The following is a 72,089-nucleotide window of genomic DNA, read 5'->3' as shown; positions in this document are numbered from 1 at the left end:
CAGCACCAGTTCGAATGGAGCAACATGAAAACCATCGGCCACTCTACCACCCGCCACGCTTGTGAATTCATTGAAGCCTGACACTCCACAAGAAATTCCTTCAACAGACACATTGACCTACAACCAGTCTACGAACCCCTCAGAATCCAAATCAAACACGCAGCCAACCAGAGACAGCACTGATCCTCAACCAACCCCCGCCACCAGCAGTTCACCTCCCAATGACCCTGACCTGATGTCCTTATCACAAGACCCATCATAAGACTCACTGATGACTCACATCTGGCTCATCACAAGACCCTCACTTGACACACCCACACCTGAAGCCCTTATGAACAGAAGAACACTGACACTGACATCCACTAAGTTCTGCTGAAGATGTTACCTAGCCTGGTAACGAAATGTCCAGATGCTAGCAAATACAGGTAGTCCTCAACTTAAAACAGTTTGTTTTAAGTGACCATTCGAAGTTACAGTGGCACTGAAAAAAAGTGACATGACCATTTTTCACATTTATGACTGTGGCAGCATCCCCATGGTCACATCATCAAAATTCAGATGCTTGTCGATTGATTTTTATTTATGATGGTTGCAATTGATTTTTATTTATGATGGTTGCAATGTCCCGGGGTCATGTGATCACCTTTTGCAACCTTCTGATAAAGCGAAGTCAACAGGGAAGCCAAGTTCACTTAACAACTGTGTTACTAACTTGACAACTGCAGTGATTCACTTAACATCTGTGGTGAGAAAGGTTGTAAAATGGAGCAAAATTCACTTAATAAATGCTTAGCAGCAGAAATGTTGGGTTCAATTGTGGTTGTCACTCAAAGACTACTTGGGTAGCAGCTAGACGCATCCACAAAGTGAATGAGGCCAGATGAAGCTCAGCAACTTTGAGGGAAGCCAACCCAGCCAAGAAGAAGTAACTCTAAAATTGAACAGGGACTTTTTTTAAAAAAAACCACATGCTATTATTTTATATTATTGGCAAGAAAAGTGTATGAGTATGGTGGAAAAAAAAGAGACAAATTTGGGTGCTAAATGTTGAGAAGATATTTTTCTCATTACTGGGAAAGAGCACTGAACTTTTATAAATAGATTTGGAAGTAAAGATGTCGTCAGTCCAAAGCCACAAAAAAGTATTATCTCTCATGGGCTGTGGACAACAGAGGGTCTGTTAACACAAACAAGAAATAACAGAATGGTTAAAACAAGCATTTTCTTTGGCTTACCATTTATTATTCCTTTTCTATGCTCAATATACCTTGGGAGAGAAAACACTGTGTTGCGTGCACATGTATCCTATTGTTGGAAGAATTAACCCTTCTGGGTTCAGTTCCAAGTGGGAAAAAAGACACTGGAAACATGGAGGCTGTTTGGAAGGTTTAATGGTGGACAGGACCACATGGCCTGGAGCTCCAGAGTGAAAAGGAAGGATGATCACATGCTTCAAGGTGAACGAAGAGATCAAGAAAAAGGCTGAGATGCTGAGAGCGCCTGGGTTTTATAACCTTTGTTGGGATTTGAATTGGAGCTTGTATTCTAATTGGTTGTCAGACTCCCATGAGGCCATGCAGGGGCAACTCTGTAGCTGTCCTGAGTTCCAGGCTTGGTTGAGCCTTGCTGGATGATGATGATGCACTGAAAAGGGCTTTTGGCAATTGCTATAGCTTTACCTGGAGATCTTTGTTATGTAAAGTATTCTGGCCCAGGCCTTAATGGCCCACCCATTAACAAAGGTGGGGGTGAGCTTCTGCTTCTGAGGTGAGTTTCTGCTTCTGAGGTGAGTTTCTGCTCTTTTCAGAGGAAATATTCTGGCTTTTTAATATTTCCTAGGATATTTCAATTTTCTAGGAGAAGCTAACTTCGTACACTATGATGTGCAGATTACATATTTTTCTTATCTGAGAGTAAAGAAGATATATTTACAAGTAGTCCTCACTTAACACTTGCCCTGTTTAGTAGCCATTCCATGTTCAATGGCATTGAAAGAGTAACCTTATGTCAGTCATCGCACAACAGTTGCAGATGTAAGAAATGCTGATACTGAAGGACAGTGACTATACAATCAAACATCAAACCATCTATTTACAACAACCCCAGGGTTTAAATTTTATGTCTTTTTTTGTCCTACCTTTAAAATCAACTTCTTGCAGCTTCTTTCTTGCCTTGTATGTATGGGGCCTGTTCTGTGTTTTCAAAACCTTCCAATGTAGTCTCTGGTTCTTTATTTCTAGCCTTCTCAGCTTTCAGCCCTTACGGAAATAATTTTATACTAGATAGTTTTTATTCTTTCAATCTGGTTTTAGATGGGGCTCCCCTCTGGGGTTAGTCTGAAGCAGGGGTGGGATTCAATTTTTTTAACAACCCGTTCTGTGGGCGTGGCTTAGTTGGTGGTCATGGCTTGGTGGTCATGGCTTGGTGGTCATGGCTTGGTGGTCATGTGACTGGGTGGACATGTCTTGGTGGTCATGTTATTGGCTGGGCGTGGCCAACTCAATATCACTCACATCGAGGCATGCATCTCCTCGCCTGGCCTCTCATGACTGTGGGGATGCTGCAACAGTCGTAAGTGTGAAAAATAAGTCACTTTTTTCAGTGCCATCGTAACTTTGAATGGTCACTCCACACAAGCAAAGTACCAGCAAAGGAGGGGGGAAAAAACTCCAGAGAAGTTCCTGAGACAGGAAGTCTAGTCCTGCCAAGAATGTAATAAGGGTTAACGGAGAGGCAGTTTCTGTAAGCAACTCCAGAATGTTTCCTTCCTGCCTTCCTTACAGGATTAGGCCAGTCATTTCTTCTAACAACTGGTTCTCCGAACTGCTTAGTGTTGTGAATCAATAAAAGTGAATAACCTAAATGCAAATTAGGGGTTGAAAACCTGCACACCTGATTGGTCCTTATACAACAACTTGGGATTGGGCCAGAACCGGTCCCTGATTGGTCACTTTTGGGACTGTCCTTATTGGTCAGTAGTTGGAACCTGTTGCGCATTTTCATTGGTTAATAAGGCAGCAGCTAACCCTATAAAAGGGTTACTGCTGCCCATAGCATTGCTCTGTTCCATTCTGATTCCTGTTATTATTAAAGAGTTGAAGTCACTGGTCAGATGTCTGGTCTCCTTATTCTCCAAACTTAACACTGGCGACGAGGATGGGATCCAGAGACCGAAGAGCTGACTAAACCTACAGAGCAACCTACAGAGCACGTGGTTGATCACGCACCATCAACGGCAACATGGCCAGCGGTGTCGTACCACCCGCTCCATTCGACCCAGAGACCGAAGACTGGGAGTCATACATGGATAGGTTCCAGATGTTTCTGGAGACCAACAACCTAAACAATGCAACAGCGGGAAAAAAAAGAGCTATTTTTCTAACTCACTGTGGCCCGACCGTGTTTAAGATGGCAAAGTCACTTGCCAGGCCAGCAGAGGTAAAAGAGATGGACTGGGACGTCCTCGAGCCTTTACTACGGGCTCACTACGCACCTACGGTGCCAACCCTCGTCAGAAGACACGAATATTACCGGAGGGACCAACAGAAAGGCGAAAGCCTCGCTGATTATATCGCGGACCTCCGAAACCTTGGAGGCCTCTGCGGATTCGCAGACTTAGAAGAAGCTCTCCGGGACCGTTTGGTTCTGGGCCTAGAAGACGGCACGATCCAGAGTAAAATTATGGCTAAGGGGGACATCAGTCTCACCGATGCCCTTAAAGAAGCCTCGGCAGCAGAGGCGACCAAGAAGTCGGCAGCCCGAATGCGCCGCACCAACGCACCGCTACGTAAACTCGCCACTGATACCTCGCCTCGCTCAGAGAGACACCCGGTATCAACTCACCACGAAGACTTAGAGTCCCCATCCGACAGCGATGAGGAAGAGGTCAACCGACTTCGAACGGAGAGAGAGCAGTCCTCACAACACTCATTTCGACCGTGTGCCAGCTGTGGATCCAATCACCCACGATCCGGCTGCAAATTCCTCGACGCGCTCTGCCGAAATTGCGGGAGGCGAGGTCACATCGCAAAGGTTTGCAGAAGCAAACAAAACTCCAAACCCCGACAGGCCGAATGCCAGTCTTCAGGATTCTTCGGCACACACCGAGAAAAATTAAACCACTCCTACAGAAACAAACCGTCCACCACTTCCACCAGGCGTGAAGAAACCCGGCGGGAAGAGACCCACCAAACAATCACCATAGGCCACGCTACATCCCTTGATGCTGGGAAAATCCGAGTAAAGGTCGCCATCGAAAACAAACCGTGCGTGATGGAGGTAGACTCGGGATCTTCCCTCTCGATGGTGTCGTGGAAAACGCTCCAACAGCTCCTTCCAACGATTCGCCGCCAAGACCTTAACCCTCAAAGGGTTATACTCAAAGACTATCAGGGCAACCGAATCCCCGTCGTCGGGTCCTGCAGATTCCAGGTCTCATTCAAGGACCGCACCGTCGCACTACCACTGACTGTTGTGGATCGTGACAGGCCTAGTCTTCTAGGCCTCCAATGGTTCAGGCCGCTCGGAATCACTGTAGCCGGAGTCCACAAGGCCGAAAGCGTCAATTGGGAAGAGGCACTCGTACAAGAATTCCAAGACGTTTTCGCGAATGGACTAGGCAAGTATAAGGGGACCCCAATCTCATTTAACTTGAACCCTGAAATAGCACCCATCCGCCTTAAGCCACGTCAGGTGCCGTCGCCTTAAAGCCTAAAATCGACGAACAACTCGATAAGCTGATAGCGCAGGGCGTACTGGAACCTACCGACCACGCCGTTGGGAAACCCCGATAGTAACGCCTATCAAGCCTGATGGGTCCCTAAGAATTTGCGGAGACTACCGGGCCACATTAAACCACGCACTGCAGCAAAGTGCTTATCCAGTACCGGTAGTGCAACACTTACTCCATTCTCTGGGCGGCGGGAAAGTTTTCGCCAAAGTAGATTTAGCCCAGGCGTATCAACAATTGCCTGTAGACCCAACCACAGCCGAGGCACAAACGATCGTAAACACATAGGGCGCATTTAAATGCAACCGGCTCCAATTGAGTAAGCGTCGCCCTGGAATCTTCCAGAGCTTAATGGAAAGGTTGTTACAAGGGATAAAAGGCGTTGTCCCATATTTCGACGATGTACTCATCACCGCACCTAACAAAGATATCCTAGAAAAACGACTCAGATTTTACGAAGATTCCAAAATGCAGGCCTCAGAGTAAAAAAAGATAAATGCCACTTATGTACCGAAAAAGTAGAATTTTTGGGATACCTCCTGGACAGCCAAGGAATTCATCCCACCGAAGACAAATTACGAGCAATTAAAAAGGCACCCACTCCTAGGAACAAGGCAGACCTACAGGCGTTCCTTGGACTTATCAATTTCTATAATGTGTTTTTACCCCACAAAGCAACAGTAGCTGAACCATTGCATAGACTATTAGACAAAAAGCAACGTGGGTTTGGGGACAACGGGAACAACATGCTTTCCAACAAGTAAAGAAATTGCTAACTTCTGATTCAGTACTTATGCAGTACAACGAGACTCTGCCGCCACTATCACGTGTGATGCATCACCTTTTGGGGTTGGGGCAATTCTGACCCACGTGTTACCAAACGGAGCAGAAGCCCCCATCGCGTTTTTTTCGCGAACCTTAGCTAAAACTGAACGAAATTATAGTCAGCTGGACAAAGAAGCTTTAGCTATTGTTGCTGCAGTTAAAAGATTTCACGAATATGTTTATGGCCGTGCATTTACAATAATCACTGATCATAAACCGCTACTGGGGATCATTGCGGGTAATAAACCAACCCCGTATATATTGTCCCCCAGAATGACTCGTTGGTCTGAATTCCTGGCGGCCTACAACTACACTTTGCAGCACCGCCCGGGAAATCGATTCTCCACGCCGATGCATTGAGCAGAACACCGCTCCCAGACGCTGTTGTGGATCCAGCCCCAACCCTCTCAACACTACAGATTGAAACTCTACAGGCACCACCCTTGACAGCTAGAGACATTGCTTTTGAAACGAAACGTGACCCAGTTCTGCAACACATACTACGCTGGGTTGAACGAGGGTGGCCGACGGACCAAATTGCACCTGAATGGGCGCCTTCAAAGCCCGCCAAACCGAGCTGTTTTCCCAAAAAGGCTGTATCTTGTGGGGCGATCGAGTCGTAATCCCTGCCAAATTGCAACAGACTGTGCTGGCGGTATTGCATGAGGGACATCCGGCATTGTGCGGATGAAATCACTCGCACGCAGCTACGCTTGGTGGCCGGGAATCGACAAACGAATCGAGGCCTGGGTCGCTACGTGCCAACGTTGCCAGGACGTCAGCAACGCCCCACCGAAAGCAAGCCCAACCGAATGGGAAACACCGAGGGGACCGTGGTCCCGTATTCATATTGACTTTGCGGGGCCTACCAAGGGTCACACTTTCCTGATTACTGTCGACGCCTATTCCAACTGGCTCGAGATTCATCGAATGCACACAACTACAACCGACTCAGTTATTAATAAATTAAACAGACTATTTGCCACACACGGGTTTCCGGACGTGTTGGTCTCGGACAACGGCCCGCAGTTCACTGCATTGCCCTTTGAACAATATCTGGCTGATCGGGGCATCCGCCATGCGCTGACCTCGCCCGCACACCCTGCGGCAAATGGACGTGCAGAACACATGGTACAATTTGTGAAAAAGACCCTGCATAAAATGGAATTTGGCAACATCGACGAGAAAATCAATCGAATCCTCTTACTGCAGCACATCACGCCCCACAGCGTGACCAACAAAACACCCGCTGAACTTCTTATGGGGCGGAAAATACGATCGCACCTTGACCGGCTTTACCCCGCTTTCGCACCAGAAAAACCTGTCGGCTCCAGCAGCAAATGCCGGGAATTTAAGGTAGGCGATTTAATCTTTGCCAAAAACTTTTCCAGCGACCCGTTATGGATACCCGCAACCGTTACCCACCTCACCGGGCCTAGATCTTACCGCCTGCTAACAGACGATGGGAGGGTGTGGAAACGCCACATAGACCAGCTCCGATCAAGATTACCACCCAGCGGCCATGACTTCCCCGGTTCACCAACTCAAGGGGGAGGGAGTATCGAGGGAATTGACTTTGATACAACTAATAGCGGGTCAACGGGAGGCCTACAGCCCAGCGAAGCACCGGAACGTGAAGCGGGGAGGGAGTTGATGTCTTCAGGGAACTTTAATACAGGGGGAACGAACTGCAAAACCCCGAAGAAACACGCAGCAGCAGAGACATCCACAGTGAATGCAGCACGGAATTGGCGTGCAGCGAACTAGAACTTAACAATGGTCATCCAAACGCTCCACCGGAACCGGACGTTGGACAAAACCCGTGGAGCCTCGGAAATCATCCAGGCAGACCAAACGGCCTGCCTATCTTGAGGATTTTATCACAGCTCCCCTCAAACGGAACCCAAGGGGGAGGGGTGTTGTGAATCAATAAAAGTGAATAACCTAAATGCAAATTAGGGGTTGAAAACCTGCACACCTGATTGGTCCTTATACAACAACTTGGGATTGGGCCAGAACCGGTCCCTGATTGGTCACTTTTGGGACTGTCCTTATTGGTCAGTAGTTGGAACCTGTTGCGCATTTTCATTGGTTAATAAGGCAGCAGCTAACCCTATAAAAGGGTTACTGCTGCCCATAGCATTGCTCTGTTCCATTCTGATTCCTGTTATTATTAAAGAGTTGAAGTCACTGGTCAGATGTCTGGTCTCCTTATTCTCCAAACTTAACACTTAGAATATTAACAAACCGAATAGGTGTGAACTGGTAGAATCCCACCCCTGGTCTGAAGCAAGCAAAAGTCAAAGGGTGCACACTGCCTATCTCCTTGCTGACTTAGGGAATAGTTGTTGGGGGGGTGCACAGTGCTCCTGAAGACTTATGGCACACTTCTCCTTCTTCTTTAAGCACAGCCCATGTCATCCCTTGCAGCCAAGAAGAAGCAAGAAAGACAAACTGTTGCTTTCATGGGAGAACTTCTTGGCACCTCATCCCAGGGCAGGAAGCACAGGCCAAGAAGCACAGGAAAGAAGGCCATCATTTTCACTTTCTCCTATGAATAAAACTCTTATCATGGCCCTTACAAACCTCTGTCCCACCACAGAAGAGTCCCTACTGGAAGAACATTGCTTCAGGAATTCCAGAACCTTGGAATAATGGCAGGTCACAGGTGTGGAGAAGGAGCACCGATTGAATTGTGGGAAATGGCCAAATGAGTGTGGAGCCTTCTCGGAACCGCTGAAAGGACTTTTGTTGTAAACTGAAGATAGGTGGTGTCATATCTTGTTGATGATCCAAGCTCTGTAAAGGACCTTGGAATACTCATCTCTAATGATCTAAGTGCTAGAGCCCACTGCAACTACATAGCCAAAAAGGCATTAAGAGTTGTTAACCTAATCCTATGTAGCTTTTTCTCTGGTAATATCACACTACTAACCAGAGCATATAAAACATTTGCTAGACCAATACTCGAATACAGCTCATCAGTCTGGAACCCACATTACGTATCTGATATTAGCACAATTGAGAAAGTCCAGAAATATTTCACAAGAAGAGTTCTCCACTCCTCTACTCGTTGTAGAATACCTTATGCCACCAGACTTGAAATTCTAGAACTAGAAAACCTTGAATTACGCCGTCTTCGGTCTGATTTAAGCATGGTATATAAAATCATACATTGCAATGTCCTACCTGTCAATGAATACTTCAGCTTCAACCATAACAACACAAGAGCACACAATAGATACAAACTCAAGGTTAATCGCACCAAACTTGATTGCAGGAAATACGACTTCAGCAATAGAGTGGTCAATGTCTGGAATACTCTACCCGACTCTGTAATTTCTTCCCCAAACCCCAAAAACTTTAACCTTAGACTGTCTACTATTGACCTCACCCCTTTCCTAAGAGGTCTGTAGGGGGCGTGCATAAGCGCACCAACGTGCCTACCGTCCCTGTCCTATTGTTTCTTTTATTTTTCTTTTATTTTTCTTATATGTACCCATTTCATGTATTCATAACTATGTATACACTTATACTTATTATCTTGTAAACAATTGACAAATCAAATAAATAAATAAAATAAATAAATAAATATCCTGTTAAATTTTTATGTAGTTGGTTTCTTCGACCCCTCTTTCAAACCAGCAGTCTTCTCCATCCAGAATTTGGACTTCAAAAGAGTGGCCTTTGAAACTTCTTGGATGAGAAGCGAAACATCTTCAAGGGAAAACAAAGTAAGTCCAGTTGCCTTTTGATCCTGCATTAAAACATCCAGTCACTGACCTGACTGTTAAGGCTGATTGTGGCTTTGCCATTAGACTTCAAATGATGCATTGGCAATGATTTCTGCCAACTTAAAGGACTGGTAAATAGCACACTAACTTGACCATGAGGAAAAGCCCAAATGTCATACCGACTTTCAGAATCAGCAAAAAAATTACTACGAGAGTAGGGGATCTGCAACGGATTAATTTCACGCGACTTGACAAAGGAAATCAGCCGAGAGAGGCGTGCAAGATGAAGATAGAACATACTTTCTTGTTAACTAATTCTGAACACAATGTGTGAACCACGCGTACAACAGAATGGAAATGGCATTTATAAAAATGTGAGATGAAGCTACAGCATTTTGAGACATGTGGCATGCCTTTCGTGTCACACATTTCCTTCCCCCCATTGAGGCATGTCACAACCCAGAGAACAAATTGCAGCCAAAACCCAAACTATTATTATGTCCTTTGCTAAATTGAGACATATGTCAAAAAGCAAAGCTTCAATTCTAATATTATAAGACTATTCTAAATTTCCCTGGCCAATATACTTAACCAAAATAATCTAGAAACCACGAATGGACCAATATGTGCCTTGAAATATAACTGGCATCTGGAACTCCTAATTAACAGCTTCTAGCCTCCAAAAGGTCAAATGGCAATAACCTTCTGATCTGGTAGCAAGTTGCAACATTTTAGTTTTAAAATAGGATGTCTTTGGGGGATATTTTTGCCTGTGTATTAATAGAATGCCATCTGTGTGGGGTGGCAGTGACTGCAATTCACCCTTTACAACTCTAGCGCCAGATGGAAACTGGGTTAGTGTGGTAGAGCTGCATTTTGTATGGATTAGAGGGTTTTACAAAAAATTAGGCATTGGCAAAAATGACTATAAAATAATTTGATATAGCTGGAAGCCTCGTGACATTAGGCTCCAACCAGGCAAACTGATCCCGATCAGCAATATGGCTGATTTGGTTTTATCATGCTTTTACTTGACCACAACTTCATTTTTACTGTTCAGATGGATTAAGGAAGATTCTTCCTTCCATTTGGGGCAGGAATGGGCAACTATGGCCCCTGTATGACCTGTGGACTTCAACTCCCAGAATCCATGAGCCAGCATACATTCTGGGAGTTGAAGTCCATAGGTCTTAAAGTTGCCCACTCCTGCTTTGGAGAATAGCAAGGAAACAGTAAAGTAGATTTCAAAACACCCACTCAAAATTCTATGAAAATGGCCTTCTGACTGTTTCCCATGAGAATATTCCATCGTGTTCTTTTTTCCTCTTTCTTCCCTTCCATCCCCTGCTTTATTCTTCAGTTTCACTTGCCTCCTGGGTCCCAGCTGAAAATGCTGAGGATTTTGCACTTCTCCTTTTGAAAGTTCAAAATTTCACAATTCCACCACCCCTGAAAAATGTGCTTAGTTAACCTCACAAAAGATAAAGTAGTAATTTCCAAAGTACGTGAGGGAGTCACAATTGTTGTTAGTACAGAAAAGAAAGAACTAGCTGCTGGCACATCGAAACAGAGGCGCAAGTTCGGTGCTCCCTCTTATTTTAATCAATGCAGTTGCATCAAGGCATTGAAATCGCCCTAGTTGGTAAGGGGTTAGGCCAGGGGTCTCCAACTTTAGAAACTTTAAGACTTGTGGACTTCAACTCCCAGAATTACTCAGCCAGCAAAGCTTAGGCCTAGTCTGAAAAAGGTCCCATCCATGAATGCAGTATGAATGGCCTACAAATGCAATTGAAAACCCATTCCTATATCCTCTCTCCTTCCCTCTAAATCTCTATCCTCTCTTCAGTGACAACATACTTACCTTATCGTTCCTGGGCAGTACCTTGACACAGCACAAGTCTTATTCACATAATGGTAGTTCTCAATTTACAACAGTTCATTTAGCGCCCATTCGAAGATATTGTGGCCCTGAAAAAAAGTGAGGTGTGACTCTTTTTCACATTTATGACGTTGCAGCATTCCCAGGGTCACGTGATCAAAATTTGGACACCGGACAGCTGACTCAGCCAGATTCACTCAACATCTGTGTTACTAACTTAACAACAATTCACTTAATAACTGTGGCAAGAAAAGTCATAAAATGGGGCAAAATTTACTTGACAACTGTCGTGCTTAGCCACAGAAATTTTAGGCTTAATTGTGGCCGTAAGTCAAGGACTACTGAAGCACGCTTCAACTTGTCTTCAAGGAGATACAAACAAAAGCCCTCTGCTTTGAGGCTGTTGAGGAAAAGGTATTCCAGTGTGCTTGTTTTTAGCCCTGAGGGAGGAAACGTGATCACTCAAGGAAGCTTGAAAGGATGACCTTTAGCCCAGGTAAAGAACTAAGGATAGCTGCCTTAAGCCAATGAATGAGGCAACCAGAACACCTGGATACTTTTCAGGTTAACGTGGTCATGAGCATAAAAGTGCTGCCTAACTAATATTGAAAGTTAGCCAATCTAGACGTCTGGTGAATGGAATGGAATGGAATGGAATGGAGTAGAGTAGAGTAGAGTAGAGTAGAGTAGAGTAGAGTAGAGTAGAGTAGAGTAGAGTAGAGTAGAGTAGAGTAGAGTAGAATAGCTTTATTGTCACTTTGAATGTACACTAATTGGCATACATTAAAATGAAATTACATTCCATACAGCTCTCAAAAGGTCTCCACTTCTAATATAACCATAAACATGACAAGATAAATAAATAAATAAATAAATAAATAAAAAAGTATGCACGTACCCACATACATTATATGACACAGAGAAACCACACAATCTAGTTACATGTACATTGCGAGAGAAATAAATCTTGTGAGTTTATTAGACGGAGGGCATAGGGAACAAAGCTGTTACAGAATCTGGCAGTCCTGCTAGAAATACTTCGAAACCTCCTCCCAGAGGGGAGCAACAGAAACAGACTATGAAGTGGGTGTGTGGGGTCTCTAACAATGCTTTGAGTCTAAGCACATAGCACTTATAAGCAGTATCCTGAATGACGGGAAGCAACCTTCCTATAATCTTCTCAGCTGTCCTTATCACTCTCTGAATGGACTTTCTATCTGAGACAGTGCTGCCACCAAATCAAATAGTGATACAATGTGTTAAAATGCTCTCAATCGTGCCTCTGTAAAAAGTGGCCAGGATAGAAGGAGGAAGATGTGTTCTCATCCAACACAAGAAATAAGATTCTCCAAAAGATTGTACCAATCTAATTTTAAGTAAACCTTAAAACTTACATTATTTTGTCTTCTCCATTTTTCTTGCCTGGATATAGTTTTGGTTTCAACAAACAACAATAACAGCAAGAAAACCTATATGTACTCCCAGATTTTTTCCCCGCAAGCCCATCAAAATGGGTGGCTTCAGAAAGTCACCAGATTCCCAACTGGCCTTGGGAAAACGGTGATCTACTTTGTCTGCTTTCTCCTGAAAATAAAGACTAGGATTTTGTTGTTGTTCTAAGAAATGTAATGTTGGCATTTTGAATTCTTATTTTCCTGCTTTTGTCTCCAATTAGTTGCTTTTTCTCTTTGAACTAACTAAATTTTTGTTTGTCACTTGTGTAATTGAACTTCCTCCCTGGAGTTAGACCTTTTCCTTCATGCGGCTTATCTCACCAGCATTTGTATTATCAGTTCATGTTGCATATTTATTTATTTGTTCAATTGCCTACTTTCTTAACACAAAAATAGTAATATTAATAAAGTTAGATCTAAGATGTGATCTGGCTGTGGTGTCCATGGGGGATGGAATTAAAAAGTCAGATTGGGGCTATGACCACACAATCAAGGCCTAAATCAATATGGAGATACTTTGCCATTAACCTTCTTCGACATAATTATAACTAAATTGGTTTTTCTTAACATTTGTTTCATTCTGTGTCAGGCTGCTTGAAGACAATATATTTAGTCTTGTATTTCAATGCTCACTAAATAGCTGATACCTGTTTTTCATATTGCAAAAACCATTTACATCAAAATGGCTTACTTGACTTTACTGGCCCTCTTCTGGAAGAATTAATTGGTTACAAGTATTGCTGCTTACATAAGAACAAAACATATTCAAAATGCATTAGGCAGACAGAAAGATAGATTCAAGTGATAGTTCTGTTTCTTTTCTGATCCAAACTGTATTAAAAGGGGTTTAATCAACTCAGCTCAAAGTGCATGTTATTGATTCAGCTTGCTCGAATCAAATCCAAACCATAAATCCTCACATTTGGATGTCAGAAAGTAGGTTAACTAAATGGATTAACATATAATCAAAATGCAAATGTGATTCCCCACCCCAAGCCATAATGTGGTAAACTAATTCCCTTTAAGCTGTACACATTTACATTTTAACTGAGTTGTAAATGAGGAGGAAAAAGTTACATTTGACCCCTATGTACTAAAACTCTTATGCTTAATAAGAGCGCTGTGGCACAGAGGTTAGAATGCAGTACTGCAGGCTACTTCTGCTGACTGCCAGCTGACTGCAGTTTGGCAGTTTGAATCTCACCAGGCTCAAGGTTGACTCAGACTTCCATCCTTCCAAGGTTGATAAAATGACAACCCAGATTGTTGGGGGCAATATGCTGACTCTGTAAACTGCTTAGAGAGGGCCGTAAAGCACTGTGAAGTGGTATATAAGTGCTATTGCTATTTTAAAATATTTTTTGTTTGTTCAGTAAGTCAAATCTCTAGAAAATCAGGCCACACATACTTACAAACCCAAGCTTAGTATAAGATGCACCATCCTGATTCTACAGGCCAACATCATAATAAATTTCTTAACTTGTTTGTGATGCAACTATCATCTCCAGGCAAAGTCAGACCTACATCAGCAAAGTTTCAGCCCTGTTTTTCTTCAGATTATTCCAGTGTGCAATTTTCAGATGAATCAGATAGCCAGAATTCCCAGATCTATAATAGTTAATACCGTTCATTAATACTATGAAAAAGTCTCTTTTCCCTAGCTAAATGGTTTTTCATGCACAATCACAAACTTTTACACCAGGGGTCTCAAACACAATTTACCTGGGGGCCGCTGGAGGCAGAGTCTGGGTGAGGCTGGGCCGCATAATATTATACTTTATGTTATACTTTATATTTATATTATACACTAATATTATACTTTCATATCACGGTGGGGGCCACAGGATATCGTCCTGCGGGCCGCAATTGGCCCGCGGGCCGCAAGAATGAGACCTCTGTTTTACACCAAGGAGAGGTGCCAGAACCTCCTAGATAACATGTGAGATAAAGATACCAGTGAAAGCATTTCCCTTACTAATTGCCACATGGCTGGGATTACTTTTCTGGGTTTTTTTCCCTTCCCCTTCCCATACCCATCCTCCACTTCCTTTTCCATCTCGTTCTGTTTTTTATGCGTGTGGTAGTGATGACTTTCTACATCAGCATTTCATATTGGAATGTCACTTCCAACTAAACAAGCCAATGAACTCTCATACATCTAGGAGAGGGAAGGAAAGGAGATTTCTGAGGAAATTTCTGAGTATGCCTGATGTCTGCGGTTTCTTTTGTTTAGTAGTAGTAGTATAAAACAATTTCAATATTATGAGGAACTCTATTGTGTGAAAAGCCATCCACAAAACAGTGTCTGTTCTCATCCTTAATTCACATTGGTAATTCACAAGGACAGGGTAGTAATTATTTCCAAGTTATTATGAAAATGTGCAGGTGGATATTTTTTAATAAGTTTTGTCACCTCTTTTAAAACCATAATTTAAGCACTTTTAAAAATCAAAGAACATGTTTCAGTCTCCTGACAGGAAGAGGATAATTTGCCCTGGACTTCAAAATGAAAGGGAAGCTCATCTTTAAATTCTTGGTAACCTTTTTTTAAAGATTTATATCATATGTTCCTTCTTTTGTGCCTTATATTATTTCCATATGTTACTTAGCCATTTCTTACTCTAGATGTGGCAGCCATCAGATCCATTTCACGACTATTCATAATATGTAATGATGAAGAATGAATAGTTATTGGATGTATGCTTCATTAATAGTAATTTTATTAAAAATTACCATTATGCTAATAAAATCTAATACAAGAATAAAAATAAAAATAGAAAGAATAGAAATATAGAATTAACTATAGAAGTATAGTTAATTCTAAAATCTTATTTCAAATTTATTTGGATTCTTAGTCCATTTGTAATTTTCCAGAGTCAAAATTCTAATTATCCTTTTGTGTTCATTCCCAAAAATATTTTTGGTAAAGTCCAAACTTGTATTTAAAAGTTCTTTCACTAAGGTTTGAAGGAAACTCACCTGGTGTTTTCAGACTTGTTGATCCAAAGGTTCTTATTAACTGGAAAGCAGTTAATGAATAATTTCTGAAAGTGATTAGAAAATGAAGTTTGTGAATTTTCTGTCTCTTCAAAGGTGTCAATTATAGGTTGAACAAGAAGCTTATTCTCTTCTCTCCCAGAGCTCTAAACCCATCAGAGATCACTATTTTGTGGTCTCCTTATGAGGAACAATTGTCTGAAGTACTTGTGAACAATCTCAAATTCTGCCCTTGCCCAGAGAAGAGTTATCAAAGAGCCAGTTGACTTGGCAGCTCTTCATTTCACTTTGGTCATTGACTCCACTTTTCATAGATCCATTTTCAGTCTACTATTTTTCCCCTGAAGTCTGGTATTGGATGGACATTTAACTGGGCACAAAGCTTGGGATATTATCTGTAGATATTGTGGTCATTCATGTATAGTATAAACACTGCACTCCCTTTCTCTGTTCTACTACCATATGTAGATGATAGCCTTGGTGTATCAAACTATATCGCCAATGAGTTTAAGCTCGATAGCTATTTAAATATGGGTTTTTGTTTTTTCTTATCTTGGCATGACGAGTGTGCCAAACAGGTATTTGAAATTATGTACATACAGATGTTTCTTCATGGTGTTCCAATATTATAAAATGACTGTCAGAGCCCCCTTGTGTGTGTATGCAGAGCCATATCTTCTCTCTTACAACAAATTATTAAGGAAACACACAACTCAGTCCACCACAAAGGAAGCGGTCTAGTGATAATCATACAAGCTATCATTATCAGTACAATAACATTATCACACCCTTTATGCAACAAGAAGCTTATTCAGGGTGGGGAAATGACATGAATAGTTGCCTAGTAACTTTACAAACATTCTTTATCACTTCTGAATTGCCTTTGGGAAGATGTGACTAGTTCTCAGCTACTCAACTATAAGATCCTCTCACTTTCTTTGTCAACATTAGTGGTCTCATGGCATCATGAAGGCAACTGACCCTATCCAAAGAGGTTCCTTGGCATCCTGAAATTGTCTGATTTCAGGCTGAACTTATGTACGAATTGACTTAATAAGGAAACACTTGTTCACAACTGGACAAGGGAACCTAAGTATTAGAAATCAGAATAATTATTGTTCTAGAAATAAGGCTAAAATTGGGTTAAAACATGCACCCGAAAACATGCCTGTTCATGGGCTATTGGACTAAGATTGACAGAGCAATTGTTTCCTACTCTTCAAGTAATCTTCATTACAATGTTTCTTCCCATAACTGATATCCGAAAGGATTTTGTTCTAACAATTTAACTGAAGATGGTGGCTGCAATTCTACATTTGAAATCCTGCCCCTTCCCATGATGCATTAAAAGGAGTGGGATTCAATTAAATGGCTGTGGTCATTATCTTGACACCTGTGGACCTTTTTGTCTTCTAGTGAAAAAAATAAGAAGCTGGACTATTTATTTTGCTATAAAAGCCAACAGCCCCAAAGCCACAAGATGGTGTTATTAAACCTCTCCCCCCTTTATATTTGTGATATGAATCAAAGTGTGTATTGAAATCCAGCCAGTATTATAATAATCCTGATATGTGCTTTGGTTTGTACTTTCTCTGTTACGCTTTTTTTTTCATTATGTACAAGGAAGACCTGTAAATAGGGGTGGGATTCTACCAGTTTGCACCTATTCGCTAGAACTGGTTGTTAACATTCTAAGCAGTTCGGAGAACCGGTTGTTAGAAGAAATTACTGGCCTAATCCTGTAAGGAAGGCAGGAAGGAAACATTCTGGTGTTGCTTACAGAAACTGCCTCTCCATTAACCCTTATTACATTCTTGGCAGGACTAGATTTCCTGTCTCAGGAACTTCTCTGGAGGTTTTTTCCCCCTCCTTTGCTGGAACTTTGCTTGTGTGGAGTGACCATTCAAAGTTACAATGGCATTGAAAAAAGTGACTTATTTTTCACACTTACGACTGTTGCAGCATCCCCACAGTCATGAAAGGCCAGGCGAGGAGATGCATGGTTCGATGTGAGTGATATTGAGTTGGCCATGCCAGCCAATAACATGACCACCAAGCCACGCCCACCAACTAAGCCACACCCACAGAACCAGCTGTTAAAAAATTTGAATCCCACCCCTGCCTATAAATGCTCTAGCATTCTGTCTATCTTTGGAAGATGAAGCTGACAGACTCAAAGCACACAGTTGTAAAAGAGACAGCACGTAACTTTCAAATTTTATCTGCATGAATAATTCGAAATACAAGCCTTTTGTACTCTTTTAATAGCATTTGTTTTAACTGATAGTTCTAAAAGTTTATGACTATGGAGGAAAAAAGTGTTTTCCTCTACTGCCTAGGCTTTATGGCTGACAAATAAGATAACAATCAAAGAAATACAACAATATTTTAATCCTTTCAGCCTTGCAATTATTTAATATTAGTCAAGCAGAATATCAGTGGTTATCTAAAATACACAGTTATACATCAACAGTTGATGTTAATATTTTGAAACATTCTGCAATATACAGTGTGCCTTTAAACCTTTAAGCTTTCAGATAAATTAATCCCTTTTGAATAAACATTTCACATCTGATGATTTTCAGTATATGTTTTTCAACATGTAATATTTTGAAAACTGTTGTATTTTAAGAAAAGTTTGTCCGTCCTTGAAACTCAATACACATGTCACTGATCATTTAATAATCTCTGTAATTTGATATTTGATATTCTTTGAGTCCCAACCTCTTACACAAAATCTCACTTCCTACAAATCCCAAGAAGCATTGCTCCACTCTGAATCAGATCATGAACAGTCTGTTTTCTCATGGCCTTCTGAAAATCATTTGGCTTCCACGTGATTCGATCAAAGATGAAAAGCAATTAACCTCCGAGTGAGTGTTCTGTATGAGTGAATATTGGGAAGCCATACTTCTCTTTCATTCCTGTTCTATCTGAGTCAAATAATGTCAATCAAAATATAGGCAATATGAATGGATGTCAACCGGGGTCAGTGTATGGATAGATATGCGACCTCTATCCCAAGCCCTAGTTTTCCTTCAACTAATAATTAATAATCCTGATGAGAAAAGTTCCTAAATACAGAGACCTTGTGAGTGTGTTATGCTTGCAGGAACTCTGACTCTACAAGTACAAGCCTTTAAGGCAGGGATCCCCAAACTTGGCAACTTTAAGACTTGTGCATAGCTGGCTGGAGAATTCTGCGAGTTGAAGTCCGCAAGTCTTAAAGTTGCCAAGTTTTGAGACCCCTACTTTAAGGCTACCAAATGTATGCTAGGTGGGATGTAAAACAATTTCTACCATAAATTGCCCTGGAAACAGATTTGGGATTTTTATTCTCACCACCTTTCATGCAAAATGCTTTATCCGGTAAACAATTAATTGGTTTAGAGAAATGCTTTATCCAATATTAAAATGCTTTATCCAGTATTAATTAATTGGTTTAGAGAAAGAATGGGTTGCTTAAAATGGTGTGCAATCACCAGTCTTTACAGGAAAAAAAGAGAGAGAACTTACATTATGTTTTTTAAAACTGCAGCAGAGAAATCTCATATCAAAGAATGAAAGCAAAATGGTTTTTCATTGAACAAGAGTTCTTGAGCAATTGACATTAACAATTATGTTAATTAACTGAAGATATGCCGAAAGCCTCCATATGTTCTCAGACATTGCAAACATGAATGAATATGAAATTTTTCAGCAATGTTTTTAATCAGTACAAAAACATCAGACTGGAATACTGCGTTCCTAACATAGGCAATAAAACATGCTAGTGTAATATCTTTAGCCATTTGAACATTGCTAATGTACAGGGCCTTGCCATTTATGTTATCTAACAGACACACGCTTGTCTAAACCAATGCTAACTTATATTCTTTGATATTAATCATAGACTGGGAAGTCCTGTAACCATCTGATCAGCGCAGTTGATCTAAAGCCAAAGTATCAGCAGTGCATAGCTGTGAATTCCCAACTTGCACTCCTGTGAAATCTTCTTAGATCTTCTAGCATTCTAGAAAAAGGGATCTTCTTCCACTCATCTTCTAGTAAAAGATTCCACAAACTCTTCTTGCCATCCAGAGATTACTGCTAATTTTTTTATCCAAAATGTAACTCATCCTGTTTTCTGTCTCTTCCCCTGACTAAAGATACTAATTTTTTTTCAATTTCTTTTTCTCATAGGACTTCTTTTCCTATAGCCTTAGTAGAGGTGATATTCAGCAGGTTCTGACCAGTTCTGGAGAACCGGTAGCAGAAATTTTGAGTAGTTCGGAGAATCGGCAAATACCACCTCTGACTGGCCCCACCCCCATCTATTCTCTGCCTCCCGAGTCCCAGCTGATTGGCTGGGTCTTCTTTTGTTGCCCTGCACAGGAGAATGGAGCTGGAAAGCAGGTTAGTGGGTGGGGAGGGAATGGGATTTTGCAGTAACCTTCCCCCAGGAGTGTGGAGGGAATGGAAATTTTACAGTATCTTTCCCCTGCCACGCCCACCAAGCCACACACCATGCCCACCAAGCCACGCCCACAGAACCGGTAGTAAAAAAAATTGAATCCCACCACTGAGCCTTAGGTGTACTGGATGAAAGTATTACACTTGAAAAAAAATCATTCACATTTTATGCAGCAGCACAGGACAAATATTCTGATAATCAACTGTTATATCATATAGCCTACTGGAAACCAGTTTGCTGACAAGAGTATTAGAAGAAACTAGGCAATCCATGGCCTATTGGGTCATTGTTTCAGAGATATTTCCTTACCTAAACAGAGAAACAGAAGGACCAAACAGGCTGAAAAACAGCTACTATCCCAGAGCAATAATTCTATTGAATTCTACTGTATAGTGCAATATTAATGCAATATCAGGGGTTTTCAATTCAATGTATAGAATGTGAAGGATGTGTATTTGTGTTTATTTTCATAGTCATAATGTACACTGAAGATGGTATTTAATTTCATTGTACGAGGTGCAATGACAATAAAGTAGACTAAATTAAACTAAACTAAACCAGAGAGGAGGAAAAAGCAGTGAGAGCAGGAGCAATTTCCAATTTCCTACTGGCTTCCCCATTGAGTTTCCTTGTGATAATCTGGCAAGGAGCATGGGAAATCCCTTCCTTCCTCCTTCCTTCCTTCCTTCCCTTCCAGCAGGCAGATAAGTAGCTGTTGCTGTGTGTGGGAGGAAGTGAGGTATTGTGTAGAAGTTTAAGAAACTGCTGTGGAACATTGAAAATGAAGCTTGACGTGACTACAGCAGCCCAGCAGCGCATCAGGAGCCAGTAACAACAAAGCAACCACAACTTCCTGACATTTCATTCCTTCAGGAGTAATGGGATCCCTGTTTTGGGACCCATTCTGTAAGCTAGCTCATTTGGGAAAGCTTGCTTCAAAATAGAGATAGCTTGCCCTGTGATGCATCACTGTGTCATCTAATTAAAGGTCATGATGAGAGTTTCAGTTGCATTAAAGCAGTAACCCATTTTTTTTAAATAAAACAAAGTAGATAAAATCTGCATGACAGAATTTGTTCTTGAGAAAGTCATGCTGCACTATTTGAAGCTAGTTTAGCAATTTTGTGTAGGTGGTTACGAAAGTACTTGGAGTAGTCTAATCAGATATTTTAAATGTTGGGTTCCTCAATAACATGAGTTATTCTAAAGCTACTATCATTTTGTTTACAACAAGATCTCTTTTATTTTGATTTCAATGGCCAAGAAAATGTTAGCATCAATTTAGGTACCACATTACCCAAGAAGATAGAGAATAATTTAAAACTTATTTTAGTGTCTCCTTTTTCCTTACAGTCTGTTTGATTTTTTGCCTTGCTCTTTGCAGTATAGATTCTTGGGCTCTTTTATACTGATTTGATTTTTATCTATGATTGTTCTGATGAATGCATTTATTACTTTACCTCTTAGCTTGCTGTGATGGTACAGAAAATTCCAGTAAGGGACAGTTGAAGGAATTGAATACATTGAACTTCCATAAAAGAGGGGTGCGTTGGGAAATGATAGGTTCATTCTCATGAAATACGATACATAAGTCCTCAACTTACAACAGTTCACTTAGTGACCGTTCAAAGTTACAAAAGCACTAAAAAGTGAGCTATGACCATTTTTCACACTTATGACCATTGCATGGTCATGTGATTTACATGCAGATGCCCAACAACTGATCCATGTTTATGATGGTTGCAGTGCCCTGGGGTCATGGATCACCTTTTGTGACCTTCTGACAAGCAAAGTCAATGGGGAAGCCAGATTCACTTAACAACCGTGTTACTAGTTTAACAACTACGGAGATTCATTTAGCAAATGTGGCAAGAAAAATCGTAAAATGGGACAAGACTTGCTTAACAAATTTCTCAGTGAGCAACAGAAATTTTGGGCTCAATTGTGGTCGTAAGTTAAGGACTACCTCAGTGGTGGGATGCTGCCGATTCACACCGGTTCTAGTGAACCGGTAGCTCCGGTAAGCAGTTCCCTCCTCCCGCCCTTTCCTGTTCTATATTTCCTTGTTTTTTAGCTCAGTTGATTCGCACGGCAGAGCGGATGGTCGCGCCTCAACTGTTTCACTCACAAGTGCTGAATAGAAGGTAAATTCTGGAGCTTAAAATCAGTGGTTTTTGTTGTCAGGGGATGATTGTGAGTGACTTTGCAGGAATACACTTTGTGTTTTAAATCCTAACTTTGACACCATCTGGCTCACTGAATAAGATTAGTATTGATTAGTATTAGTTCAAGAAACCAGAAGTTTTAATCCAGTTTTGGACTTACATAACAACATGGTATTGGGTGTAAGTTAAGAATTGAAACAGTAGGAATTAAGCTGATACTCATCCATGCACAAATTAGATTTGCTGTTTTGGTTTTTATTTCTGATGATCATCACTTGAATAGAAGGGTTTTTTTTAAAAAAAAGATTATGTCTTTTTAATTAAAATTGTAATTCATGCTCAGATTCTATACTGGCAATTGTATGAAGAAAACTGTTCTGTGACACATTCAATACTTGCTGATCCTGTTATTTAAAAAGCCTTCGTGGTCAGTTTGACAATAAAAATACTGTCATTTCCCTTTTTCGTACTAAATAAAGGATGGGCAAAAGGATCTTAGACAAAGGAGGAAGTGGTGTCATCTCTTCAAATGCCAATAAGGAGCATCTCTTGGTATTTCATAGACATTTGACTCTTCTTAAGGAAAAAACAGTACAGTATCAGATACCTCAGAGGAAAAGCTTTTCAATGGATCAAATACTCAAAAATGCCATTTAATATTCAGAGCTGAAACAGTACAAGGTAGTTTTTGGCACTGTGTTGTAGAAGTGATATGAAGACAGAAATGGAAGCAGTAAAAATCCAGGTCCCAGTTTGAGGATGGAGGACTTCTTGAGTTGGGAAGAACAATGCCGATTCTTAAGAGATCAATGTAGTAGAAATATTCTTACTTTGAGCATTTTTATCTTGAGAATGACAATATCCATGATCACAACATGAAGGCTGTATGTTCTACAATACAATAAACTGTGGGGCAACCTATATGCATTGACAACTTAATAATCTTAGGCATTAACAGATACAATTGTGCTATTTTTAGCGTGACACCTTTTGATTGTTTAATACCACAGCAGCACTCAGAGCAGTTATAAAACACTTCCCTTCTTACAAAAAATGCTTACTATTCTAAAAAGCATATCAAATATTTTTCAACATTTTTTTCCCAAAAAAGGGAAATTTCTGGATTCTTTTAAGCAGAAAGCTTTGGGGAAAAATGTGTGTCAGCCCTATTAGTAAACATATAATACCAAGTCTGCAACTGTGATTTGAATAATGGTAGAATCTTTATCTCCAAAGTAAAACAAGACTTTCCATGGAGAACTGGGTGTTAAAAAGGAATGAAAAGAAAGTTCAGGAAGTATGAATTCTATCATTACTTTCTCAGAATTTCATCATAACCACCAGATGTTTGCTGAAACAATAGGAAGATTCTTGAAATGATCCTGGCGTAGAGAGGCATTTAAAATTTGCTAAGGCTCTGGAAAACCAAATATATGTCTGAAATTTGAAAAAGATGTAGAATTTTTGACACTACTGCAGGTGAAGCAAATTCTCAAGAAATCCTCTTCATTCAATGAGATGAGCTTACCAAGTAAACAGTCATTTCTGGCTAGATCTCACTAGCAACAGCTGTGGATTCTACTGATAAACAGATTTGTTTTCTGCTTGTCAGTGAGCTCCTGGAACAGATGCATTTTTTTTTTTAAATGTCACTGAAACATGAAAGGAATGCATCAGGTTGAAAAACTCTAGATGTGGCTCACTACTGTAGTTCCTGTAACACCAAATTGTTTCTTATTGACTCATATACTCCTTCCCTATAACTTTACACAGTTTTCTACTGTTCCCTCTTAGCCTCATAAAAAGGAATACAACAAATAAAGTAACTGTTGATTCAAAATGACATTTTCCTTTTGAGAGCCTGTTAATATTTACAATAAAGGAGAAACTTAAACACAGACTTGCAAGACAGTTGCTTCAGATACACTTATCCAGAAATACTTACTGATATTTTAAAATACAGTCTTCCTTCTTTCCTTCCTTCCTTCCTTCCTTCCTTCCTTCCTTCCTTCCTTCCTTCCTTCCTTCCTTCCTTCCTTCCTTCCTTCCTTCCACAATAAACTCTAAAGAAAATAAAATGATAGAAAGACTTGGTGGGCCACTCAAAATCAAAAAAATGGTTAGTATAGTGGAGAATCCTTATTATAGACATAGGAGTAGCACTTGTATAGAGGAGCACGCAACCTGTTTTTAAACACATTTAGTGACCTTTTGAAAAAGCGTTAGACCCTTTAAAAAAAAAAGAGTGCTAGATTCTGCCTGTTATTTGTTGCTGGTTTTGACGCCAATGAGCACTTTACAGATTTTCTGTTGCTTCTTTCTGTCAAGGAATTTCACACAGCCATACACTTTATTATTTCCATTTCTTTAGGAGGGGGCTGCCATTTTGCTTCCTCTGACACCATGTTCAGTGTTATTCCTGAGTTGCTGTGGGGGCACGATCACTTGCTGTCATCATTGTCATTGCAGACTTTATCTATTGGGGATATATGAAGGCGTTCTCAAGTTGAGGGGATCGCAAGATGTACAAATGTTTGTAATCAAATGACATGCAGATAAAATAAATAAGTCAAGGTCAGCTAGACAGATATGTAGTTTTCTTGGCAACAAGCTGTTTTCTTGGCAACAACAGTATTTTGCTTCCCCTCCCCCCAGTGTTGCAATCTAGCCCACACTGTACACTGGTGATTTACTATTGGTCTTGCATCCAAGCATTCTCCAAGTCTGACCCAGCCAGGTCAACCAAGTATATCATCTATGGATGGGTGTTTTTGTTACAGTTTATTTAACTGTAGGTAGATTGAGGCAAAATATTAACGGTGATTACATTGTCAATAGGTTCTACTAAAATGTTATTGCTTAATACATTCTTTGCCCTGGTCTGTTCATTCTGACAGCTGTTCAGAATCCTTCCTTCACTGTTACTTATTATATGCTTTACTCCATGACACTTATTTGATATTTATTTATTTATTTATTTATTTATTTATTGGCATTTATGAAATTTACAATAAATTTATACATTTACATAGATAGACTGTTAACCAATGGCTTGTTTAATCCCTGAAGTTTATTAAATTACAATTGGCTAAGGTCACACAATGTGTTTGCCCTGAACCTGTGGTTTAAAAAAATACAGTGGTTGGATTTGTATGACATGCTAATTAAAAAGTAAGTCAACTACATTGTTGTCTAGTTCAAGAACTCGGATTATAATCCACGCAATTTACTTCCATATTAGTGTATGGAGAGAGTTGCAGTCTGAACTGGGCAGTTTCAGCAAACCAGGATTCATTTCAACAAACCTTTTCAAACTTCATTGACTTACTTAGTGCCTGTAGTAAAAAATAATAATTATGTTAATATACTGCATATATAGATAGTCCTTGACTTATGCCCATTCATATAATGATGGTTTGGAGTTACAATGGTACTGAAAAATTGACTTACAAAATCCCTGTGATGATCACAATTTGAGTGTTCGGCAACCTGGTGCATTTATGATTGTTGCAGCATTTTTTTAACCTAATAAAGAGAGGACTTAGTGGTGACACGATAGCTGTCTTCAATACAATAGTCAGAGGGAAGAGGGGTTGATTTATTCTCCATAGTACCTGAAGGTAGGACAAGAAGCAATGGGTGGAAGCTGATCAGATAGAGAGAACCAACTTGGAAATAAGAAGGAATTTCCAGACCGCGAGAATGATTACCGTAATTAATGGAAAGGCTTACATCCTCTATCGCTGGAGTTTTTTCAAGCAAAGATTGGACAACCATTTATCCAGGATGGTATAAGGACTCCTACCTTGGGCTTAGGGATGAAATAAAAGTCCCTTCCTGTCTTATAATTTTATGATTTTTAAGAATTTTGCCTGGTTGACCTATCAAATATGCATCAAGAGGCATGATGTGAAGAAAGAGGAAGAGACCCTCACAATTAATAAACCAAGCTGGGTCGTGTGGGCTGCTTCAGAACATGGTCTTTGAAGAATGCTAAACCCATGTTCAGAAAACAGTGAAACTGACCGATGGATTTGGAGCTTAGCATGAAGCATGATCACCTCACATTTCCCATCGTGCCACCAACCTATGCTTTGGCACTTCCCCAGAAAATCTCTAGACTACTGGAGCATCAGGGGAGTGATGTGGAGAGCCTGAAAAACTGCTTGAGTTCTATTCCAGGCACTCACAATTTCCCACTCAATCTACAGTACACTAAGGAAAGAGTTTTGCTGGTGGTTTTTCCTGCTGAGCTAACTTGGGCTTATTTCTGGGTAATAATTAGTTCACAAGAAAAATTAATGAAAAATAAATAAGTAGATGCATATGATTTTGCAGATTGGTATCGTGGACAAAATTGCTATCTCTATGCTATCTTTACTATATACTACTATTTACAGAGAGTAAATCAGATGTCCATAGGTAAATGCCACATGGCAGAGTTCAGAAATATTATTCATTAGACATGCAAGAAGGATTGGCAGAGCTGGGGAGGAGTAAAAAGGAGGATCAGCCTAGAATAATTATGTACTCACAAAGAAAGTTCAACCCCCCCTTTAATTAGCATTACCCTTTATCTAACTATAAACATCTGCTGACTTTAGTTGAAAAGATTCCTGTGTATAGGATTTTAGCAACAAATCAGCTAAACTGAATCTTCATGTGTGGATTTGATCTTTCGTGCCTAACAATAGCACATACAGATAATGGTTTTGGAAAAGACTTTTCCTGATTGTATTGATATAATTGCTTTCTTTTTAAAAAAATCCATTGCCATATTGTTGCTCTCTAAGCTCATTTCTGATAAGCCAGAAGACTAATAAGAATTAGATGCCTTTCTGAATGTTATCCAAATTAAAAATCCAATAACAGCCTTCATAGCATGCATCAATCCTCTTTTTAAGTCAATACTCTTTGCATTTAAGAAAGAACTTAAAGTGGAGATAATTTTATCCATCTCACTGCTTTTCTCAAAAACCAAAGAATCTGGAAGGGAACTTTGAAGGTCTTCTAGTCCAACCTTCTAGTCATAAAGCACCCAAACACAAATACAGAATGCTCTATCAGGTCTCCAATGGCCTTAGGTAAATACTGGAGTAAAGAGAGCTGTCTATAGAAATTTTTTTAAAATAGTAACCCAATCCCCAAAAGAAACTGAATTAGGAACATTAACCCTCCAAAATAGTTCAAATCTTGGCTTTCTTCCCCACCTGGGTCATTGTAAGTAAAAGAAAATACCTCCCTCTGGTGGCAGTGGGCAGAGAGGTCATGTCTTGCGTTCTGTTTGAAATATACAACATGCTTGCAAAAATGTTTGAAAGCAGCAGCTGTATGATCCAGAAAGATTATCGGATTCTGAAAGATCATGTAACCATAGCAGGCAATCAACAGATTATGCTAGCTAAAAATTTTTTTCATCCAATCCTATATAATTTCCCCCTTCCTTTCATGAAACTTTCAGATTAGCCCTAATATTTCATTTGAAAAAAATAGGTCTATCATTATCTGGCAGAGTCAACAATCTGAGTTCTGTTTTGTTTTGGACCAAATGCCCATAAAGAGGTGAAAGGAAGACAAGATGACAGGTGCAATTTGCCACATCCTCCAATTTCTACTTATTGTATTGCTTCCACCTTATCTTTACACCATCATTTGCCCCTCCTCAAAAAAAAAAACACCTCTGCTCTAAACACTACATGATTGGATAACAATAGTAAGTTATACTGTACATGTGTCATGTAGTCACAGCTACCATATGAGTTCCTGGCTTTCTCTTATTTTACAGAACAAAGCAGTTAGGCACCAGAGAGCTAGTACATAGTGCTTTATATTCTTCAGCCTGGTGGAATCCAGATATGTTGGATCACAATCTATAATGAATGTGAAATAATATGCAGCCTAGACAGCTGTTTAGAAAAAATCATTTAGAGAGCAGTGGGAGAATTGGCTAAAAATATATGGTGTGTATGTTTTTTAAAGAAATCTCAGTTGAATGGGATAATGCCCCCATCTTCCATTGTCTCTCTTACAGCTGATCTTTGTCTTCTGAAGTATCTAAAATCTCCTACAGCACTATGAGCTACCGCACTCCGGTGCCTAAAGCATTCACCAGATTTGCAACAATTATCAACTTGCAATCTTTGGACATTTGCTATTCTATTTATATATTGCATTGGCTACCAAATCATCTGTACGATAACACTTGGGATCATGCTCAAAGCTAATATGCCAAGCTTTTAATCATTAACCTATTGAACCATTCACTATTCTTTGTACTGAATGCAATTAGGGCATGGTGGAGATTACAGCGCCGCTTCCACATATGTGAGTTCAGGAGACAAACTAGCGAGAAATAAAGTGAAAACTTGACAGGCATCAAAACAGCAGGCAAGTTTCATTTGAAAGGTAAAATTTCATTCCAATTCAGGTTAAAGCAATTCGTTTGGTTGTGCCTCTGAGTCCTTAGTGTGAAGTTCAGAAGGACAGACATGCAAACAAACTGGAAAAAAAATCTTCATGTTGAGCTTGACTCCTGGAGACACTGCGGACACATCCACATAGTTTTCTTGGAAACAGGATAGAAATGGTTTGCTGCTGCCTTAGTTTATTCTATCACCTTGGCTTTCCCTGATAATCTCCTATCCAAGAATTAAGCAAGCCCAACCCTGCTCAGCTTCTAAGAACAGGCACATTCTTTTACCTACACAGACACGTATAATTCATTTTTGTCATATTAAACCCCCGCACTTGTATGTTTCTTAACAGGACTGCATAGGTGAACCTTCTAAAAAAGTGTTTTTAACTATTCATTAGAAGATTTTTTTAAAAAAACTGTTATTTCGCATTTACAAAAAATATCTACATCTGCTCCAGTGAATATTTACTTCTCACACAACAGCTTATAAAATCCCAGCAGGCGTAGCTGTGTCCAAACAGTATGTTTTAAAATTATTATTGGCAGAAACCCATGAAATCCAAAGTGCTAACACAGATATCATAAACCACATGTACTGGCAGCTGCTGAAAGAAACAGTATGAACTGCTAGACCACCAACAGATCTTGCTCATATAGCAAATGATGCCTAGATTGTAGTTTTACAAAGATCAGATTATTTGAAGGAGGAAGCCAATAGAAAGACACCAAGAATGCTTGTGTGACGTAGTATTAATATACAGTCTTGGAGTATAGGACAGGTGTACCACCTGACAAGCAATAGAAGTGCTTGAAGCTACCAGGAAGACAGAATTAAATAGGCCCTGAGACTTGCCTTGTAATTTCCAAGAAAGCCTGCTCCCTTCCAGTTTGGTGGATGACACCCTTACCCTTGAAGTAGAATTGAAATAAAACTGAAGTACAATTCAATTAGTCTTCCAGTTGGTCTATATGATAGTGGAAGGTGCCATCTTTCTCTTGGTTTCAGGAGACAGAATGTCTTAGGCCAGCCTTTTATGTAGAGCAGGGGTCCCCAACCACCGGTCCCCGGACCGGTACCGGTCCGTGGAACAATTTCTACCGAGCCGCCGGTTTGCTGGGTGCCGCCATCTTGTTTTGATGAAAAAGTGCTTCCGGTGAGCTTTTCCGGGTAGAAAGCGGCATTTGGGTGCTGAAAGAATCCTCGTGTCTTAGTTTCATCGAAGGGGGGAGAGGCTTCGAACAAAACTAAGGCGCGAGGATTCTTTCAGCACGCATGGCAAGGCGAGCCGAGCGACCGTTCCGAAGCCGTCGCGAAGCCCATTGACACAGGTACAAAGGAGGAGTTGAAGGTGGCGGGGAGAAGCAGGGGACAGCTGGCTGGCCGGTCGCTCGGCTCGCCTTGCCATGCGTGCTGATGCCGGTACCGGGCCGCGGATGATTTTGTGATGCCGGTACCGGGCTGTGGATGATTTTGTGATGCCGGTACCGGGCCGCGGCACAAAAAAGGTTGGGGGCCACTGATGTAGAGAAAGGGAAGATCCATCTAGGAGATTGTTCTCACAGTCTTTGTTGTCTTTCCTGCCTTCTTCTTTCTCTTGAACCTTCTTCCACAATAAGGGACCCAAAGCGTAAACTCCATTCCCTTTATATCCCTTCTGTCCTTAGTCCACCTCCAGCTTCAAGTAACCCAGTCACATTGGTGATCATTCTTTATCTTTCACAAGCTATTGTGGTCTCCAAACAAGCTGAGCCACATTGTTCAATCAATGACATTATAACTTGTTTATCAGGCTTTTTGCAGCTAGGGCTAAAACATGGACATGGTATTTTATACAATCATCTAAATCAATCATCCTCAGAGCACGAAGGAGGGAGAGACAGGTGGAAGTTGTCTAGCATGGAATGCCGAATAATGGAAGTCATTCTTATATTAAGTAAATGTTGTCCCGAATGAAAAGAAAATGGCTAAGAGCCAAGATTTTAATATTTTTAATCATTTATCTTTGTCCCTTATTAATCACAGAAGTGATTGATCAATCTTAGTCCATTTAATTAAGTTATGTCATCTATATTTTAATCAATCAGTAACTTCTTTCAGAATATACCCTGGGAATATTCAATTGCTCTTTTCCCCCCCTATTATTAAGCACAATGAGGGTGTAGTTTTTCTGGATGGTTTTTGTTCAGAGGGAGAAAAAAGGACATGTTTTTAAAATATATTTTCACTTTTGTTCTTTGGTTATCCATTAGCAGGCAGCTTTATTGACTTACAATTCTATTTCTATAATGTTCATTTAAACATTTCCAGTGGGATTTTCGAAATGAAGCTACATATAAAAGTTTACTATTAGCCACCATTTGCATTAAATATATTCATTCATTCATTCAGTTCCTCGCTACTTGGAAGTTAGGTAACTTGAATTCTCCAGATTAGGTGCAGTATCAAATTAAATCAAATTAATATAATTGAACTAAATAAGGTTAGACTACTTGTGGCATATCATGTCTTCTTTATTCATTGCTAAAACAAAGACAGAAGAAAAATTGCTTACTTTAAAAATATCTACTTTTATTCCAAATACACCAGTGACGACTGTAATCTGTTCTGAGAATTTGGTCGTCACCCGATTTGGTCATCACCAAAAGCGCATGTGCGTTTAAAAAATGGCGTAGCGCTGAAAGAAAAATTGGCGGAAGGGGAAATCTATGCAGCTGTGTTTGGTTGCCACCTAAGCACCCGTTCGCGACCAGTGGTACAAAATTTTGTTCATCACCCGATTTCCGTTCATGACCAGAGGTTCTACTGTATCCTTTTTTTTTTTTAATTAAATCATCTTGTTTTTTTCTCCTGTTTGGAAAAATCAGCACCATTAATGTCACTTCAATTTCATGCTGTCCTTTACAAAAAAGTTATATATTTAGGAAATCATAACAGCAGATGACAACACCTAATGACCATGGCTGATCTTGAAAAAAAAAACAAGCAAGGTGAATCTTACTTAAAATTAGAATATATTCTAGAAATCATGGTAACATATATGTGTATATGTCTCTTACTGTGGAGAATTGCATTTGTACAATTGTACTAACAACTACATACTAACAACTACATACTTGCTAGTTGCCAAGCACCCAAATTTTCATCACATAGCTGTGGCGATGGTGCAACAGTCATAAATGCAAGGATCCAATGTGAGTCACGTTTTTCATTATCGTCGTAACTTTGAACTCTCCCTAATGAAGGGGTAAGTTGAGTAAGTAAAAAATAAAATCTTGTGATATTTTCAGCTATATTGGCCACCAGGAGGCAGTATGTGACCAGTGTCATCCTTCTTGGAATAAATAAAATCATTCATCCTTCTTTATTGGTCATCTTTATTACACACCCCTCCCTCATGGCCTACAAACCATATTTCTCTATTCTGAGAACTTAAGGGAAGGTGGACTGAATATACCATTTTGATAGACTGGCTAGCAGTCATACAAGTGTTTGGAGCTGATGGTGAGTACTGTATAGTACCAGGGTAGAATGAGGACAGCAAAGTCCAGGGACAAATGCATATAAATATATTCAAAGGGTTATTCACAAGGATGAACTTGGGCTCTCCTGCACATTCAGTCAGGATTAATGGGGGAGAGATGAGCTTAAAGCCCTAATACTTCAGCAACCAGATCCAGAAGCATTTCGGTCCTTCCTTCACATTTGGCTTTCGCTCCGCTGAGCAAAGTCAGGCAGCCACTGGCCACTTATCTGCAACCCTCGGCAACCACTACAAGAAGGGAACATGGCTGCCTCTGTCTGAGAGCCACGATTCTCAAATTTTAAGGTGCACAGGTAATCCTGGACTTATGAACACAACTGAGCCCCAAATTTATGTTGTTAAGTGAGTTTTGCCCCCATTTTACGACTTTTCTTGCCACATTTGTTAAGTGAATCTCTGTAGTTGTCCATATTAGTAACATGATTGCTAAGTGAATTTGATGTTGTAAGTCAAGGACTACCTGTATGGGAATTCTGACAGTTGAAGTCTACATACCTTAAAATTGTTGAAGTCGAAAAACATTATCTTAGAGCAGAGGTCCCCAAACTTAGCAACTTTAAGACTTGTGGACTTCAACTGAAGTCCACAAGTCTTAAAGTTGCCAAGTTTGGAGACCCCTGTCTTAGAGGAAGAGGTTGAAAGAAGAGGTTGAATGACAAAATATAGCAGGTAACACAAGTTGTAGCCAGAAAAATACACAAGACTGTTTTAATATATTTACTGCTTCTTACGTGCCAGGGTAATTACCATTAATTCACAGTTATGGTTGCAGGGCACAACTTATACACTTTTTAGTTAAGGTATGAATTTATAAGCATTTTGGTGCTTATTCCACCTTTCCAAAGCAACAGCATGGGACTGTTGCTTTTCCCTTAAAGAACGGCATCTAAATAGGCCTCCCGGAGAGCAATATTGATTTCTGAAGTTACAAACAAAATTTCTAAGACAAACAAGTGGCACCCAGGAATGTGATGTACCAGACTTATTGTCCCGGTGTCAGAGAAGCTTGTTATTCATATTTATAGGAGCTAGTTATGAATATTTATGAACATGTCTAATATAAACCACATCCCGTTTAATACCATGCAGTATGCCCATTTTCTTCATGTTCCCGTGTGAGACTTTTCCCCCCCAAAGTAAAACACATTCTGCAATTCACTCGAGTGCTATTATTTCTTGTATTCAGATCCACTATTAGAAGTCACATCTTTCAAAGAAGCTGTTTGACTTTCTGCTCTTCAAGCAGCACTGTCAGAAGCCTTTTCTAAATTTGCACCTGAATATTCTGCCTATGACAAATTTTAGATATAATAGCATGAGCTCATGAATAAATTTAACCCATACCATATGCATATCATTTTTTTTCTCTTTTCCATGCAAATGATCTGGATAATTTAGGCGACTTACTTATATATGCAAAGAAAAAGCAGCAGGTAAGACCTTGGATATTGAACATTGCCCCCTTTAAATAAACTGAATGAATTAAAGTGTGAATAGGGTGACATGACTGAAGGCCAAAATGTTGCCATACATTTACAAGCAATGGGATCTGGCACGTTATTCTTGAGCATCATACTCCTATTTACCTGACTTATGGGGGCGTGGGGCTGGGCTGGCTTATTGAGAAAATCGATGAGGTAACAATAATGTTATCTCAGTTACCAATCCACAAGAAGAAAGCTTTATGCACAGAAAATCAAAGCAAGCATGACAAGCGGGAAGTCTGCTGCCTCCTTGCCTCCTTTCCATAACACATATTCATGCATATAATTGGGAGAAGGAAGAAAGGAAGGAAGGAAGTGCTTTCCTCAGATTGTATGCATGCAGTTGTGTGCACACATAGACACTTTGCTTAGGCAGAGGTCCCATTAATGGACCCACACTTGGGAATACCAAGAACCTTTGCCTTGCTGTGTTGTACACACATCATTCTTCATATTGTTGACATATTTCAAGCACTGGTGAGAAAGAGAAACGCAGGAGTCCTTGAAGTTCCCGTCCCAACAGGTACATGTTTTCTGCAGACCTTCGTGAAAAGGAGGAGCATCTGAACCTCTATGCCAAAGTGAGATTCAGATGAGGAGACCGACAATGAACAGCCAGTTCCAGAGTTGCCAGATGAAGAAGCCCTGACTGAGGAGCTGTAGGCAGAGGAAGTGGGGCTGTCCAGTAACCAGCAGGCCCAACTGCTTTCTGTCTCTGAAGATGAAGAGGCTGAGCTTTTGCCCAAAAGCTGGGTTGGCCACCCACTGTCCTGTCCCAGGCCTAGCACACACAAGCAAACAGGGAGATTTCCAGAATTCACAGCCAGCATGGCCTTAGGCTGCCATAGCACTTAATTTGTATGAAAACTGCTATATTAACTACTCATTGACATGGTCTATCAGTTGGTCTGAAATGATATATGCAAAGCTTAAAAATCAACTGCTCAAATTGCACATGTGCTTGTGGAGCTTTCTGTTCTGTTTTATCTGAGTTTTGTTGACCATTACTCAGCAAACCTATTTAGTATTTTGTGATGATTCAGAAACCCATGTGAGAGTTTTCCCTTTGATCTGTTCACTGTTCTGATTAGGCATTTAAAAACTACAAGTGTTTCAGATGTAGTTGCTGGAAAATGTTGTGGGGAAGGAATAGAATTTAAAAATAGCTGCCACCTTCCTAAGAGGATGCTGAACCAAGAGAAGCTACTAATCTCACTTCCCACTATGTATAGAACAGCCTGGTATAATCATACCTGCTTACTCACCCTGGTTGAAATGTCTATTTATGCACAAAGAAAATCTCTCGTTTCAATATTTTTTCTGCTTCATTCCTTTATTTCTTTTGATGTTTCCATGACGTTTTTTGCTACCATCTCTTTTTTTTTTTTTTGGTCTCTCTGTCTGAAAAATTCCCACACACCTCTCTCAATAAAAATAGATAAGACAATCAGACAGGGAATGGGCCAAATTCTTATTTTTGTTACACATTGTATTGCCGCAGCATGTCAAGTGTGAAGAATCAGGACCGCATGTTAAGTTCCAATTAAGAAGATTTCTTGCTTGTGCCTATATGCAAGGGTCCAAAGAAGAAGGGGACCGCAAGGATGAGGTGGCTAGATAGTGTCATTGATGCAATGAACAAAAATTTGGGCAAACTCCGGGAGAAAGAATGGCTTCAAAGAGCTGATTTCAGAGAGGGCACAGCGTGTTATGGTACATGGGGTTGCAAAGTGTCAGATATGACTTAGCAATTGAACAACATACACAAGAATCTAGTCAGCCAGCAGCACTAAATAGGCACTAGATAAGAGTAAATGGAATTCAAGAGGGGCTGGCAACATAAGGCTTCCAGACTTATTCCTTTCTTGACTCCACCTCCATGGCTTTGCCTCTTCTTCTCTTACAAAGCATAGGTGATAATTCCTTTAATTTTCCTCATTACACTGTTCAGTGATTTCAACTAAGCAAAGGATTTTTCAAAGCCTTCTGACAAGGCGAGGTTTCAGGGCAGAACTCAGTTTAAGCCATGCCAGCAGCATTTCCCACAGTAATAAAGATTAGTCCACAAGGAAAGCAGAAACCATTCAGGCATTGGGAAATGTGACAAATGGCTTGGTTTTTTTAAGGCATTTTTAAAAATCCCTTTGTGAATCAAGTGAATATCACAGAACACAGAAATGGGTGCATCACAACAAAGCTGTTACAAGGGCATTCTTTGCTGTATGGCCAAGTCTATTTTCTCACCTGCCATTTTACTACAAGATGTTCATATCTTGTTACTTTTGGCAACTCCAGATTAGCTCTCCAGAAATGCAATGCAGCATAGCAGGAAATGAATTTTATGGTAACACCAGCTCAAGCAGTTTCCAAAGAGGTGATGGCCTGTGACAGTTAAGAATGTTGCCTCATCTAATAACTGTTTTAATTATGGTGATTTTTCCTCCCACCTTTTTTTTTGACCGACACTTTCTGCAGCTCATAGTAAGACACAATTATTTGTTGACATTCCGTACATTTTTGCTCCGAGGAACTCAAGTTCCCAGCATCTCCCCATTTTTAATGAATACCAAGGAGAAATGTTTGCTCATTCTTTGTGCACATATATTTTTATTGGAAGGGATCACATTTTAACTTGAAGTTTAAATGTGCCTTCTTCAGAATATATCAGCATGGGCTTTTCAATGAGACATAATTAAGGAAGAAATATAGCCATTATTATTCCTCTAACCAAGCATTCAGAGGAGCACATGGCTCACGAGGTTAGGACACTGGGCTGATAATTGGCAGGCGTGTGTTTGAGATCCAGTTGCTGCTTCAGGATAGGTGAGCTCCTGTCATATGCTGCAGCTTCTACCAACCAAGCAGTTATAAATGGGTGCCATTACAGTGGGTAACTTAATAGGGATGTGAAAGGAGCCCACAACTGGGCATCCTCCATGCATCGGTGATTTCACTATCTAATTCTTTCAACTCAGAAGCGCTTTGGCGTTCCTGACATGAGTGTAGTAGTAGTACCTGTCAAAGTTCCAAGTAATACATCCCCTTCAATGAGAGGGTTCAAGGATTCTTGCACCAGAGCTTTTTCTTTCTTTCTTTCTTTCTTTCTTTCTTTCTTTCTTCTTTCTTTCTTTCTTTCTTTCTTTCTTTCTTTCTTTCTTTCTTTCTTTCTTTCTTTCTTTCTTTCTTTCTTTCTTCTTCCTTCCTTCCTTCCTTCCTTCCTTCCTTCCTTCCTTCCTTCCTTTCTTCCACTGTACCGGCAAGGGCTTTGATTACTGAATATGGCAAAGTTTGACTTCAAAGATGTGATTTCAACTTATTGTCTTGCAGCACTTCTCAACCTGACTACTGGATGACTCTATGCCACAATTTATGCCATCTTTCATCTTGCCACAGGCTTGTATTCCCACCCATTGTTGCTGCATCCACGTCCATGTTTTTCTGAGTCATTCTCAATGAACTTACTTCTTACTTCATTTCTTGACTTGTGTTTTTTGCCTTGTAATTTAAGAATAAGGCCATTGTGAGTAAGCTGGTCTCTCAAGAACAGTGCTATTATGGCAAGCACTATTTAAAGATATCTCACATCTTACAACTGAAGTTATTTCAGAATTCTAACTGACTTGAAACACAGCTACTTGGAAATTATTTTTAGATGTATTTACTACTGAAGTGACAAAACAATCAGATTCAAGGGATTTTCCTATGGCCACTTCTTCCAAAGTAGTTTTCTAAGAAGACACTCTTGCTTAGGTCAACTTTATCAAGTAGGAGGTGCGAGTTCTAGGTAGCCCTGTTGCTAACAACTCTAATTCTGGAGAAAGCCAATGCCTCCTTGTCCTGATCTTCTACTTCCGCCCTACCACCCCGAGACTTCCCCAGAAATAGGAATTTCATGGTGGCTCAGGAGAGAGGTGGACAACCTCAGAACATGGCCTCCAAGGAGAGATGACTCATAAAGCTCAGGAATGTGTGGTTCATGATTAACAGAGTGAATCAAATGAAAATATGACTGGAAATGGAAACTGAAGGGGGTCCAGTGCTCAGCAGCTTACCTCAGGCAGTGCAATGACTTGCAATAGCCCCTATAACTATACCTCTCCAACAGGTAACAGCTTGAGATGTTTTGGCTTGGGGGGTGAGCGGAGGTGGAAGGTAGAGTCTGACTTTCCTTATCTCACCTTATTGAGTCAATTAGTCTTCAACAGCATAAAGAAATCATTTGAACGCTTGTCTCAAAAGTGCTTTTTCAAGAGGCAACTGCACTTTCTGGTTTTTCCTTGAAGGCATTTCATTTCTCATCCAAGAAGCTTCTTCAGCTCTGAAGAGAAGCAAAACGTCTTCATGAGAAGTGAAATGTTTTCAAAGAAAAACCAGAAAGGCCAATTGCCTCTTGAAAAAAGCACCTTTGGGACAACCATGACTTGGATGACTGAGAATCTCCATAGACAGTCAAACGCATTGTACTTATTAAATTTATATCATTAAACATTGGTTTATATTGGTGCAAAATTCAGGACATTTGAGCGTATTGGTTATTCATAAACATTTTTAAGAGTTTGTAGAATGAAATAAATATTTTAATTAATATGTGCAATGAATGTGTCTCTGATTCTTTCAAATTGCCTATCTGTAATTCCTAGTTTTCTGGGTTTACATCAGTAAAGGAAAATGATGAGCTATGAGGAAAGGATTAAGCAATAACAGGTACATTTAAACACGATAAAACCAACATACTGTATAACCCACAGCAGGTGATCAAATACAGACAAGGACAATATTTGGACAGGCCTAGAACAACTGACATTGCACTACATTACATTGTTTACATCACATATTTTATCTTACAATAATAGGATATTTTTTTAAAAAAATGTCATTACTGTAGTTATATCTGTTGAGCTTTTAAATATATTCAGTACATATTTATTATATGTCAGTGATAATTCATGCAAGTCAATATTGTTTTAAGTTCCAAAGGCAATAAAATGAGGATCAGATGAAAAAAATGATCTTTTGATCTAAAGTCATTATCATATTTTAATGACCCCATAATCCCTTGCAGGATGGAGCCAGGGCAACTGAATGGAGCTGAGTGATTACTGGCCAGATGCCCTTCCTGTCACCAGTGTGGAGTTATATTCAGCAAATATACTCATCATGCCCAGATAGAGAAATAGCTGCTTCTACCTAGGATTGAACTCACAGCTTCCCGATTGTGAGGCGAGAGCTCCACTCGAGGCCACCGCACCACTCATCTTTTGATCTAGAGTCCTATCTCTGAATTTCAGTGTGTGCTAAATCTTTATTTGCAAACTACCAAGACTAAAGCACCACCTAAGAGTGCTGCACTGGGGCTATAATTTGAGGAAACAGACTACAAACTGATAGAAATCAATTAATTTAGAAGCATGTTAGCAATGAAATGGGCACTAGGAACTAGGAATCAACTCTTAAAATGTTGGCAAATTACTCAGATTTCAGTTTTTTGAAGATAGATATGCATTCCCTACACAATAGGAATGTGTTCAAATGTACTTTTATGCCTTTAACAGAATATATTATTAATATTCAAAAGCCCAATATAACATGTCAGGCCAAGGTAGTGACATTCACTTTAAAATTATATTTCTGCTTTTATTCTGGTTAAAAATACATGATGTAAACAATGCAATAAGTACAATTGTACTTAATACTAGCATAATGTTAATGTAATTCTTGTTGCTTTGTTGCCCTCTGCTGGTTTTGTGATATATTCATTTGTATGCACTAAGTTACATAAATATGCATAAATACTAACTGAGCTTGTATGATCTCATTGTGTGAGCTTACGTTTTGGCTGGGTAATCCAGTTAGATTAAGCCATTGTGTGATTTAGGTGCTGGGAGTACTGTGTTGCATTGCATTAAGCTGTTGTGGTTTGTAAACCTTGGTTTATGATTTAGTGTAGCATGTGAATTTTGAAAGAGATGGGAAAAGAGACATAGCTATTAATTAGCCATCGAGAAGATTTTTTTTTTACTAAATACTTTCCAACTACTGTCTGATGCATAAACATCTGGTATTTCTTCACAGATAGCTTCAAGCAGTGCCAATCAAAAGTTATTGAGCAGGTCTTTTACCCTTTTTCTCCTTAATTGACATTTTTGGTAAAAAAATTAATAAATAGAGGAGTTGCAGAAAAGCATTACATACATTAATGTAGCACAACATTTATTCTAATGGGGAATAAAAAATCACAACCAGGTCTCACAGTTACTGCAGTAATAAAAATCTCCTCAAAACCACGCAATTGAAAAAGGGAAGTGAAAGAAATTGCTTGAACCTCTCACTTCATGCTGTGTGCTTCTGTCTGGTTGTATATACATCAGGGGTGGGATGCTACTAGTTCTGCCTGGATCTATAGAACCGGTAGCTCTGAAGAGCAGCAGACACTGAACCGATTCTGTGTTTGCTGCTGTTTGGCCCACCTGCCCGCCCGGGCTATTACGGGTCCTTTATTTCCTGCTTTTTCAACCTCAGCTGCTTTGCACAGCACAGCTGAGGTTGAAAAAGCAGGAAAAAAGAGACTTTTCAAACGCTGCACACCTGCACGCAGCGCTTTTCAGCTGTCCAGGTGGCACAGCTTAGGGTTTTCTACACGCACACACAAAATGTAGTCACCGAACCGGTAGTAACACTGGTTGAATCCCACCCCTGATATACATGTGCATATAAATACATATAGAAGTCGCAGCGTTTTGTTCCTATAGGGGTCTGAAAAGGCCTCAAGCCACCTTTGCCCTCTTTGAAAAATATGAGGTAAAATATGAGTGTAGTGAGGTAGATATTCATGTAAATGAACTCAATTCAATTGTTCATTCCTAATATTGTTATCTTTTATTTGCATATGTAATACCATATTATTCTAATGAAGCTTGATTGATTTATGCAACAACTTGAAAGCTTATCTATGTTTAATTATCTATTCCTCTATATCTCTTATAGAGGTGGGCGGCCTTATGGTATTAATACAATAAATAAATACATTTTTAAATTGATGGTTTTCTTTAACTGTTCTGGCTAGCTGAGGGGATTAGAATTTTTTAGCTAATTGCAATGATTACCCAAATAATTTTTGACTGATTTAAAAGACCATTCCACGAAATACAAATGCTTTGCAAAACCAGACATAAATGCAAAGCATAAAAATGTAGAAACGTATTATATACATAAACCTCTAGTTGTTTTCAACAAAGAAACAAGGAAGACAAGCAATCATACCAAATTTAAAGTTTTTCTCTATGTGATTAAAATTTCCCAGCCTTCCCTACCCTTTCCCTCTTTTTAAGTTTTATTCATATATGCTATTTGTTCATTGTTAATTAAGATCATAGCGGTTGTAGACACTTGTATGATATCGAAAATGAATTTAAAGTGTATACTTTGTGATTGGAACATTATATTGTTACAGCTATAAACATTTATTATTGAAATATCAATAATAGTAATAATAATAACAGTTTCATTTACAGATAGCAGAAATGCAATTCAGCAGAATGAACTGCAATGTTTGAAGGCAGCTAAAGAAGAGAAGAACGGTGCCCTTGGAAGTCAAAGGGCTGGATAAAAAGTGCTACAATCACATTTCATACCATTTGGCACCATCTGCCAGGAGCCTCCAAATGACCTTCTATGCAAAGTGAAGAGGCAGCTGATGCCTCTCTGTGATGGAATTTGGGAGCTGGCAAGCAGTGAGGGTTCTTCTGAATGAATGCCACCGATCATGCTTTGCCAGCAGGTGTTGCTATCTACCCTGGGAACAAGCAGCTTACAGCAGCTGCATTAGTTGAAACTATTTCCCTGCTGATATTGTCTATAAAATTCAGAAAGTGCGTGCTACAACTGATGTTTCGCAAGCCAACCAACTTGTCATTTATTAAGCATTGTGAGGTACGACCATCTCTTCTGGATGTAAAATTATAGTGTGAATGTCAGATGTTCCCAACCCTTTTTCCTCATTCTGTATGCAATGGGTGAGGTCCTTGATAGGATGGGTCAGCCCAATTATGAGCAAGTTCAATTTGCCTCTTGCGTCCTTTCAATACCGTATATAGCTGGCCTTTGTATTGGAGTAGCTATCTCCAATGGCAGTAGCCTGCCCACTTCATTTTTGCAGGGTAACCTCAGTTCGAATCTATTAGGTGTTGTTCTGCACTGTCAGAAATATGTATGTATGAATGGTGATTGACATGGGAAGAACTTTGTGCACTGAATATTAAGAGTTATTTAGTGGTTCTCTTGTTGGGATGACTATGAGTTATCCATTGTCAGAAAAGGGCTATTTTCTTTCTGTTTTTCTGTCCTTCTCTGTCTCTCTGTCTCTCTGTCTCTGTCTCTGTCTCTGTCTCTGTCTCTGTCTCTGTCTCTGTCTCTCTCTCTCTCTCTCTCTCTCTCTCCCCCTATCTATCATCTCTGATTCTCTCTCTCTCTCTCCTCCATCCATCTTTCTTTCTTTCTATCTATTCATTTATTTTATATGGCCAATCAAATTACTCTAAGCAGCTAACAATAAAACAGCCACTATATACACACACACACATGAAATAGACAATTGGCAGCCAAACTTTTCTTTAAAAATCAATGCAAATATAATGCAAATATTTTTTTAAAACCCTATTTGGTATTTGCCTACTGGACATCCTTCCCTTTCAAGGGAATTCATGCATTACACTGTAATAACATTTAACTGAAAGGCTTCTAAATGTGCCGAGACTAATTTTTTTTTAAAAAAAACCCACCAACACATCTAGAGCAGGAGTTTCAAACTTGCAGCACTTGCAGATGCATCACACGCTGGCCATGCCCAGCCCCGGTTTAGCAAAGGTAAAAAAAAAAGTTGCAATACTCACGAGATGACAATGTATTGTTGAGAGTTTAACACCCCTGATCTAAAGGATATCTGGTTAGTGATGGTTGACATACAATATTTTGTAACTGAGGTAACTGAGTTAGACCTGTCTCCAAGTTATTTTTGTACAACTGAATGTACAGCACATAAGCCTAATATTCTCTTACAATAATAATTTCTTGACAGTTGTATAGTTTATTTCCTATACTTCCATGTTTCAAACGATCACTTTCCAACACTGCTTAAGCTTTCTGTTTTGTGGAGAGCAATTAGAAGGCAACATATGTTGTCTTAAACTTGTAACAATTTATTTAAAAAGATCCTCTATTATACCAGTTAATCCTCTTTTTTATTAGTGTGTCTGACTTTGAAGGTAATATAAATGTAAAAAGAAAGAGCCACTGAACTGCAACATTTCCCCCAATAAATTTGAGAGTATTGTCCCTTTATTTTTGTTTTGTTTTTCTTTTGTTTTATTGCCAAGGGAGATATCTGGATTCTGACTGATACTAGAGAAAAGATGTGTGAGTGTGTGTGTGTGTGTGTGTGTGTGTGTGTGTGTGTGTTTCCTCTCCTTAATGGTGTTTGGGAGCACTCTACCATAATCCACCAAGATCTGAAAACATTATTCTACTAACCACATAAGGACAAACTCTGCATGTTTAAGCAAGGTCATGTAAGTAGATGCCCAGCACTTGCAGGATTAGGCCATAGACAAAAGACTTCTCTGAGCCTGATTTATTGTAGCAACAGACCATAGCAACAGCTTAAGTTCATAGCAATGGTGAAGTGCTCACACACTTTTCCTGAAAACCGGAGGGTAGAACTACTTGTTCTATTTTGTTTTACTCATGGGCTGCACTTCCAGCCAAGCAGTTATCAAGAAACCAGAATCCAAAAATCAGCATCATGATAGAGAAATGCCAAACCAGGTAATCTTTAAATCTTCTCTCTGCTTCCATTATTCATGTATTGTTCTTAGGTTGATGTTTAATTTCCTTTATATTGGAGATAACTGGAAGATGTAAAACAAGATTGCAATGTCCATTATTTTGTTTATTTATATACTTATGGGACGCAGTGAAGACAAATAGCACGCTGCAAAAATGTGCCCTTCTTGTACCTGATTTCTAATCAGAACAACCTGAGAAACTATCTTACCCCTTCACATAGACCCATCCCACTCGATCAGATAGGGAAAGTATGTTACAGATCCTATTGGTTAAAAAAAAAATTGAATTGGCGGGACCCAGAAATTGCCATTGCCTTCTTTGGAATATCCCCCCCCCCCAAAAATTAGTCAGGTCCCACTCTCCTCACCTTTCAGAAGGGTGTGAAGACCTGGCTAAGCCAACTTGTGTGGGGCTCACTGTGTAGCATGCAACCCAGGGAGTGGTTAGCCCTCTGAAGGCATTCCCTCTGCCTTTTAGCTTTTAATTTATACTGTCTTTGTTTTTAGCTGGCTCCCATTTTACTGATGTACTGTATGTTTATGGGGGGGGGGTGGCTCAGAGGTTAAGATGTTGGGCTTGTCGGCTGGAAAACTGACACTCCAGGTTCAAGACCTGAGCTGCACATTGCAGGATGAGCACCCATCCTTGCTCCAGCTCCTGCAACCTAGCAGTCTGAAAGCATACAAATGTAAGAAATGGCATATGAAAATCATTTTTATGAAAATGAATACTGGAATAAAATAGTTTTCTTGTTCAGTCTTGACTACTTATTCTGAATACAGTCTTCAGGTTCCTTCTGAGAAAAATCTGTTACTGCTATTCCCAAAATATAACTATTTCACTTTTTCCTCCTTAATAGAGTTTTTAACGGGGAAAAATGAACATTGTAGTGGGTCTGACTTTGTCTTCCACTGCCATAAAACTCTGAATGGGGCAAGGCAATCTATAGGCTACTCATAACCTTTAACTGGGTGAAAAAGTGCATCATAGGGCAACAATGTTTGAACCAAAGTACCTCAAATGGCCTGACTTACAGAAAGCGTCCAAGATCTAGGACACAGGACTCTCAAGGACTTGAAATTTGGTTAGACTTTATAAAACATTTTATGACATAAAAGTTATCATAAAACAGTTCATGACATAATACAAAATGTCATAAAACATTTCCTGTTCCGTTGTTTGACTGTGCTATACATTTCAACATGGGCTCCTTCCAAACTACCCTGTTTCTCCAACAATACGGCCTCCCCCAATAGGAAGTCCCAGCATGTTTTATAGGCATGAAATGAAATTAAGCCCCTCCCCCCAAATTAAGGCCTATATTAAAACATGCGAAATAGGGGGGAATGGTAGGGGGGCTTGCCGTTAGGAAGTACTTTTGTTGCACACCCGGATATGGTGCTGCCTGCGTTGACCCCGAAACGAAGTGCCCCACCAACGCTGAGGTCAACATCCAAGCCGTCACCGCCCGCCTGAAGATGCAAGGGGGGGAATTAAGTCACCCCCGAAAAGATGGCCTAGCCATTATTTCGGGGCTCAAAAAAAAAATAAGACCCAGCCTTATTATATGAGAAACACGGTAGATGTATCTCTTAATGTACCCAGAACAATCACGTTGCCTGAGCCATTTCTATCTGGAAGAGGCAGTGCTATCTTTTCTTTGGAGCCAAACCATTGAGGGCTTTCTGGGCAACAACCGGCACCTAGAGGATGATTGGAACCCAACATAGAGCTTAAAGGACAGGTGTCGTCTGTTCACAGCAGCAAATTGTGTCCCAACAGATATGGGAAAAGTCAAATTAGGGAAGTCAGTGGTCAGCCAATCTCTCAGCCAACACTCCCACAAGTGTGCATGCAGGCACACACAAACACATCAAATACTGTATATGCATAAAGTATGCTGTAATTTATTTTTTAGGCTAGAAGAGAGAAAATATTTCTTGGCACAGATAGCCTCGTCTCACAAGGGGGGTCAGCAGATGCAGATGATTCCTGTGGAAGAGGCTTGCCAGAAGATGGGATGAAGGGATCCCAGTCCATCAAAGAACAAAGCAAAAGTCAACATATGGGTGTGTGTTATAAATGATAAAAGAGGGGTGTATCATAGGGAGAAGAATTATTCAAGAACCATCATTCTGATGTATAGAGTGTTTCTTGCATGATTTGCATAATTTAGAGATGAGGCCTTGTGATACAGAAGTAAAATGCATGCCTAGCTGTCTCAGATTGACACCTGGGCTTTCGTCCCATCTTTGCCCTTCCTGTGTCCTTCAATTTCTTTGCATATTAAAATCTTTTTCTACAGATACACATTGGCAGGCATTCCAGTATAATTCTTGAGATGGGCATGGGAAGGGTTGCTCTTGGGTACTGGTGGGTTATTATACCGGTTGACCATTTGAAATTGTTAGATTGCCAAGCTATCACTATTACTGATGAGCTCTATGTGCACAAATGGCAACACATAGAAGAATAAGCAATAGCAACAGCTTTTAGATTTATATATCACTTCACAGTGCTTTACAGCCTTCTCTAAGCAGTTTAACGAGCCAGTATATTGGCTCCCAACAGTCTAGATTCTCATTTTACCAACCTCAGAAGGATGGAAGGCTAAGTCAACCTTGAGCTGGTAAGGATTGAACTGTTGGCAGTCCACAGAATTAGCCTGCAATACTGCATTCTAACCACTGCGCCTCAGGGCAGGAATATACAGCATAAGAAGATTAAGTAAAAAGAAAGGCACAAAAACTACAGCTGGGCAATGTGGATAATACTGTTTAATTACACGCGTGTACAAAACAGTGTTTGGGTTGGTTTTAAAGTTTCATTTGCTAGTTGGTTTTACTATAAACCAAACTGTCTTGTAGAAATGATAAATAAAATTAAGCATCGTGCAACATTTACATATATTTTTGGTGGGGTTGGGATGAAAGGGCAATAAAATTGTAGCGATTAAAGATCCAAATTAGCTGAATTAATGGTAAAAAAAGTTATGATGTAACATTTTTTAAAAAATGAACTCAAAATACGTTTTAAGGCTATTTGAGATTGAAGTGAAGAAAGATTATTCCCAAGAGTATTGTAATTTATACTTTTTTCCTTCTTTTTCTAACTCCTTCCCCCATGTATTCAAGCACTCTAAATGAAAATATGAATTAATTAATATTCTTTTAATTAATTTGATTGAAAATACAAAAAAAAAAACCAAGCTGATTAATCATTCTCTCCACTTAAAAATAATTCAAAATATTTAGGTGCCATTAAATCACTTAGCAAGCTAGAAACAGAAAGACAGACATCATCAGACATTTTGGAAGAACTTCGGATGCAAGGAATAATCAAGACTTCATGCCCAACCACTAAAAACAGAACTGCAGAAGATACCATGGTAAGTAAGGTGACAAACCGTCCTCCTTTAGGGAGGACAGTCCTCCTTTTGTAAGTTCTGTCCTCTCTCAAAAAGTGTCTTCCTACATATCCTTCTTTTTGATATTTGAAGACTAATCTGTAAATCTCCGTATTTGATCGATGCCAAGCCAATCGGTTGTGTGTAATGTGACGTATTTGTATTTGACATGACAATTTGTCAAAGCTCGTTACAGTGCAGCGAGACGCGATTATGAGACGCATGCGCTCCGCACAGGAGAATTGTTTTGAGAGAGTGTTCCGCGCGCAAGTGGCTTTGTTTTTTTTTCCTTCAATTTATTTGTGTCATTCTTTTCATCGTAAAAAAGTTGGTCACCTTATGGTAAGGGTTCTTCAAAATCAGCTCAATATACTTTAGGTTTGAGATGATATTTTGCATGTAACCTATGAATTACTCCAGAAATGGGTCTTTCTTCTAGGTGTGAAAATTTATGTTTTTCTGAAGGTTCCACTTCTTCCCAGTTGCTCCTTACATTTGAAACTCTTCCCCAAACAGCTTTGTTATCAATTCCCCCACCCCCTCTAAAAATACAGTTCCTGGGAAGTTTACAGACTTTCAATTCTGTGCTAAAAATAGCCAAAAGTACAAGCAAACAGAATAAGTAGGCCTGAATTACTAGCATGCCGGGGGCATGGTGGTGTAATGGTTAAGACGCTGGGCTTGTCAATCAGGAGGTTGGCAGTTCAAGACCCAAGTATGCATGAAGGAGTGAGCTCCCATTCTTGCCCCAACTCCTGCCTGCCTAGCAGTTTAAAAGCATGTAAATGCAAGTAGGTAAATAGGTACAACTTTGATGGGGAGGAAAACAGTGTTCTGTGTGACTCAGTGTACAGTCATGTTGTCCACCTGACCATGAAAGATCTTTGCACAATGCTGGCTCCCTCAACCAAAAAACAGAGATGAGCACCACCCCATAGAGTCGGACACAACTGGACAGGAGAAACCTTTATCTTTACCTTTAGGAAGTTCTCTGACCTACTTCATACTGATACTAACCATAAATCTCCTATAAATTCATTTCCTGAAACTGGGGATTAATTGACTTACTGCAGAAGAGTTTACTTGAACACAAAACACTAAAATCATGTTGATTTTAATTACAATTTGTTGAAACGAACTAGCTTCATAAATCCTGGTCCAAAGTTGGTCTATTTCAAATAAGCATACATAGGCAAGATTAACTGTGTGTGCTGGAATTAAACAACATACAAAGAGAAAAATAGAAACTAAACATTCTAAATAGAAAGTAAAACATTCTAACTTTCTTCTTGCAAACATGCTGAAGAATAAAAAGGAAACATGGTACCAGAGGAAATCTAGTTCAGTGGGCTTTTTAATGAAATTGATACCTGACTTGCAAAAAGCATGATTAGCTTCTGGTAATTGCTTATACGAATGTACTCAAGCTCGCCACACTAATGATCAATTTTACCTATGTTTATTCTGAATTGAATTCTGATATATCTATTTTTAAAATATGCTTCAACTTTCAAAAAGGTTGAATGCCAACAACAACAAAAAATACAAAGCCGTGATAAAAATGATACCGTAACACTGGTCTGGTTCATTACATGATTTTAAAAAAACCTTGTGAAAATGTATAGCATATTCTGAAATTGCATTTCAAACCATAGGTATTTATCAAAGGCTGCAATATGATAAAATGTGTGTTGTGATCCTCTTGAGGTATATGATTTCATACTTGCAGGCAATGTCCCAACACAAATATCAAAGAGTAGAGCAAGAGTAGTAATGTCACACTCCATCATTATTTAACGAGCTACTATATAAGACTAGATGGAATTAGTGCTGCAATAAACATACAAGTAAAGCAGTTTGCAATGAACTTTAATTGATATAGCAAGTGCAAGCATCCATAACAATATTCCTGAATATTTTGCTACACCACAAATGAAATAAAATTTCCTCATGATCATATCAGAGTTTGCAATGTTGTGAAAGAAAACAGAGCTATTCATTATCACAGTGCAATCAACAAGCATGATATTGAGTCAATGGGACCAATAAGTTGGTGTCTCTATTAAAGCAGTATTCTGTATATGTTATCCATTTTATCATTAAATGTTATTCTCTAGTCATTCTTAACCCCTCTCCCCAAATTATGATGCAGAGAACTGAGCTACAATAGAAACAAACCTTCCACATTATTGCGAGAAGTAGGCAGTTATGAGGAAGATTTTAGTGAAAAAATTCCTTCTTAAAATAAATATAAACCTTGAGGTATAAACAAAGGTTTATTTATGCAAATATGAAATGGGAAGAAAAAACAGAAGTGTTCACAGGCACACTTAGTAATGCAAGTCTGGCTTAGCTAGTACTTGTTATCTGCTGCAGAGGTGGTATTCAGCAGGTTCTGACCAGTTCTGGAGAATCGGTAGTAGAAATTTTGAATAGTTTGGAGAACTGGCCAATACCACCTCTGACTGGCTCCGCCCCCATCTATTCTCTGCCTCCTGAGTCCCAGCTGATTGGCTGGGTCTTCTTTTGTTGCGCTGCACAGGAGAACGGAGCTGGAAAGCTGGTTAGTGGGGTGGGGAGGGAATGGGATTTTGCAGTAACCTTCCCCCAGGAGTGGGGAGGGAATGGAGATTTTACAGTATCCTTCCCCTGCCATGCCCACCAAGCCACGCCCACCAAGCCACATCATGCCCACCAAGCCATGCCCACAGAACCGGAAGTAAAACATTTTGAATCCCACCACTGATCTGCTGGGATAAGAAGTTAGACTTTGATGTAGTTTATTGTTCTGCAAACTATCTGATTTTTCTGATTAGATTTTGTTAAGAAAATGCTTAACAATAAAAATAACAATTTAGAAAAAACATACAGTTATTTTGTCCAATAACTTGATATTCACTGTGACTTTTGTGGTCTGGTTCAGCAAATCAGCAAATTATTTAGTTTTGTCCTCAACTTTTCAATAATCCGTGCTGGAAGTATAAAATGTCTAAGTCCAAATATAAAATATTGCACAAACTGGCTTAAGTTTAGAATATGTACCTGGAAATTGAAGGTGAGAATACAGAATTGTCTGTCATGATATTAATTTACTATGCATTCAAAATGACACTGTTGATCTGGATCAGAATCTCAAATGTTAGCCACAATCACCTTTTAGAGCATAATAAATTTTAAACCCAGATGTACATTGTAAAACTGCAAATTACCAGAGCTGAATGAAAAGTAATACCTCTAATGTTGTAAGTCACCAACAGATGGCAATACGATGTGTTCTGAGGTGTTGTTCAGCATCTGTTCTTTCAGTTCAGTTGTCAGGAAGTTGCTATGAGAAAAATGTTGTGATGCTTTTGTTACTGAAATGGAAATCTGCAATGAATGCCACTGCGTTTTAAGCAACATGCCACGATTGAATGTTTACTGCTGAAGAGTCCCTCCAATTGAAATTCACCATTAGTGCAGATTGTTTATAGTGATGACTGTTTTGATGTGAATACCATGTCATTGAGCCAAAAAAATGTAAAGATGGTGAACGGAGAAGAGTTGATTTGTGTGATTAAGGATAAGTGGATGACATATGACTGCAACTTAACAGAATTCATTTGAAAAAGTTTAATAAACTAATTAAGGACAATAGGTAGGTTATGGAAAGGGAACAGCTGTCAAGCTTGGCATTTCACAGGAATGTGCAGATTGCATTATTGATGTTCCTCAATATCAAAAGGATAGTGCTGGTCTGTGACAGTAATAAAGATTGAAAAGGATTGTGCAAAATAGGCTCCTTGCGTGCTGACAACAGAAAGGAAAGATTCAAGAACTGGAATTTGCCAGCAACTGTCATTCTATCAGAAGGAAAGTGAGGAATTTCTTCATAGCATTGTGCGAGCCTATGAAACATCATCATTAAGACCCCAAAATGAAGCATCAAGCTATGCAATATCATCACAAAACTCAGATGTGGGGGGGGGGGGGGTTTCAGAAAACCAAAGCTTCAAGATTACAGTTTTTTAGAATGCAGATAATGTTATTCACATGGATTTCCTAGAACCCAGCAGCGCTATCAGCTCAGAGCACTATGCTGTATTAGTCAAAATTTTAAAGCAATTAAGCAGATTTCTGAAGGATAGGAAGGAAATTGTTTTGTGGTGTGAAAGACCTCACATTTCTTGAGCTATCCAAGAGGCAATTGCAAAGCTGAATCTTATTATCTTACATTACTCAATACTCCATCCAGTTTAATGTCATGCAACTTCCACCTTTTCCCAAAACTGAGGTAAAGCTTTCATGGGTATCTATTTTATTAACATGAAGATGTGGAAAGGACTGTCAGGACCTGGTTGAAGAGGCAAAGAAGCAACTAACTATGATTATGTGGAAAAATAAATAGAGGTAACAAAAGAGGTCATCTCAAGAATTATTTTCCTGGTTCATATATTAAAATATCCCTATTTAAATTAAAATTATGTAAGTGATGGTATTTTTATTCAACTTTCATAAATACTACTTAGTTTCTATTTCCCCTTTTTATTTCCCAATGTTTTTAATTTATATTTTCATAATTTGAAATTTATATTTTCATGTAAATATATAGAGTAGAACTGCTTGTTTTCTTTCAAAATACAATATTCCCATCACAAATTATCTTGTATTTCCACAGCTGGTGCCTGCAGAAAGGACACCACAAAAACCACCAGCCAAACTGGAAAAGCTTGAACTTAAACAGAAGAAATTGCATGCTTTATCAACAGAAGACTTTGAAAATAAGGTAAAAAAAAAACACATATGAATTTACTCCACTTTATATTAGCATTTGCATATCTGGTTATCAAGGATACATTAAATACAGAAGGCCCTAGACCAGGGACATCAAACTTATGTTGTCATGGCAGCATCATGTGACATATTGGACTTTTTCCCCCTTTGCTAAATCAGGCGTGGGCATGGCCAGTGTGTAATGCATCCGGCCCGTGAGTTTGGCAGCCCTGCCCTAGACTATCCTAATCCTCAGTAAATATATCATAGAGAGCTGTGAAATACATCCCCAGTTTTGTTTACCAAAGATTGTAGAACTGGATGTTCCCAATAGAAAGGTATCTCAGTTCTAATTCTGCATAACATCTGAATCAGAAAAATATGTGCATATTCCAAACCAGTGCCTGGATGCAGTGATCAATAGAAGAGGGCAATAAACAGGGAATGTTTTTGAATAAGTCAGAAGTTTTGGGATTGGGTGGGCCCAAGTTTCAGGAAGGGGGAGTTGACTTGTTCTAATGAGACTGCACCTCTAGCCAGTGCAGAACGTAAGAGGCAGGTTGCTCGCTGGGGCTTGAGGATGCTCTTTGCGAATGAAACAATTGCCTGGAGTGCAAGTTACCAAGTCAAGCTCAACATTTGATTTTAACATACAAAGCCCTAAATAACTTGGGATTGGCATACCTGTCACACAAACACTGTATCTGCTGTTATAGACCCAGACAATCACTAAGATCAGAACTCCTGAATGACATCTAGGAGCTGGTCAAAGGCAGGTTTCTGAGATGTTATCCATGATTCAGAATGCTCTTGTCTCTGAAACTTGGGAAGTGTTTCCTATTACAATTTTAAGGCTCCTGTTGAAGCATTCAGCCAGGAGGTCCTGATATGAATGTTGGAAGAAAGCTTCCTCTGCATTTTCATTATGCTTTAGTTTTTAATCTAGGAATACATTGTATTGTTTTAAAATGCTGTTTATTGCATATTTTATTCTTGATTCGGCTGAAAAGAGAAAGCTACCCTGTTTCTCCAACAATACGGCCTCCCCCAATAGGAAGTCCCAGCATGTTTTATAGGCTTGAAATGAAATTAAGCCCCTCCCCCCAAATAAAGGCCTGTATTAAAACATGCGAAATGGGGGGGAAATGGCGGGGGGGCTTGCTGTTAGGAAGCACTTTTGTTGCACACCCGGATATGGTGCTGCCTGCGTTGACCCCGATACAAAGTGCCAACGCCGAGGTCAACATCCAAGCCGTTGCCGCCCGCCTGCCCGAAGATGCAAGTGGGGGGAATTAAGTCACCCCCGAAAAGACAGCCTAGCCATTTTTTCGGGGCTCAAAAAAAAGACCAGGCCTTATTGTATGAGAAACACGGTATTTAGAAATAATTTAATTAGATTGAAATAAATCAAGAGATGGAGATCAGGTTATGCTCTTTCTCTGTAATTCTACTATACCTGTATTCTCACAGGTTGACTCCATCCATATTAGTAATTTCTTAATTAGGGCTAGTTTTGTGTGTATGTGTGTGTGTGTGCACAAATGTGTGTTTGGTATTCAAAACTGTGTTATGCCTAGCCTGTCTAAAGACTAGTCTCTTTTTAGACAAGAGAAGAGCAACTGAAAACTGAAAAAAGCAACGGACTAGAATTGCTGACTGATAGATCGTCACCAATAATTCCTCCTAAAAGGGGAGTACAGATAGGCAGTTCTATAATTACAACAACTCCCAATAGTTTTCAATTGCCACCTTTAAGTGTGGGGACAGAAACCTGGCCAGAGAAGGAAGAACTAGATGACAATATAAACAATGACTTTGAAGATTTTACAATGGTGGAGTCAGATATCACTTATAATACAATTGATGGAGTATTCTAATCACCAACATTTGTATCAAACATTTTCATCTCTAACAATTTTAATACTATTGCTACCAATAAAGGCTGCTGGACTCTGAAATACACAGATTCTTCTGCTTTCTGAAGTGGCCTAAGGGTTTTCCTCTCCTTCCCTTTTTAAATTTCAAAAGAAAAATAACATACAGTTCAAGACTGTGCCCTGGCTTTGCTTCTGCATTGGCAAATCTCAACTAAAAGCCCACAAAAAAGCAATTAAATTAAATTAATCCTTGCCCATAGAACTCTGGCTTAGCTTTTAAAATAAATGAATAAATAAAAGCTCTTGTGCCATCTTATTAAAAGGAAATATGCCAATCCCCAGATTTTAAGATTGTTTTCTTTATGGCCCATCTGAAAGGGAGAAGAAAATCAGGGTTTTCCTTGTCCTGCTATTAAGAGATATTCTAATTGGAAAAGCTGAAAAATAAAATCAGGGAAATTTATATATAAACCTGTGCTATATGATGAGGGTTCATTGCTTAAAAATTATGTATATTGTGCTTCATCTGTGCATTTGTGCAAGTTAATCTTTGCATTCTTCCAATGTAACCAGTATAACAAATATATACAAATAAGCACACATGTGAATATCAATGGGACTGGCTGGTATTCAGCTGGCACTATGTCCACCACACAACCTGCATTCCAGGTAGGGAATGTAAATCTCCCTGGCTAGTTTCTCTGTGCCTTATCTTTTCATTCTTCCTTCCTCACCAGTTCCTGTGATTTTCCTTTCCTGCTTGCAAATATGAAGCTTTCATACCCCTTTCTGATACTATCTCCTTTGAAACTATTGCAGATTTCCCCCTCACTCTTTTTCCTATTTTATTGAGCATAAATAAAGTTGCTCTAATCATGCTATAATAATCAAAGCAACAGAGGACCAGGTTGTTCTTTCATTCCTGCTTTCCTCTGAAGGTCCAAGAAAAATTTGTATATAAAAAAGAAGAACTGGTAGTTCTCTTTCACAGAATACAGAATTACCAGTTCTTTCTTTCTACAGGGTTTTTAAAAAGGGAAGGAAAGATTGGCAGTACTAATCTGCTAATTTAAAAGCAAGCAAAGAGAACTGAGGTAGATTACATGTGGAAGTTGTAAGGTTTGAGTTTCTGGGGGTGAGGATTTTTCATTTTGGCTGCTCCATGGGCAGCCATATTATAAGCAAGCAAGAATGCAGAGGACACAACAGACCAGGACAAAATGGCTGCCAGGGACAGTGACCCATTGCCAAATTGGAACAAAGTGCTCAAGAGCTTCCACTCTTAATGGCTTAAGATGGCTCCAGTCAGAAAACAGCAGTTTTGAACTGAAGCTGGAAAACTCAGACATGTGGAGCATTTGCAATGGGATGGGAGTGAGAAGAAAACAATGTCATCCATTCCTGAACTCAGGGACAGTGACTGGCCCATGCTGGTCATAGGCCAGGCAGAAATTGTAGCTCTCTTTTGAATTTCATCAATGTTGGGTTGCACTCAGTAAGGATTCCTCTGTTCAATTTCCATTCTCATATTGCACCGCCTAACATTTTTACCAGTCCAGACTTCATGATTGCAAGATGAAAGCACAATAAATAGTGTCCAACAATATTTAATTATGAGTCCTTGATCCCTGTAACCACATACTAGAGTCCCCGCTCCTTTCCAAAATAATAATAAAATTGATCAGTGACCAGCGTTTGCTGACAACTGCTTGAATGCCTTGATTGTACTTAGTTGATTCTGCCAGGGAAACCAACAGGATCAAGATGATTGTCACAATCATATAATCACAATGTATATAAAAAGAACATATAGTTCTCCTTTTGATCAGATAGTGGTGGCTGCCATTATGACTTTTCTTTTACCCCCTTGCTCACGTCCATGGGATCTTGCCAAAAATGCATGTGAAAAACTGTGAAAAACATGCATGCAAATTTCTGTGTAGATCCAGCAAAATAAAACCTGGATTGCCTAGTACTTTATTTCTTCTTTCTGGTTATCTGAAACTATAAACCAGAACAGGGGGAAAGCAAAGTGCAGCGGGAGGCAAATAGAGGCATTTATTCACGCTGGAAGAAGCAGAAAGTTAGAGAACAAATCTTCTGTTACTGTCTCGGGCTTCAGATCGGGAAATCCAGTTAAAATCCAGTCACTCTATGAAATAGTGGGCTCACCTAAAGCTCTTTTTTCTTTGACATAGTTCTATCTGCCCCTCCCCGTCAATAATATGGAGACTAAAACTATCAATGTAACTGTTCTCTTCTCAAGAGCTGCAGGAGATAGCCCAGAAGTTTCATTCAAATACTGTTAAGTGAGATGAGCCACATTCAGAAAATTTACAGGGTCACATAGAAAGTAGATGGATCGACTTTAAAACATCCAACAAAATATCCAAGGCTTTCATTGTGTTAAGTTTCAAGATTGTTGCTTGCTCCCTTAAAGTGATGTTGTAGGCATTAACAATGAGATCCAATTAGGCAGCCAAAAGAAAGGACTTCAGGAACCCCATATTACAAGGGCCACACAAATTAAGATAGGCAGGAAGGTTAAAGTCTCTAACGTTGTGCGTGTTTACATGAATTTGTGTTTGAAAGTATAGGAATCAATGTGTAAGTATGTAAAAAGGCATTTGGGCATTTGTAGTGTAGGCATGGGGGAGTATGAAAGCCTTCAAAGTTCCTGCCAAATTATTAGTAGTCCTCGACTTACAACCACAATTGAATCCAAAATTTCCATTGCTTAGCAAAGTTGTTAAGTGTGTTTTGCCCCATTTTACAACCTTTCTTCCCACAATTGTTAAGTGAATCACTGCAGTTGTTAAGTTAGTCACCCGGTTATAAAGTGAACCTGGCTTCCCCATTGTCTTTGCTCATCAGAAGGTCACAAGAGGTGATCCCATGACCCTGGGGCACTGCAACCATCATAAGTATGAATTTTGATCATGTGACCATGGGAAAGCTGCAATGGACATAAAAATGTGAAAAACAGTCGTAAGTCACTCTTTTCAGTGGTGTTGTAAGTCGAGGACTACCTGTATAAAATTCTCCAAATGACTTTGGGCTACTCCCAGCCTAGCTATAGAGTTGGTTGCGGGGAATAAAACAAAGCCACTTCAAAGTCTTAAGAAAAGGCAGGATATAAATGCAAAAGTAATAATAATAATAAAGCGGTTATGCTATGCCTGTCACATGACATATAGCAATCACCTCTCTAGGGTATGCTCTTTCTAGACAGTACAAATATAGCAACCATATTATACACCACCACCATTGCCTCAGCCCAAATTACCCTCCATAAAATGCCGCATTCATTCTTGAGTTCATTGTGCTGGCAGAACAAATTGCTGGATGGAGGATTTGCATATGCATTTTTCCTCTAGAACTGCATTAAGTAAAACAAAATTTAGAGGAAGAATGAATTGGATGATATTATGATGAAGTTCATTTCTAAAAGTGAGGATTAGCATATTTAGTTTAGAATGGGAAAACAAACCCCACATCACCCTGAAATTGGCTGCTAGACAGTATTTATCTGTCAGCCTAATTATCTTCTTGGGTTGTTGCAAAGGTAAAATAAGTTTATCAAAATGACAAATGTGGGTAAGACACATTATAAATAAATAAATGTATCCTTGCTTATTACAGGATAAAAATGTAACAAATAAATATTTCGCTGTTTTATGATACAATAATAGTCACCTATATTTAGGGGTATCACACATTCCTAAATTACAATTTAGCAGCTGTTGGCATAGATCTTCTGTACTAGATCAGTTCAGCTGTTTGGAATTCTATTAACTCAATGTTGGGTAAATATTTTAGAAATAAATATTATTAATCAGCAAAATGAAAGAGCAAAATCAAATTAGAATAATAGAATAACAAGAGTTGGAAGGGACCTTGGAGGTCATTTAGTCCAACCCCCTGCTCAGGCAGGAGAGTCTACTCCAAATATTAGCCTCTATCTGGGATCGAAATCACAGCCTCCTGATTGTGAGGTGACAGCTCCATCTCTATGATCTTCCCAAAGTATCATTCATTCATATACAAATCCATATATCCATATATCCCCATATTTATTTCGAGAATAGGATATTATATATTTGAATTTAAATAAGTCCATGCTTAAAGAAACAATATTCATCCATTCAGTATCTCTTGGTATATTCAGTGCAGAAAAAAACTATAGTAGTATTTTATACATTCATATACAGTAACTGAAATATAAAGGAAGAAAAAACTGTGATGAAGTATTTGGATAGAAACATAAATGAAACAGCCCAGTGGCAAAGACCAAACTGGATCTCCCCTATGGAAGCTATATTATATCCAAATACAAGGGACATTAAAAAAATGATTAGATATAAAGAATTGGTAGATGTACAGGGGGAATTAAAAACACTGGATAAACTAAAAGCACAAGGGATAATATTAGACTGGTGGGTATATTTGCAAATTCAAACTAAATTTAAGAAAGATGTAAAGGAGCTAGGGATAGATAAAGATTTATAAAAATTGGACCAAATCTTGACAGGCAAGGATATAAAATTTATAACACGAACATATAATTATTTACTGGAAGTAGAACTAGAGGAGGAAATTGTTAAGGGACCAATGATTGCCTGGGTGAGAAATGTGAGTCATAATATACATTTGGATGAGTGGGAAAAGACTTAGACCGAGAACTGGAAGCTGACTTTGTCGACGGCATTCAAAGAAAATCAATATAAAATGTTTTGTAGATGGCACTTAGTGCCGGCACAACTGGCGAAAATGTATCCAACCTTGAAACTGGAATGCTGGAAGTGCAAACAGAAGAAAGGAACGTTTTTCCATATGTGGTGGCAATGTATAGAGGTCAAAAAATACTGGAAGAAAATACAGAGATGGCTTTTTGAGATTACAAAATATAAATTGAAATTGGAACCCAAAACATTTTTATTAGGTATGATTAAAGGGAATTTGAGTAAAGATAAAGGATACCTTATTGTACACATCTTAACTGCAGCAAGAATCATGTTAGCACAAAATTGGAAGAGTGATAAAATACCACAGATGAAGTTTTGATTCAAACAATAATGGACTGTGCTGAACTAGATAAATTCACTATGGAACTGAAAGGCAAAGAGGATTGAGAATAAATACTATGCGACATGGGAGAGGTGGTACGAATGGGTGAAGGATAAGGATAAAAAATAATGTATAATCATAAAATAAGAAACATGTATCACTGTTAATGGAAATGAGATTTTTGTATTTTTTGTTTTCAAAGAATAAAAATTAAAAAAAAAGAAAGAAACAGCCCAGTGGCTTTTGCACATGCTCCAAGGTCTCTCGAAGCCAGATAATTCTAAAAAGTTTCATTGAAATGACAAATGGGGAAATGCCTGAGGATTTTTTTGTTTGAGCTCCACCCATTCCCCATTTTATACTCTAAAAGAAGGTACGATTTATTCTTTGAATGTCAGAATCCCATCACTTCTTTTAAGCATCTTGTAACACTGTGGGCCGTCCCATTTGTTTCCTTTAAGAGCTACTTCAAGAAGGCAACATGCCGGGAAGACTGAAGTCAAGTAGGATCAAGATGAAACTGCAGAAAAGCTTCATTAGGACTGTGTGAAAATTATTGGGGGTGGGGGAACCACAAAAGCAAATGTTTCCTTCATAAGATGACAAATCTGTAAAATAAAATAATAGAATATTACTTGTGTGGAGCAATGATAAATATGTTAGGTTCAATTTATACTCTCTTCCCAAGTTGGCCCAACGATGGGACTGGTTGAACTTCAACCATAAATGGAAGATCTCACCTACACATAAGATTGAAGTAATATAGAAAAATGGGAAAGATTTAAGTGGAAAGCGACTAACTTGGAGAAGGAAAGATAAAACTGGATAAGCCAAAAAACAAAATCTTACAAAGGTTGGCAGGCATTTTAAAGGGGAACATTCCTTACCAGATCATCTTATTGTAGAACCATTTGCAGCCCAGAATATGCATGTATGTGTGTCTGAGTGTATGTGTGTGTTCGTGTGTTTCCTTAGCAATTCATTTATTTTCAATCCATGTCTTTAATCTGGATTAAGAAAAACTGATCAAAAAAGTGGAAGGAGTTAAGATGATGCAAATTACATCAGGGACCAATTCTCAGACAGACATAGTAAATGCTGAGTGGATTTGAGGATGGGCTCTAAAATAACAGGAAAAGAAATGTGTGGTTTTTTTAAATGGAGATCTCTGTAGAGAGTGAATTGATTGGCTAGCAAACAGGTTAAGTGGTACATCTCTACTCAACATCTGAACATCACAAAATTCTATACAAACGTCAGTCAGCTTCTGATAAGGAAAACCAAAGGAAGATAACTAGCATCCCTTTAAAACAGTTTACAGCTTGATAAGTGAGTGTAAGAGTCTTTCTTAGCCTGATGGTTGGAAACTGAACAGAAGCGCTCTGCTTAGTGTTGTGTTGCTGGTTTTAGCTGCCTAAATATTTCCCAGGAAAGCACTGGCTGCACAGTGAATCTTCACATGAGGTATTTTTCCTGACACAAAAATTAATCCTGGTTGTGAGAAAAGCAATATTTTCTACTGAGAAATGTTGCGGTGATATTTTTTTTAATGTTTAAACTGGGTTAGAAAGAAATAGTTTATATCATTTACAATATATTTTGTGCTCTTTACCACGAGGTATAAAGAATAAACAGCCTAACAGAGTTTTAGATGGAATGTCATTCTTATAAAGGAAACAATATGCATACATTCAGGTATTATGTATGCACTATAAGTATTTTAAACTGCATTTTTATCCACAAAAGCAAAAGGATCTCAGGATGACATGTATGAATTTAAAATAAATTTCAATAATATGTGTTGTGAACGAAAGAAATGTAATTAATAAAGATTCATTTGCCTAGCAGGATTGTAATCCTGAACATCCTATTGGCCCATATAATGGCAAGTTATGATTGGTTCATTCCGAGCAATCTGACTGGCTGTTGGCGGGCCGCGCCAAGATTCAAACGCTATAACACTATCCATTGGTTATCCGGATAGCAGCATACTCTATAAAAGAGTGACTGCTAGCCGGGGGTTTTTGTCTCTGTTATCATGCTGTAAATAAAGAGCTGAAGTTCACGTGAAGCAGTTTCGTCTCCGTTTCTACGCCCATGCTTTGTACTTAACAATATGAATAACTTATTAAGTACTGTATATTAAATTCAGAGACAACCAAAAGTGTTGGCCAGGAAAAACAAACAAAAACAATGATTTTAAAATACCCAGGCAGATTAAAAATGCAAAACCACTTTAGTTGTAGTACTCCCTCAAACTGAGAGACCACCACAAAAGAGGCTGTATTTTGTAAAGACAATATATTTCTGTTGAATCCTGAAGATCTTTTTGAATGAAGGTAGGATGGTAGTGAAAATGATGCTAATTTGGACATAAAATATGTATTTGTGGTAACAGATGTGCCTCTAGACCAGGCATGTCAAACTGGTGGCCTACGGGGAGGATACAACCCATGCAGGCCATGTTTACCCCAGTTCTGCAAGAGCAAAATACATCCCCGATATATCACGATACGGCCTGTGATGCAATCGGGTTTGACATCCCTGCTCTAAACAAAGGGAGAACATAGGTTAACTTCAGCCACCTTATATGCTCGCTCCCCTATTGCCTGCCCTAGCTTTCTTGAGTTGGCAAAGAGGACAAATTTAACACATACAGTAGCTAAACTTTTGCTGCCTCTTTATAGTCTAAGGAGCCATACTTTTTGGGATTTTGTTTTCCTGAATTGGCCAAGACACTAGGACTGAAGTGCAAAACTAGGACCGTTCTAGTCAAACTGGGATATATATGGTATGTACAAGGGGTGGGATTCAAAAATCCCAACAACCAGTTCTCTGCAAATGGCCTCCCCCAGGCTCCGGAGGCCCTCCGGAAGCGGGAAGCAGGAGTATCTCCAGATTTTCGGAACTTCCTGGAGGGCCGTTTTTTACCCTCCCAGAGCCTCCGCACAGACCTACACTTACCTGCATCCAAAATGGGCCACGTGGAGACTCCTGGGAGGGGAGGGCTGGGCGGGGCCAGCCAGTCAGTTCAACTACCAGTTCAGTGAACCAGAATGTAAATTTAACATCCGAACCGGCCTGAACAGGCTGAATCCCACCCTTGCGTATTCTAAGTTTACAGCTTTCAAGGAAACTCTCCAGATCTTAAACTAGGTTTGGTAAGAGATCAAGTTTAATGTAATTCCTTGGGAATTATGGTTCCATAAAAACAAGTCTATCCAAATTCTGCAGTGGTAGAGGCCTCCAGCATCTTTCAAGGTGGGTAGACGCTTACATTACACTAATGCAACTTTTTAAATTCATTTGGCATTTGTCACAGAAAAGCTAAATTATAACCTTTCTGGACAGAAACCATTGGAACTAATGGAAGTAAATGTTTGATCATTGCACTACATCAGGAAATAGCTTCCAGCAGGGTGAATTTTATTTTGCTTCAAGTGATTACCACATCTCTAGTGTATTTATGACAGCAGGGCTCTGCTTGAATGCTTTTGGCAGTGTTTTTAGACCACTAAACAACTACAGTTTTGTACCTGAAAGAAGCAGACATCTCTTACATGTGAAGCATTTTATTTGGCAGACAAGACACAGCTCCAACAACTCACACGTATCTATTCTGTGTTAATTCCAAAATGTGAGCTTCTAGCTTGCCTTAAAATAGAATTTACAAGAATGCTTGAAATGGCCTGCATCTGTCAACAAGTGATAAATAACATTGTGGGTGTAAAAGCTCACCCAGAATACTGGTCGAGAAGAAACACATCAGGTTACCATTTGGTCAGCAATTTTGAGAGTATTCACAACTTTCTGAAAAAGAACTTCACCCTATATATATTGGTATTCATTATCAATGGAACTATGTTCATATTATTGAAGTGGTACATTATATGGAGCATAATTACTAAAAGGGCAAAAAAAAAAACACCCAGCATTTTTTTTTTTATTTTAGGTGAGAATTTTATCCAAAGTATTTTACAAATTCCAGAATTATGGGGGTGGGGAGAAATTAGAGATTCCGTAAATATAATAAATATAATTTATTAACATTTCATTTATTATATTTAATAATAAATTTATTACATTTATCATAAATAAAATGTATTAAATTCCATAAGGTCCAGTTTGATGTAGTGGTTAAGGCATCAGGTAGAAATCTGTAGACCTTAAATTCTACTCCTGACTTGACCACAAAGCCAGCTGGGTGACTTTGGGCCAGCCACTTTCTCTCAGCCCTAGGAAGAAGCCAATACCAAAGCACTTTTGAAAAATATTGCCAAGAAAACTGCAAGGGCTTGTCTAGGTAGTCTCCACGAATCAAGCAAGCTTGAACAGATTGGAAAAAAAAATAAAGTGCAGTACATTGATGTACATATCTTGATGCCAATCTTTTCCATCTAGATATATTAGGATCAGTTTTCAAATTTTCCAGCTAGCCTGGATATTCCAATATAACTTAACATTCCAACATATAGAGCCATGGTGGCGCAGTGGTTAGAGTGTAGCACTGCAGGCTACTTCTGCCGGCTATCTGCAATTTGGCAGTTTGAATTTCACCAGGCTCAAGGTTGACTCAGCCTTCTATCCTTCCGAGGTCAGTAAAATGAGGATCCAGATTGTTGGGGAAAATATGCTGAATCTGTAAACCACTTAGACAGGACTGGAAAGCACTGTGAAGTGGTATATAGTCTAAGTACTATTGCTTTAACTTGCAAAAATTTAAATTGAGAAGTTTGAGTTGAGTAAAGAGGAATAGACATTGTTATGTCTCACAATCTGCATCCAATCAGCGATAAGCAAGAGTTTCACCTACACTATATTCATGAATAAAATAACATAACATTTTTTAAATTGATCCAACTTGTACAGACAGACTGAGAGAATCGTTCTGGACTTTGCTCCCTGCTTTGCTTGTACAAGTCCATTGGCAGTTATGATATTCCTCTGATATATTAATTCAATATCTATAATTATAAATACTTATCATTTTTCTTGCCAAATCTATTCCCAATGAAATCATTAGTTTTCTGCATGGTAAGGCACATTTGTTTATCAAATTATGGTTCTGCATTGTTTAAAACCTCTGACCTAAGGTTATTCCAATTTTCTAGAGAATGTTTAATCAGCGGTAGAATATGAACATTGCCACTAACGTTTTTTAAAAATTCAGAACGTTCTCTGAATTTCCCTTGTAAAAGAGCTGTTTAGTCTAATGAAATGAAAAATGCAATGTACTAAAGAATAAGTCTGGGACAAAAAACGTCACTTATGTACTTAGCTAGAAATTCTTTTCTTCAGAAAGGACATAGTGGGAAAGTTTTGCAATTATAAAACTCGTTTAAGAAAGTGCAATTTGTCTTTTTATTGTATTAAGCCATGTTGTTACTTTAAATGAATGTACCTTTTCTTTTATGTACACTGAGAGCATTTGCACCAAGACAAACTCCTTGTGTGTACAATCACACTTGGCCAATAAAGAATTCTATTCTATTCTATTCTATTCTATTCTATTCTATTCTATTCTATTCTGTTCTGTTCTGTTCTGTTCTGTTCTGTTCTATTCTGTTCCGTTCCATCCTATTCTAAAACTGCTTGTAATGAGGATCAGGTTGTACAAAGTAGGTTGAAACACATATCCTTGAATACCAGCATCTAACTCTGAAAAAAGGAAAGGGGAAGCTTGTTACAGCATTTTCCATCTGCCATAACAATCTACCCTCCACCAGACAATAGCAGAATTGTACAATGTTTCTGATAGGGAAAGGGGCAAGAGATTAAGCTTTCCTATGCTAGAAGCAGTCCATTTCTTGCCATATTATGCTTGTCCAATGCTGCAATAGGCCAAGAAAAGGAAATTAGAATCTGGGTCGCAGTGCTGCAATTTAAGTTTGCATACTTGCATCAAACAGCAAGACAAAAGGTCAGATTGGCATTATGGCATCATAAATTATCATGTTTCTTTCTTTTCTTTTCTTTTTACATCATCAGTTTGTATCAGACATTTATGGAATTGCCTATCTGATCCAGGGAAGTTGTGCCCAACATGTTCTGGCAGGATTCCATTCCTCCAAGAAGAATCAAGTTCCCAGTCCAGAGGTTCGATAAATATAAATTGTGGTATCTATAGCCAAAGTTCCCTTCAGTAACTAGAGATAAGTCTGTTATGTGAATTCTCCTGGACAGACACTATTATCTCTGACTGGAAACCTTGTTTGTCGTTACAAAAAATGCCCTATGTTAGACTTCCTTTGAAAGATTCGTAGTGATTGGCCAATGTTCTTGAACAATGTCTCTCAGTTCATTTCTAATTTCTAAATGCTTTCCAAAGAGTTGAGGCTAACTTTTACAGTACCCTTTTGCCCTTGTATATGAAGAGCTATAAATCTGTTCAGGAACTAAGAGGTCACCCCCAGAAATTAGTCTGGTAATGCCTCCATATTCTGACATGAGGAAAGGCTGCACAGCAACCAAAGACAGAATTTAATTATGATTTCCACGTTTTTGGAAAAAAAATTCACATGGCTCCTCGGAGGATTCTTATTCCTATAGAAGGTTTTTCATTGAGCAAACACAATTCAATTTTTACCCAACCTCTTAAAATATTCTGAAGTATTTAGCTCCTGTGCTATTTTCATTGCATTGCATATGATTTTATGGTCTTCAGATGATTTTCAATTGATTCTCTTAATAACCCTTTGAATTTGGGAATATCCAAGTTCTAAATACATGCCTCCAATATTTAATATGTCATAAACCTAGTCTAGCCTCTTTCATAATTGTATGGATCTAAAGTAGGATGTACTATTAACCAAATGGCTGGTGAACTTGTGATGGAGTCATTAGAGTTCCACCATTGCTTCATGTGCTATTTTAGAAGACTTTCCAACTGTCTGGAAAGAGGTTATGAGACTACAGGGGTCATACAAACATTGCCCCATCCCAAGCAGCGTGTCTCATAAGCAGAGTCTGTTTATGAGATCTCTGGATTCAGTCCTGCTACTAACTTGGCATCGATAATATTTTTGAGAGCTCAAAGTACATTACGTACCCTATCATACTCAACAACAATCTTGATAACAAAATATTATTCTAAATATGCATACTTGGTGGGAAGGAGACTGCATCCCACTCCCCATTCAGATCTTACTTTTTGAGTCTGCTGACTGTCTGGCTACAATTTAATGATCATCTGTTCAGTTTACAACTGAACTGAGGTTTGAAGTCTGCTGTGTAAAACAACAGCACTGCCATTGCCCTTGTCTTCTACAGCAATGCTCTAGAACAATTAATCAGAGGAACGACTTGCCTCCAAAAGTTGTGCATGCTCCATCACTGGAAGGTTTTAAGAAGAGATTGGTCAACCATTTGACTGAAATGATATAGGGTTTCCTGCCTGAGCAGGGGGCTGGACTAGAAGACCTCCAAGGTCCCTTCCAACTCTGTTATTCTGTTCTGTTATTCCTATTGCTCATCATTCTAGCATTCTATTTGAGCTAGAATTCCAATTAATTTTTCCTAATATCAAAATTAAATTTCCCCCTTGCTTTCTGATCTCAAATTTATCTTTCAATATATTGGAAATTGCTGCGGGCAGAGTCGTAAATTATAACTTCAGTTAACAGGAAAATACAAGTAGGACACTTGAGGGCTAAAGAGAATCCAGTTCCTCCCTCCCATTTTTGCATTCACAAAGAACTCATCCATTAATAAACCCATCTTGTATAGAGTTACCCCTGTTAAGCTTATTCCTGTTCATTTATTCAGGGGGTGTTATCTGATTTCAATACTCAGTTTCTCAAATGAAACTGTAGAATAAAAGAACTCAAGGCAACAAGAAAAGAGGTGTGCCTTGCACTCCCAGACAAGTGCACTGAAAGATAGCCAAACAATCCTTTTCTTATCTGGAAATAATTCTGATTAACTTTCATAGATAAGATAGGGCTGTGTGTCTGAAAGCCAAAATTCAGGACTACAACCATACCTAGGCTCCTTATTAGGGATGCTATATGCAAGGATAAATAAAAACTTTATTACAGCCTCAACCAACAAAAGAAACATACAATCCCCACCAATGTTTATGGAATTTGGTCTTTAAGAAGCACTAGACAATTCGTGCCCCATTGGGTCATTGTTTCAAAGATATTTCCTTACCTAAACAGAAAAACAGAATGACCAAAGGTGGGGAAAAAGCTGCGGGAGCAGGAATGACTTCCAATTTCCTGCTGGCTTCCCCATTGAGTTTCTTTGTGAGAATCTGGCAAAGAGCATCTTCCTTCCTTCCTTCCTTCCTTCCTTCCTTCCTTCCTTCCTTCCTTCCCTCCCTCCCTCCCTCCCTCCCTCCTTAATTCCTTCCCCTTCCCTTTCCCTGCAGGAAGGTAGGTGGCTACTACTGGGTGGGGAGTGAGTGTGTGATTGTGAGACTGGCTGGGAAATTGTCACATTGGGGACAAATGAGGATCGAGTGCCTAAATCAGCAGTATAGCAGCAGCCAGTAAGAATGAAACAGCCATATGTTCCCCAAATTTCTTTCCCTTAGGAAAGAAATGGGTCCTAGATTTTGGAGACATTCTGTACTAAGTCTAAATTAGTTAGCCCATTTGAGGAATCTTGGTTCAAAAATTGTTGCCTTATGTTGCACTGTTACCCCGTTAAAACTCATAACAATGAGGGATTTAGTTTGTCTAGATTTTCTTTCTTGAAACAAAGTAGCAAAATCTGGTGGCATTGCAGCTGTTCTGGAAGTTTTTGTTGATTAATAGAAAAACTAGGTGATAATAATCTGACTTCCCTAAGATTGTTGGTAGAAAATAAAAAAAATCCAATTTTGATTAAATCCAAATGAAAATTTCAGGGAAAAAACACAAGTGTGATATTTTCAACTTCGTCCATAACCACAAGGGAACAGGCAGTGAGTGAAAGGAATGTTACATGCCATATATGTGTGTGAGATAACCTCCCAGACAAATTTGCCTTTACATAGACCATCAATTTTAAAATTGCTCACTTATTAACAGGTGCCTGTGAGCGACACCCCTTCCATTTGCTGCCTTGATAGCATATCCTCTGGGGTGACTTTCAAGTTGGGCACTGCCTTTATTTTTGTCATGTAAAATGCCAAGCAGAACATCTGTGCATTATCAGGTTACGCTTACTATCTCAATTGTAGCTGTGCCAGATAGAGAGGATCTGTTTTCCTGAGGCCTAACGGGACCTTTCTTAGAATAAAACCAGAGTCTTGGATGATATTAGAGTCTCCTTATAAAGCATGCCGTGTATTTTCTGAAGCACTTCACTTCTAGCAAACCCAAGACTAAGAAATCTCACCAAAAAGGGAGACAAGCACATTCCACAATCAGTAAAGTATGATAAGCAATGTGATAAGGGGTGTGTCTAAGCCACAACAGTTACTCACTTCTTGAAAATGTTGTGACATGGAGCAGACAGTTCATTAAAACTGGTACAAGTCCCAAGGGCTTGCCAGTTTTTCAGGGATAACAAATCCTAAGAGGCAGTACCTTCTACGAACAACAAAACCTATGCTTATTTATATGCATTAACAGTATTCAAGCTAATGAAATATTTTATTAATGAAATTTATGGAAGAGCTGAGAAGTAAGTGGTAAAATGTAAGGAAACATAAGGAAGGAGTAGTAAAATGAATGGAATTATATATTGTATATAACTCAAAATACAGCCCATAATATCATGCAATTTTGCATCCTATATAGGAGATCATCATAGCTTTACTAAATACCTACACATGGTATGATTCAGTTGATCAGAGTTTATTTTTAAGAAAAGACCAAGAAACAACAGAATTTAAATTATTTCTCACCCAATAAATTATTTTAAATAAATAAAATAAATAAAATAAAATAAATAAAAGCTGTTCTTTGATTTTATTTATTGATCCTGCCATTTCCTTAGGGCAAATAATTATATTATGGCACTCATCCACAAGGAAAACAGAGCTTTTTTACAAATACTTCACCTTAAAATGGGTAGTTGTTTTAGATTTTCTGAGAATATAATGATATAGTCAGACAATATATTGAACTGATGATGTTACCTATCTGGTAACAAAACGTTCAGAAACTAAATTAAAACAAGCTTGGAAAGCAAACCACTACCAAAATCTAAGCTACAAGTGTTTTATATTATTTCAAGACAATTTTTTTCTCTATCTGTATGCTGAGGACATCAGTGATAGCTTTTTGCATGTCCCTACTGCATTCAAGAGAAAGTCTCATTAAATACAGTTGCTCCAAATATTTTCTTTTTATCACTTGTTTGTTAATAGGACATGTGGGATGCAGTCTAACAATAAGCAAAACCAAAGACCAATCAAGTTATGACTGAGAGGAGAGGTTCGTGTTGAGACCCACCCCAGGAGACCCAGCAATTTATAATCCAACTTTTGGGAAGTATTGATCAGGCTTCCATAAGCAAAACAGAAACACTGTCAAAACCAACTTTGGGCCTGATTAAAATGCAATGATTAAAAGTAAGGGGAACATATTTCTTGCTCAAAATACAAATTTCTGTACCTGCCATGTTCATTGTTTTCTTATTTTGAATCTATAAACACTTTCACACAAATCATAAATTGGCATCAAATTTGCAGAAAGGTGTGGTGTGTAACTTTACCATGTAGAAGTTGTGTGAGCTTTATTTTTACACAGAAATTTATTGAGACATAGAATTTGACACTAGTGCTTTCCCTTGCATGTAACTATTTACTGAGAACTTACTTAGATATATGTATTTCATTTGTGAAGGTTTGTTTTAAATTATAAGTTCAAAGCCTTCATGGAACTATATGAAATTTAACATTCGTGAGTTAAAAATGTGTCTACAAACCAAATGTGTCTATAGCCTATTTAATACATTTATTTTTATAACCACATCTAAATGGATGCATGATTTCTGTTTCAAATATCACATGAAACCTCAGTTTAGGCTGCAATTTTATACACATGTACCTCACAGTAAGTCCACTGGAACTCAGTGGAGTTTATTTCTGAGAAGATATGTACAGTATTATATTGCATGATTAGGTCATAATGCCCTATTCCAAATGTCTTGTGTCATTATATGGTGCAGTAGACCATTGGTAGGAATAAATAGAGTGCAATATAATCAGAGGCTCTTTGTTATCTTCACCAGCCTACTGAATGATTACATAGCATTGTTTTCTCTTTGCTATGACAGGCATCTGGTGTGTATAAATAAATAAAAAGGTTGATAATGGACTTAATGTTATTACCTTTGAATTAGTAGCAATTGGTAAACCTGTAAACTGTCTGTTCATAACTGCTCTGACAGAAGGTTATATAAAAGTATATCGGTTAAAACCATCCATTGTAAGTGATAGCTTCTAGGTGAGGCCATATTAACATATCCTTCAAAGTAACATTAGATAGTTTAATTCTGCATGAGATAAACCATACATGTGAGCATTTGGAGCAAAGGCTGATATCATAATGACAATGGATTAAATTATTCAGGTGATCTACAATATTATATGTGCATGGCATTCCAGGAGGACATAGTTTAGCTTAACATTTCCCTCTGCAGAATTGACTTTTTGATTTTAATTCTGACTATGAGTTAGTTATGTTTCTTTTTTATAAGCCTATTCTAACCTCCCCATGTGACCCAGTGGTGTGTGGTGGTTAAAGACACTGGATAGAAGCTAAGAGACAATGAATCCTAGTCCTACCTTAGGTAGAAAGTCATCTGGATTACTTTGGGCCAATCACTCTTTCTTCTCACTTCTTCTCTTATGAGGAAGGCAATGGGAAACCATTTCTGAAAATCTCGTTAAGAAAATTACAGGCACTAATCTATGTAGTTACCAAGAGTCAAGACTTACTCTAAGGAACACATATGTACCACTTCCCCATCCCCAAATCTTTACTCAATCTGTGCCCTCCACAATCAGGGATATTCATAGACCAACATCTGCAAGATGGAGAGGATGATGTCATGATCAAAGACCATGTATTTTATTTATTTTATTTATTTTATTTGTCAATCGCTTACAAGATACAGGTATAAGAATAAACATAGTTTTGAATACATGAGATACATACTTATAAGAAAAATAAAAAGAAACAATAGGACAGGGACGGTAGGCACGATTGGTGCACTTATGCACGCCCCCTACAGGCCTCATAGGAAGGGGGTGAGGTCAATAGTAGACAGTCTAAGGTTCAAGTTTTTGGGGTTTGGAGAAGAAACCACAGAGTCAGGTAGAGTATTCCAAACATTGACCACTCTGTTGCTGAAGTCGTATTTTCTGCAGTCAAGTTTGGTGCGGTTAACCTTGAATTTGTATCTATTGTGTGCTCTTATATGGTTATGATTGAAGCTGAAGTATTCATTTGCAGGTAGGACATTGCAATGTATGATTTTATATACTATATTTAGATCTGACTGGAGGCGGCGTAGTTCTAGGTTTTTTAGGTTTAGAGTTTCAAGTCTGGTGGCATAAGGTATTCTGCAATGAGTAGAGGAGCGGAGAACTCTTCTTGTGAAATATTTCTGGACTTTTTCAATTGTGTTAATATCAGATACATGATATGGGTTCCAGACTGATGAGCTGTATTCAAGTATAGGTCTAGCAAATGTTTTGTATGCTCTAGTTAGTAGTGTAATATTACCAGAGAAAAAGCTACATAAGATTAGGTTAACAACACTTAACACCTTTTTGGCTATGTAGTTACAGTGGGCTCTAGGACTTAGATCATTAGAGATGAGTACTCCAAGGTCCTTGACAGAGTTTGGATCCTCAACAAGGTCTTGACTATTCAGCTTGTATTTTATTTTCTGATTTTTTTTTGCCAATATGTAAGACTGAGCATTTATTTGTTGAGATTTGAAGTTGCCATTTGATTGACCATTCTGATACATAGTCAAGGTCTTTTTGGAGGGTAGAAGTTTTGTCTGTTGTGTTGAACAGCTTTACATCATCAGCGAAGAGAACGCAGTTGCTCTTAATATGATCACAGAGGTCATTTATGTAGAGTATGAAGAGAGTTGGTCCTAAAACACTGCCTTGGGGGACACCACTGTTGACAGGTACAGAATTTGATAGGCCGCTCCCAATTTTGACCATTTGTTGTCTGTTTGACAGGAATGCCTCTATCCAGTTATGCAGGTGTCCAGAGATAACGTAAGATTTTAGTTTTAGGAGTAGTTTGTCGTGTACCACTGAATCAAAGGCTTTACAGAAGTCTATGTAGATTGTGTCTATTGCTTTGCCCTGATCGAGTTGTGTAGTCCATATGTTTTTGCAGTGTAAGAGTAATGTATCCTGTAGATTTTCATACACACAGACACACAGACACACACACACACACACACACTACACCTGCCTCTAACTGTATTTGACTTTAGGTAGTAATGATGGCTAGGCTGGAACTTAGAGAAGTTATATCTGAAGGATCCTCAGCTTCAGATCTAAAT

General features: G+C 38.9%; 1 protein-coding gene across 3 annotated transcripts; it reads left to right on the top strand.

Moving 5' to 3' along the window:
- The first annotated feature begins 43,345 nt into the window (after positions 1 to 43,345).
- On the top strand, positions 43,346 to 59,059 carry STMND1 (stathmin domain containing 1). Of its 3 annotated transcripts, none has more exons than XM_087961344.1 (5): positions 43,346 to 43,496; positions 45,436 to 45,586; positions 46,772 to 46,905; positions 51,581 to 51,688; positions 58,292 to 59,059. In XM_087961344.1, the coding sequence occupies exons 1-5, from the start codon at positions 43,416 to 43,418 to the stop codon at positions 58,445 to 58,447; spliced, it is 630 nt and encodes a 209-aa protein (XP_087817470.1). In that variant the 5' UTR covers positions 43,346 to 43,415; the 3' UTR covers positions 58,448 to 59,059. The 3 variants fall into 3 exon arrangements, with proteins under 3 accessions (XP_087817470.1, XP_087817469.1, XP_026525824.2); XM_087961343.1 differs by lacking the exon at positions 58,292 to 59,059 and adding an exon at positions 53,280 to 53,925 and having other exon boundaries at positions 46,799 to 46,905; XM_026670039.2 differs by lacking the exon at positions 58,292 to 59,059 and adding an exon at positions 53,280 to 53,925.
- Positions 59,060 to 72,089: the final 13,030 nt, after the last annotated feature.

Source organism: Notechis scutatus, chromosome 3 (genome assembly GCF_049901735.1).
Source record: "Notechis scutatus isolate UNSWTSFEM ecotype Mainland chromosome 3, rNotScu1.2, whole genome shotgun sequence".
Taxonomy (NCBI): Eukaryota; Metazoa; Chordata; class Lepidosauria; order Squamata; family Elapidae; genus Notechis; species Notechis scutatus.
Note: the sequence above shows the minus strand (reverse complement) of the source record. Positions and strands in the feature narration are given on the sequence as shown.

Coding starts and splice junctions, on each gene's coding strand:
- STMND1 (XM_026670039.2), top strand. CDS start 43,416: ATGGGCTGCACTTCCAGCCAAGCAGTTATCAAGAAACCAGAATCCAAA. Junction 43,497..45,435: donor ATAGAGAAATGCCAAACCAG/GTAATCTTTAAA, acceptor TTTATTTTTTAG/GCTAGAAGAGAGAAAATATT. Junction 51,689..53,279: donor CAGAAGACTTTGAAAATAAG/GTAAAAAAAAAA, acceptor GTCTCTTTTTAG/ACAAGAGAAGAGCAACTGAA.